General features: G+C 43.5%; 1 protein-coding gene and 1 long non-coding RNA gene across 4 annotated transcripts; one reads left to right on the top strand and one right to left on the bottom strand.

The window, feature by feature from the left end:
- Positions 1-18,209: 18,209 nt before the first annotated feature.
- On the top strand, positions 18,210-68,314 carry THBS4 (thrombospondin 4). The gene is made up of 22 exons (XM_027100737.1): positions 18,210-18,473; positions 23,877-24,080; positions 35,300-35,547; positions 39,193-39,301; positions 39,691-39,773; positions 40,110-40,161; positions 40,382-40,584; positions 42,001-42,138; positions 43,763-43,831; positions 51,550-51,702; positions 54,754-54,858; positions 55,773-55,880; positions 56,187-56,346; positions 57,656-57,774; positions 58,856-58,908; positions 61,448-61,641; positions 62,992-63,170; positions 63,814-63,862; positions 63,956-64,152; positions 64,784-64,956; positions 67,412-67,551; positions 68,093-68,314. The coding sequence occupies exons 1-22, from the start codon at positions 18,386-18,388 to the stop codon at positions 68,152-68,154; spliced, it is 2,886 nt and encodes a 961-aa protein (XP_026956538.1). The 5' UTR covers positions 18,210-18,385; the 3' UTR covers positions 68,155-68,314.
- Positions 56,340-69,846, bottom strand: LOC113617385 (uncharacterized). Of its 3 annotated transcripts, none has more exons than XR_003431630.1 (6): positions 68,324-69,846; positions 67,378-67,543; positions 67,056-67,272; positions 66,454-66,570; positions 65,288-65,466; positions 56,340-56,971 (listed from the first exon to the last, which is right to left on the bottom strand). It is a non-coding gene; the product is annotated as an uncharacterized LOC113617385 (long non-coding RNA). The 3 variants fall into 3 exon arrangements; XR_003431628.1 differs by having other exon boundaries at positions 67,382-67,543; XR_003431629.1 differs by lacking the exon at positions 56,340-56,971 and adding an exon at positions 63,181-63,500 and having other exon boundaries at positions 67,382-67,543.
- Positions 69,847-72,089: the final 2,243 nt, after the last annotated feature.

Below are 72,089 nucleotides of genomic sequence, written 5' to 3'. Positions count from 1 at the left end.
AATATGCTCTACTTGTTTAAAATTGTCAAGGCAACCTACACTTTCCCCATTTCCTCTCATTTAGGCTCCGGAGAATAATAGATGAACAAACTCAATTTAAAATGGAAATACCTGAACCTCATTCCTCCAAAATGAAAGTAATAATGAAACCACTTTGTGTCAGGCACTAGGTTAAATGCTTATATTTATTCTCTCACCCAAAAAGTGCTATTGGCATCTCCACTCATCTTACAATGGGTACCATTAGCATCTCCATCTTTTGAATGACACTTCAGTCTAAGGAACAGAGCCATTAAAGGCCTTCCTAAGGGCACACAGTATGGAATCAGGATCAAAGCCATTATGGCTGCAGAGTCTACTGCATTCCTAACCAGCACAATACCCCTGCTTATTTTCAGCAGCCCTTCTCAGAAATGTTTCAGATTCACACATCCTGGGAGTCTTCAAGTCCCTGAAGTCACAGTCTCAACGTAGGAATAAACAACCACTGTTAATTGAAAGTTACAGTATGTCAGACATCATCCTGGAGCTAGTTCTCATACAACTCACAAGGTAGGTATCATTCCCATTTCCCAGTGAGGAAATGAAGACACCACCCCCTCCCCCAACAAAAGTTTTAAGAGACCATACACCTTCTAAGGCCATACATCTAGAGAGTGATGAGCGGGATTTCAAACCCAGGTGTGACTCCATGTGCCACCTCTCCAGATCAGACACAGCATTCCTTCACAGGACAGGGCAGGGCTAGGTCAGGATACACTGTGCTGGTGACCACAACCATTATGGCAATGGTCTTTAAAACGTGTAGAGAAAGAAAAGCTAATACTGGAAAACTGAGTTTTTGGTTTCACATAATATATTAGAAGAAAATAAATTAAATTAACAGCAAGAAATTCATTCTTATGGCTTCCCTTCCCTTAGCCTGCCCAGGAAGCAGGGGTTTTTGCATTGATCATTCATTCTCTAGAAGCCAGTGCAGTAGAGTAGAAAGGCGCTGGGCCCGGGGTCAGAGACTTGAGTTTGAGGCCAAGCTTCAGCATTCCCTTGGGTAGGTTGTTCAACCTCCCTGACCTTTAGTTTTCTAGTCTGTACAGTGGGAATTTTAACCATCTTATCTATCTCACTTCAGTGTCAGGAAGATTCAATGAGATCAAAGATATGACAGGGCTCTGTATCTGAATGAGATAAAGTTGATTACTATTATGTGAGTTACTAAGACTCTTCCACAGAAAAGAGATAAGAATGGAGTGTGTGTGTGTGTGTGTGTGTGTGTGTACTTATGCATATACATGCATATATATGCATGCATGAATATGCATATAAGTACATATGTATAAGTAAGTTGTGTTGTGCAAATGAAGATAAAAAATTAGTCATAATGTCACAGGAAAAGCCCTGTTCGGGTGTGCTGCGGCAAGCCCGCAGGCCTTGATTTTAGCTGCTTAACTAAGCTGCTTATCAGATATGCAGATAGTGTTGAAAGACTGCTGCTGCGACCAAGATAAGAGGGATAGTAATCCTCAGAGGACTGGTACCAAAGTCTGTGCTCTCACTGGTGACTTCCGGGAGCCTCACTGAACAGCGTGTTCCAACCAGAGGTCACTGGGAAAGGAGCGCTTACATTCTGGAGAGAGAGAGAGAGAGAGAGAGAGAGTATGTGTGTAAGAAAGAAAAATGAAGGTATCAAATGGAACATGGGACTCTTTGACGGGTCCTTTAAAAAGAAGCAGCACTTGGGGCTTCCCTGGTGGCGCAGTGGTTGAGAGTCCGCCTGCCGATGCAGGGGACACGGGTTCGTGCCCCGGTCTGGGAAGATCCCACATGCCGCGGAGCGGCTGGGCCCGTGAACCATGGCCGCTGAGCCTGTGCATCCAGAGCCTGTGCTCTGCAATGGGAGAGGCCACAACGGTGAGAGGCCCGCGTACCGCAAAAAAAAAAAGAACCAACACTCAACACCCCTGCATACAATGAGCTTGTTTTTGAGGGACTCTTGGCTGCCTCCTCACCTTGCCTTCCCCTTTTTCTCTCCTTCTTCCCCCAATTCCTCTGCTACCTTTGCTCACTTCTGCTTTTCCTGCTGAAACTTTTCCTTTGTTGGATTTTTCACGTCTACTTTGCTTTCCCACTGGTCACTTTTTAAATGCGGCAGCCAAAGTCATCAATATCACTAGCAATTACATCCATACTCAGAATTATTTCTGTGAAGAGACATGCCAGAACACCAGAAGGAAATCTCTTTCTGAGAATTATGCAAGGCAGAATCTCATTTTTAACTGACACGTATGAGGAAACACATGCTATCTACCAATGAAATTGAATGCTCAAGTGGCAATATAAAAGGTCTGCAGTTCACATTTCCCTAGCCCCATAAAAGGAAGCATATTTTCATTAGACAGATTTTTCAAGTCAATGACCAACTCCCTCCCGTTTCTCCTGAGACTGATGTAAAGCTGGTCCATGTTAATACCACTGGCAGAATACTGTACCTAGAGAGAGGAAGGAGAGGAAGGGTAGATTTAATACTTATTAGTTTGTGGTACTAGGAAGTAAGATGTGATACTCATGCCCCGTGCCCCTCAACTCCTAGGTCTTAATAGAAGACAGGAGAGTAAGGAATGGAGTCAGCAACAGGAGTCTGCTAATATTTGCTTCCTCTTCCTTCCCTTTCTTTCTTCTGCTTAATAATTAAGTCTAACATAATGGATAGGATTTCAGAAAACGTATGGCCTAGAAGAGGGGCCAGTCACTTTTCCCGTGAAGCGCCAGAGAGTAAAGACTTTAGGGCTGTGTAATCCACATGGACTTGGTTGCCACTCCCCAGCTCTGTGGTTGTGTCACAAAAGCAGCCGTAGACAAGCGAACATGGCTGTGTTCCAACACAATTTTATGTATAGACCTTGAAATCTGAAATTTAGATAATTTTCACATGTCATAAATAACACTCTTCTTTATAATTTTTTTTCTGCAGCCACTTAAAAATGTCAAAACTCCCCTTAACTTGTCGACCCTACAGAAACAGGTGGTAAGCCAGATTTGGCCTGTGGGTCACAGTTTGCCAATCCCTGGTCTAGAACTTCTTATATATTAAGAGTATTCTTCACATTAAACCCATGGAAACTGAAGTTATTTCGTCTCTTTTTGCCCATCCTCTTTTCCCTAAGTCCATTATTTTTCCCCACCCCCTCCCTCCTATTCTCATTTACCAGTTCACCACTTCTCTTCTAGCTTCGCCTATTTGAGCTATGAACCTCAAAAGAGAATAAGGACCATTTGCCAAAGACCCACTTGTAAGCACCCAGCCCTGCAGGGGGCACTAGCAGAATGAGAGACACAGAGCCTGTGGTGACCATGTTGGCCTGGTCTGTAATCCACCCTCCTCTCCCTCTTCCTTCCTGGTCGAGCCCACTCCCACAATGGAGGCTGAAGACACCAGTCGTCCCTTTCCCACCCTTCCTGACAGAAAAGACATGGGTATGTCTGTGACCCATTCCTGGACAATAAGACTTGAAGAGAAAGAAGTCTATTTGGGTGCTGCTGGGAAAGGTCTTCCTCATGGAAAAATGAGCAGTGGTTGGAGACTGAGAGAGATACAAGAGCAGAAGCCTCACCGTCCCCTTGCTTCCTACTCTTGGATGATGTCATGTAAAGACATGACGTTAGGAGCTGCAATAACCACGAGGGAAGTTCAAGAGCTGACCCAGAGCCATAAGGTTGTTAATTCACTGAATCATCCCTGCAACTCTCTCCCTCTGGACTTCATGTTATAGGAGGTAATGAACCCCTGGGATGGGAATTCTGTTACTGTCTGTTACAGACAGCCTTCATTCTTGTGAAGCTTCTGTTGTGATACAGAAAATGAAAAACTATTATAAGAAAACATAAAATATCAAATTTAATAGACCACCACATGACACTAGTTATACTTTTAATGCCTCCTGATTAAGAAAAATCACATATCATCAACTCCCTCCCTGGCAGCTCTGTTCCATCTACGTCAAAATATGTTCCTATCTCTCCCAATAATTACTGCCCTATCTCCACCTTCCACATCCCGGGCAAGCTTCTTGAAAGTTATCTTACTTTTATCATTATCTTTATTCTCCACTTCCTATTCTGTCATCCTCACTCCTCAAATGGCGGTCCCCTGTTTTTCCTTCACCCACACTACTCCATCAAACGCTTCCAACAGAGTCACCAATGACTTCCATGTTGATAAGCCGAAGCACAGTTTTCAGTTCTTATCTTGCTTGACCTCTCCAAGGTATTGATACTATTCACCATGCCTCCCTGATACCACACTTTCCCAGTTTTCTTTTACTTCTTTCCATCTTTATCTCTGCCTTCTCCTCTACTGGTTCTGAACATTAGTGTTCCTCGGTGTTTTTTCCTCATCTGACGCACACTTCTTACGCAGTCTCATCTACACCTACAGCTTTAGCTGCTACCTGTAAATTAATGAGGCCACACCTATCGACCTCTCTCTTGAGTTACAGACCCATGTAACTAAGCTCCTAATGGACAGCTCCACTTGAATGTCTTAAAGGTGCCTTAACTTCAACATGGCCAAGCCAAACCATCATCTACCCCTCATATCTCAGGGGATGGCACTACAGTCTGCCACGTGGCCCAGGTCAGGACCCCAGACATCATCTTGACATCTCCCTCCATGGGCTTGTACATCACGCATTCACTCTGCCTGCAATGTTCTTCCCTTACTTTGCCACATGGAGAATGTCTTCTAGGAAGACTCTTCCAATTCTCTCTAACTATAAGTTGCTTTCTCCTCAGCATTTCCTTATTTCTTAGGACACATATCTGTTATAGCCTTTATCATATTATTTATATCCTCTGTATTTCTGTATTTCTCACAGCAGACTCTGAGCTGGAGAACAAGAACTGTGTGTCATTCATCTTTGTATGGCCATTGTCTAACACAGTAGTGGGCACATTCTTGAAGACTGTTGAGAAATATTTGTTGAGTGAAGTAATGAAGAGGCACAAAATAATTATTTGTTGGATAGCTGATTATATTAAAGAGAAGAAACTCTAATTCAGATTTCATGATTGATAGGCAAATATTCTTTCTAACTCAACACTTTTGTCAATGATTGGATAGCAACACCTACAGAATTTTATAATTTAGAGTTGGAAAAAATATTTATATATATGGTCCAGCTTCTTTACAAACTTGTTAGGGCTCATTTTTCATTAGCGGTACCAAGTTTCCAGTTGACAGTTAACTACTAAAATCCTTCATGTGTTAGTTATTTTAGTAAAGTTAAACATGCCCCCAGGAATTCGAGTAATACTATTCACTTGCTTACAAACATTTTTCCCCCATAGATGAATTTCAATCCAATTCAAATCAAATCATCCCCAATTCTAAACTCCTCACATCCAAATGAATATAATTTTAGCGTATTTTGCAAGTTTGCTTTATGTCCTATTATTTCGTTGCAGTTTGCATCATATTTTCTTAGCAAATACATTTAGACATCTGGCACGAAGTTTGGGATTTCCCTGGAACAATAATCATTCTTATCACTAGACTTTGCAGAAACCACCATTTGGATGGATTAATGTATTGTTTAATGAAGCAGTGCAGTTACTTTAAGAAATGCTAGTTGTCAAAACTCTCTCTGGACTTCAAGCTGGGTAGACATAGTTACTGGTAATAAATGTCCTCACAATTGCAACTCTGGCTATTTTTCTAAGGAATCTTTACACAGTATTTAGTAAAGTATATTAAAGAAGCTTAATAAGAATTTTTAAAATAGTCTACTTAGACCCTTAGTGAGATTGAAAATGAATGATTTTACACACTTCTTTCCTTGCTTCATTAATCTTCAGTGCCTAATTGCTAAGGCAAACTATCTTTTTTTGAGTTCTGCGAAAAAGTTTTTTACTTTTAATTGTACACTAATCAAATGTCCCCTGCTTCATTTACTAGGCCCTTATTGGTGTTGACTAGTTTCTAGAGAAGCTATTTTCCTGTCACTTAATCAAGAAACGTCCTTTGTTGAAACTAACTCAACATTGTAAAACAACTATACCCCAATTTAAAAAAAAAGGAACTTTCTTTGTTAGTAACACTAAACTAAACAGTAGTCCAAAGTCTACATTTCCCAGTGCTGTGGCATAAATGTCATCACATATTACAGTGTAAACCGTACTCCCTTCAAACCATCTTTAAATGTTAGTAATTATCTTCCATTTCTATTCCCTTCAAGAATTCTAGTGGAGAAGGGGGAGACCTTCAAGATGATGGAGGATAAGACATGGAGATCACCTTCCTCCCCACAAATACATCAGAAATACATGTACGTGTGGAACAACTCCCACAGAACACCTACTGAATGCTGGCAGAAGACCTCAGACCTCCCAAAAGGTAAGAAACCCCCCATGTACCTGGGTAGGGCAAAAGAAAAAAGAATAAACAGAGACAAAAGGATAGGGACGGGACCTGCACGAGTGGGAGGGAGCCGTGAAGGAGGAAAGGTTTCCACACACTAGGAAGCCCCTTCACTGGCAGAGACTGCGGGTGGCGGAGAGGGGGAAGCATCGGAGCCACGGAGGAGAGCGCAGCCACAGGGGTGCGGAGGGCAAAGTGGAGAGATTCCCGCACACAGGATCGGTGCCGACCGGCACTCACCAGCCCGAGAGGCTTGTCTGCTCACCCGCTGGGGTGGGCGGGGCTGGGAGCTGAGGCTCAGGCTTGGGAGCTTAGATCCCAGGGAGAGGACTGGGGTTGGCTGTGTGAACACAGCCTGAAGGGGGCTAGTGCGCCACAGATATCTGGGAGGGAGTCCAGGAAGAAGTCTGGACCTGCCAAAGAGGCAAGAGACCATTGTTTCGGGGTGCACGAGGAGAGGGGATGCAGAACACTGCCTAAACGAGCTCCAGAGACGGTCGCGAACCACGGCTACCAGGGCAGACCCCAGAGACGGGCATGAGACACTAAGGCTGCTGCTGTTGCCACCAAGAAGCCTGTGTGCGAGCACAGGTCACTCTCCACATCGCCCCTTCCAGGAGCCTGTGCAGCCCGCCACTATCAGGGTCCCATGATCCAGGGACAACTTCCCCGGGAGAATGCACAGCACACCTCAGGCTGGTGCAACGTCCCGCCGGCCTCTGCCACCACGGGCTCGCCCTGCACCCATACCCCTCCCTCGCCCCGGCCTGAGTGATCCAGAGACCCCAAATCAGCTGCTCCTTTAACCCCGTCCTGTCTGAGAGAAGAACAGATGCCCTCAGGCGACCTTCACGCAGAGGCGGGGCCAAATCCAAAGCTGAACCCCAGGAGCTGTGCAAACAAAGAAGAGAAAGGGAAACCTCTCCCAGCATCCTCAGGAGCAGCGGATTAAATCTCCACAAACAACTTAACGTACCTGCATCTGTGGAATACCTGAATAGACAATGAATCATCCCAAATTCAGGAAGTGGACGTTGGGAGCACCTGTAGACTTGGGGTTTGCTTTCTGCATCTAATTTGTTTCTGGTTTTATGTTTATCTTAGTTTACTATTTAGAGTTTATTATCATTGGTAGATTTGTTTATTAATTTGCTTGCTCTCTTCCTTTTTTAAAAATATATAGATATATTTTTTTTTTCCTTTTTCTCTTTTTGTGAGTGTGTATGTACTTGCCTCTTTGTGTAATTTTGTCTGTATAGCTTTGCTTTTACCATTTGTCCTAGGGTTCTGTCTTTTTTTTTTTTTTAGTATAGTTTTTAGCACTTGTTATCATTGGTGGATTTGTTTTTTGGTTTGGTTGCTCTCTTTTTCTTTCTTTTTTATTACTTTTAAATTTTTTTAAAATTTTGTTTAATTTATTATTTTAATAAATTTATTTTATTTTTTCTTTCTTTCTTTTTTTCTCCCTTTTCTTCTCAGCTGTGTGGCTGACAGAGCCTTGGCGCTCTGGCTGAATTTCAGGCCTGTGCCTCTGAGGTGGGAGAGCCAAGTTCAGCACATTGGTCCACCAGAGACCTCCCAGGTCCACATAATATCAAACAGTGAAAGCTCTCCCAGAGGTCTCCATCTCAACGCCTAAGACCCAGCTCCACTCAATGACCAGCAAGCTACAGTGTTGGACACCCTAGGGCAAACAACTAGCAAGACAGGAACACAACCCCACTCATTAGCAGACAGGCTGCCTAAAATCATAATAAGGTCACAGAAACCCCAAAACACACCACCAGATGCGGTCCTGCCCACCAGAAAGACAAGATCCAGCCTCATCCACCAGAACACAGGCACCAGTCCCTTCCACTGTGTAGGAAGCCTACACAAACCACTGAAGCAACCTTAGCCACTGGGAGCAGACACCAAAAACAACAGGAACTACGAACCTGCAGCCTGCGAAAAGGAGACCCCAAACACAGTAAGTTAAGGAAAATGAGAAGACAGAGAAACACACAGCAGATGAAGAAGCAAGGCAAAAACCCACCAGACCAAATAAAGGAAGAGGAAATAGGCAGTCTACCTGAAAAAGAATTCAGAATAATGAGAGTAAAGATGATCCAAAATCTTGGAAATAGAATGGAGAAAAGACAAGAAACATTTAAAAAGGAACTAGAAGAACTAAAAAGCAAACGATGAAAAACACAATAAATGAAATTAAAAATTCTCTAGAAGGACTCAATAGCAGAATAACTGAGGCAAAAGAATGGATAAGTGACCTGGAAGATAAAATACTGGAAATAACTACTGCAGAGCAGAATAAAGGAAAAAGAATGAAAAGAATTGAGGACAGTCTCAGAGACCTCTGGCACAACCTCGAATTATAGGGGTCCCAGAAGAGGAAGAGAAAAAGAAAGGGACTGAGAAAATATTTGAAGAGATTATAGTTGAAAACTTCCCTAATATGGGAAAGGAAATAGTCAATCAAGTCCAGGAAGTGCAGAGAGTTGCATACAGGATAAACCCAATAAGAAACATGCCAAGACACATATTAATATTAATCAAACTATCAAAAATTAAATACAAAGAAAAATATTAAAAGCAGCAAGGGAAAAACAACAAATAACATACAAGGGAATCCCCATAAGGTTAACAGCTGATCTTTCAGCAGAAATTCTGCAAGCCAGAAGGGAGTGGCAGGACATATTTAAAGTGATGAAAGGGAAAACCCTACAACCAAGATTACTCTGCCCAGCAAGGATCTCATTCAGATTCAATGGAGAAATTAAAACCTTCACAGACAAGCAAAAGCTAAGAGAATTCAGCACCACCAAACCAGCTTTACAACAAATGCTAAAGGAACTTCTCTAGGCAGGAAACACAAGAGAAAGTAAAGACCTACAATAACAAACCCAAAAGAATTAAGAAAATGGTAATAGGAACACACATACCGATAACTACCTAAAATGTAAATGGATTAAATGCTCCAACCAAAAGACATAGACTGGCTGAATGGATACAAAAACCATACCTGTATATATGCTGTCTACAAGAGACCCACTTCAGACCTAGGGACACATACAGACTGAAAGTGAGGGCATGGGAAAAGATATTCCATGCAAATGGAAATCAAAAGAGAGCTGGAGTAGCAATTCTCATATCAGACAAAATAGACTTTAAAATAAAGACTATTATAGGAAACAAAGAGGGACACTACATAATGACCAAGGGATCAATCCAAGAAGAAGATATAACAATTGTAAATATTTATGCACCCAACATAGGAGCACCTCAATACATAAGGCAAATGCTAACATCCATAAAAGGGGAAATCGACAGTAACACATTCATAGTAGGGGACTTTAACACCCCACTTTCACCAATGGATAGATAGATCATCCAAAACGAAAATAAATAAGGAAACATAAGCTTTACATGACACATTAAACAAGATGGACTTAATTGATATTTACAGGACATTCCATCCAAAAACAACAGAATACACTTTCTTCTCAAGTGCTCATGGAACATTGTCCAGGATAGATCATATCTTGGGTTCACAAATCAAGCCTTGGTAAATTTAAGAAAATTGAAATAGTTTTAAGTATCTTTTCCAAACACAACGCTATGAGACTAGATATCAGTTACAGGAAAAAAATCTGTAAAAAATACAAACACATGGAGGCTAAATAATACACTACTAATTAACCAAGAGATCACTGAAGAAATCAAAAAGGAAATCAAAAAATACCTAGAAACAAATGACAATGAAAACACGATGACCCAATACCTATGGGATGCAACAAAAGCAGTTCTAAGAGGGAAGTTTTTAGCAATACAGTCCTACCTCAAGAAACAAGAAATGGGACTTCCCTAGTGGTGCAGTGGTTAAGGATCTTCCTGCCAGTGCAGGGGACATGGGTTCAAGCCCTGGTCTGGGAAGATCCCACGTGCCGTGGAGCAAATAAGCCCATATGCCACAACTACTGAGCCTGCGCTCTAGAGCCCACGAGTCACAACTGCTGAGCCCACGTGCCACAACTCCTGAAGCCCGTGCACCTATAGCCTGTGCTCTGCAAGAAGAGAAGCCACCACAATGAGAAGCCCACGCACCACAATAAAGAGTAGCCCCCACTCGCTGCAACTAGAGAAAGCCTACGCGCAGCAACGGAGACCCAAGATGACCAAAAATAAATAAATAAATAAATTTATTTAAAAAAAAGAAAAGAAACAAGAAATGTCTCAAATAAACAACCTAACCTCACACCTAAAGCAATTAGAGACAGAAGATCAAAAAAGCACCAAAGTTAGCAGGAGAGAAATCATAAAAATCAGATCACAAATAAATGAAAAAGAAAGGAAGGAAACTATAGCAAAGATCAACAAAACTAAAAGCTGGTTCTTTGAGAAGATAAACAAAATTGATAAACCATTAGCCAGGCTCAACAAGAAAAAAAGGGAGAAGACTCAAATCAGTAGAATCAGAAATGTAAAAGGAGAACTAACAACTGACACTGCAGAAATACAAAGGATCATGAGAGATTACTACAAGCAAGTGTATGCCAATAAAATACACAACCTGGAAGAAATGGACACATTCTTAGAAAAGCACAACTTTCCAAGACTGAACCAGGAAGAAATAGAAGATATAAACAGACCAATCACAAGCACTGAAATTGAGATTGTGATTAAAAATCTTCCAACAAGCAAAAGCCCAGGACCAGATGGCTTGACAGGCAAATTCTATCAAACATTTAGAAAAGAACTAACACCTATCCTTCTCAAACTCTTCCAAAATATAGCAGAGGGAGGAACACTCCCAAACTCATACTACAAGACCACCATCACCCTGATAACAAAACCAGACAAAGATGTCACAAAGAAAACTACAGGCCAATATCACTGATGAACATAGATGCAAAAATCCTCAACAAAATACTAGCAAACAGAATCCAACAGCACATTAAAAGGATCATACACCATGGCCAAGTGGGGTTTATCCCAGGAATGCAAGGATTCTTCAATATATGCAAATCAATCAATGTGATAAACCATATTAACAAATTGAAGGAGAAAAACCATATGATCATTTCAATAGATGCAGAAACAGCTTTTGACAAAATTCAACACCCATTTATGATAAAAACTCTCCAGAAAGTAGGCATAGAGGGAACTTACCTCAACATAATAAAGGCTATATATGACAAACCCACAGCCAACATTGTTCTCAATGACAAAAAACTGAAAGCATTTCCTCTAAGTTCAGGAGAAAGACAAGGTTGTCCACTCTCACCACTAATATTCAACATAGTTTTTGAAGTTTTAGCCACAGCAGTTAGAGAAGAAAAAGAAATAAAAGGAATCCAAATCAGAAAAGAAGAAGTAAAGCTGTCACTGTTTGCAAATGACATGATCCTATATATAGAGATTCCTAAAGATGCTACCAGAAAACTATAAGATCTAATCAATGAATTTGGTAAAGTAGGATACAAAATTAATGCAGAGAATCTCTTGATTTCCTCAGTGATCTCTTGGTTATTTATTAGTGTATTATTTAGCCTCCATGTGTTTGTATTTTTAACAGATTTTTCCCTGTAATTGATATCTAGTCTCATAGCACTGTGGTCAGAAAAGATACTTGATATGATTTCAACTTTCTTAAATTTACCAAGGCTTGATTTGTGAACCCAAGATATGATCTATCCTGGAAAATATTCCATGAGCACTTGAGAAGAAAGTGTATTCTGTTGTTTTTGGATGGAATGTCCTATAAATATCAATTAAGTCCATCTTGTTTAATGTCCATCATGTAAAGCTTATGTTTCCTTATTTATTTTCATTTTGGATGATCTATCCATTGGTGAAAGTGGGGTGTTAAAGTCCCCTACTATGAATGTGTTACTGTCGATTTCCCCTTTTATGGATGTTAGCATTTGCCTTATGTATTGAGGTGCTCCTATGTTGGGTGCATAAATATTTACAATTGTTATATCTTCTTCTTGGATTGATCCCTTGGTCATTATGTAGTGTCCCTCTTTGTTTCCTATAATAGTCTTTATTTTAAAGTCTATTTTGTCTGATATGAGAATTGCTACTCCAGCTCTCTTTTGATTTCCATTTGCATGGAATATCTTTTCCCATGCCCTCACTTTCAGTCTGTATGTGTCCCTAGGTCTGAAGTGGGTCTCTTGTAGACAGCATATATACAGGTATGGTTTTTGTATCCATTCAGCCAGTCTATGTCTTTTGGTTGGAGCATTTAATCCATTTACATTTTAGGTAGTTATCGGTATGTGTGTTCCTATTACCATTTTCTTAATTCTTTTGGGTTTGTTATTGTAGGTCTTTACTTTCTCTTGTGTTTCCTGCCTAGAGAAGTTCCTTTAGCATTTGTTGTAAAGCTGGTTTGGTGGTGCTGAATTCTCTTAGCTTTTGCTTGTCTGTGAAGGTTTTAATTTCTCCATTGAATCTGAATGAGATCCTTGCTGGGTAGAGTAATCTTGGCTGTAGGTTTTTCCCTTTCATCACTTTAAATATGTCCTGCCACTCCCTTCTTGCTTGCAGAGTTTTAAAGATGATACAAACAGATTGAGACATATACCATGTTCTTGGATTGGAAGAATCAACATTGTGAAAATGACTGTACTGCCCAAAGCAATCTACAGATTCAGTGTAATTCCTATCAAGCTACCAATGGCATTTTTCACAGAACAAGAATAAAAAACTTCACAATTTGCATGGAAACAGAAAGACCCCGAATAGCCAAAGCCATCTTTAGAAAGAAAAATGGAGCTGGAAGAATCAGGCTCCCTGACTTCAGACTATACTACAAAGCTACAGTAATCATGAAAGTATGGTACTGGCACAAAAACATAAATATAGATCAATGGAACAGGATAGAAAGCCCAGAGATAAACCCACCCACCTATGGTCACCTTATCTCTGATAAAGGAGGCAAGAATATACAATGGAGAAAAGACAGCCTCTTCAATAAGTGATGCTGGGAAAACTGGACAGCTACATGTAAAAGAATGAAATTAGAACACTTCCTAACACCATACACAAAAATAAACTCAAAATGGATTAAAGACCTAAATATAAGACCAGACTCTGTAAAACTTTTATAAGAAAACATAGGCAGAACACTCTATGACATAAATCACAGCAAAATCCTTTTTGACCCACATCCTAGAGAAATGGAAATAAAAACAAAAATAAACAAATGGGAACTAATGAAACTTCAAAGCTTTTGCCCAGCAAAGGAAACCATAAACAAGACTAAAAGACAACCCTCAGAATGGGAGAAAATATTTGCAAATGAAGCAACTGACAAAGGATTAATCTCCAAAATTTACAAGCAGCTCATGCAGCTCAATATCAAAAAAACAAACAACCCAATCCAAAAATGGGCAGAAGACCTAAATAGACATTTCTCCAAAGAAGATATACAGATTGCCAACAAACACATGAAAGGATGCTTAACATCACTAATCAGTAGAGATATGCAAATCAAAACTACAATGAGGTATCACCTCATAGCAGTCAGAATGGCCATCATCAAAATACCTACAAACAATAAATGCTGGAGAGGGTGTGGAGAAAAGGGAACCCTCCTGCACTGTTGCTGGGAATGTAAATTGATACAGCCACTATGGAGAACAGTATGGAGGTTCCTTAAAAAACTAAAAATATAACTACCATATGACCCAGCAATCCCACTACTGGGCATATACCCTGAGAAAACCATAATTCATAAAGAGTCATGTACCACAAAGTTCATTGCAGCTCTATTTACAATAGCCAGGACATGGAAGCAACCTAAGTGTCCATTGACAGATGAATGGATAAAGAAGATGTAGCATATATATACAATGGCATATTACTCAGCCATAAAAAGAAACGGAATTGAGTTTTTTGTAGTAAGGTAGATGGACCTAGAGTCTGTCATACATAGTGAAGTAAGTCATAAAGAGGAAAACAAATACTGTTTGCTAACACATATATATAGAATCTAAAAAGAAAAAAGAAAAGGTTCTGAGGAACCTAGGGGCAGGACAGGAATAAAGACGCAGATGTAGAGAATTGACTTGAGGACATGGGATGGGGGAAGGGTAAGCTGGGATGAAGTGAGAGAGTGGCGTGGACATATATACACTACCAAATGTAAAATAGATAGCTAGTGGGAAGCAGCTGCATAGCACAGGGAGATCAGCTCGGTGCTTTGTGACCACGTAGAGGGGTGGGATAGGGAGGGTGGGAAGGAGACGCAAGAGGGAGGACATATGAGGATATATGCATATGTATAATTGATTCACTTTGTTATAAAGGAGAAACCAACACACCACTGTAAAGAAATTATACTGCAATAAAGATGTTAAAAAAGAAATTCAAGTGGAAAACTTGACATAACTAATGATAGCTTTATTCAAATATCAATTAACAAATATGTAGATAGCTTCTACTTAGCTGTGCCAAATAGTAGCGTGTAATACGAGTAACTTCTCCCCCTTCTGAAGAACAGGAGGAGCAGAAGCATGATGGGTATCCCCACACCCGGCTGCAAAAGATTTTGAAAAGGTTTATTACTCACATAGGAAGGCTTTCTGGTGAGAGCAGGATGGGCTCCCAAGCTGGTCTGCAGATGGCTTGAGAGAGAAGGGAAAGAAGGCTGGCTTTGGGGTGTTCATGATGATTAGCGGGTGGGGCTGGGGAGAGTGTTCCCATGCATGATGTAGGGCTTGCACAGCACCAAAGGAAGGAGCACCCAGGCTTTCTTATCCAGTTGCTCAGATGTGGGACCAAGAGGAAGGGGAGTGCTGAAGCTTGAAATCTGTCAGCAAACATCAAAAATGGGGCATACTCTGTGTTACAATAATTAGAAATGGCACAGAACCTAGTATATAATTTGCTACAATAAGATCGTAATGTGACAATAATGTTACATAGTAAACAACCCCCAAATCTTAATGGCATACAAAAATAAATGTTTAAAATAAATAAATAGGGACTCCCCTGGTGGCGCAGTGGTTAAGAATCCGCCTGCCAATGCAGGGGACATGAGTTCGATCCCTGGTCCGGGAAGATCCCACATGCCGCGGAGCAACAAGCCTGTGCACCACAACTACTGAGCCTGCGCTCTAGAGCCCACGAGCCACAACTACTGAGCCCATGCACCACAACTACTGAAGCCCATGCTCTGCAACGAGAGAAGCCCCCGCAATGAGAAGCCCCCGCACTGCAATGAAGAGTAGCCCCCACTCGCCGCAACTAGAGAAAGCCCACGTGCAGCAGCAAAGACCCAATGCAGCCATAAATACATACATACATACATACATACATACATACATTTATTAAATAAATACATTTTAAAAAATAAACGTTTGTTCCTCTCATGGCTAGAGTCAACAAGACAGCTCTGCTGATCTTGCCTGAACCTATTCACCTGTGTGAGTCAGCTGTGAGCAGATCTCAGCTGGCTTTACTTAGGGTGACTGTGGTGCCTCAGCTCTGCTCCATGTCTCGTCCTCCATCAGGCTAGCACAGCCACACTATCATGGCAAAGGCAGAGGTGGAAAAGTAAGCAAATCCAATCACACACGTATGTTTTTTACTTCTGCTTGTAGGAGTTTTGCTAACTTCTTACTGACCAAGAAAACTACATGGCCAAGCCTAGAGCTACAGCTGGAAAGCAAAAGATATATAGACAACAGTGAAGCTTTGGGGCCATTTTTGCAATCCTCGGCACGAATGGATTACTAACATATCACAACCTCTTATCCTGCTTTACAGTACCAAGAGAAGGAAAGTAAATTCAATGGGCTACTTACTATCAAGTGTCAGCACTGTACTTGGAATTAGGACTATGAAAATAAATGAGATAGTGCTAAAGAGCTCAGTCTGATATTGGGGAAAATTTAAATAAATTAGTACATTATTAAAATAAATTAAAATTCAGTGTAAGTGTTAACAGATATTTTAATGAGGTGGCACAGAAAAGACACAGATTAACTCTTTCACCTTCTTTACCATATATTTCACAGCCAATTTAATGAATTTTATTGTAATCAAATTTCCTCTTGATTCTGAGAACATGAAGAAAAAGCTGACTGAGGTTCCCCAAAGAATAGCCTCATAAATATGCAGTCTCTTTAAAAACAAAACTAAATTGTAAGTTCTATTAGGCTAGCAGAAAGTCCTTTGATTCTTTTGTTGCTCAGGTACACTTAGTAGTCATCCAGTTTCAACCAAAATTTATTGTGTGCCTACCTGTGCAAGCTGTTTTTTGGGAATTTGCTAGGGTTTGGGGATGCCTGGCAAAGATGACTAAACAAAGATGACTTAAAAAAAAAGGTATCTGCCTTCCAAATAACTTAGTCCTACTTACTCCGAAGTCCGTTGTATAAAACATATACAAGCAGAGCCATTGTGCTTAAAGTAGAAGTGGGGGGCCTGGAGCTCCCTCCAACCCAGGCCACTCCTGAGGACACCGTTTGGTGACTTGAAGATTCTCGAGTCTAATCCATCTCACTAGTGTACAGTCACATTGCTGGAAACATGTGCCCTTTGTCTCTTCAGTGCTCTCTTATATGTAGACATATGGTGACCCACTCCATACAGAGATTTAGTGTAATGTGGCCTTAAATGAAGCCTGGATTAGAACTATGTTAGACCCCAAATAGAAAGGAGCTCTGAATATAGCTCACAAATTTTCAGGTCATTAGCTGTAAATGGAATCATAATTGGTGAGGGGTTATTCTAGCACCGTTTGGGAATAAGAAGATGAGTTAATCTTCCAGTTTATGGCAGATAGCTTCTTAAACTTTGAAATGGAATTCTTTGAGATTTAAAGATAGGGATATAAACACTTTGCTGGATTTTCTCCATTAGTCAAGATTGTTTAAGAGGAAAAAGTTTGCCATTGTTCTGAAATATTTTTTCCTCTAATTAATCCACATTATTTTTAGGGAGCTTTGCCTAGGAGGAAGACTAATTCCTTATGTTCCTTCCCTCTCTTTTAGGTCCTACTCCCATAGCTTTAAACTGTCACTTGGAATCATTTGGGAAGGCGGAACAGAAGTGGGCAGAGTGTTTGGAAACCCGACTGAAAAATTCTCCATAAAACACTGCCATCCTATAAATGGTTCTGTCTGGATGGATTCCTTGAGATATGTTTTATTTCCATTGAAAACTCAAAAACTTTGAAACATTCACCGTTCACGTCTCAAAACTTGATGGGGAAAATATTCATCATTTAAAGTATTCAAGAAAAGCTTGAAAAATAAAAGAAACCAGTTGTTCTCCGGACCACCTTAGGAGGCAGAAGTTCCCGGAGAGCCTTCAGGGCTCGTTGGGAAGGGAACCCAAGATGGGCGTTATGAGCCTGACCAAACGATGTTCTTCTGTTTAGAAAAGAAGAGGTGGGGGATGGATGGTGCCCAAAGCTAGCGGGTCAGTGTCACTTTCTTCCTCCTTTGCCCCGCTCTTCTCCTTCTTCTCTGTCCTGCGTGTCCTCACTTTCTCACCAGCCCCGCGACTGCTCATCCTTGCACTTCGCATCCTCCTAACCCCCTCGTCCGTGCGGGCCCGGCGACTACGCCCACCCACCCAGGACCGGGTCGGCCCAGGGCTCCTTCCCGTCCCCAGTCCCGAAGCTCACGCCTCTCTCTCTGCCGCCCACGCTCCCCGCTCAGGCCGCCCCCATACTTCCCGGCCAAAGGGGATCCCAGCCAAGTAGGCCGCCCCGGCCTCGGCCCTCCCCCACCCCGGCCAGCCAGACCATAAAGCGCCCTGCCCAGCAGCCAGCGCACTCAGCTCCGCGGCGCCAGGACGCGAGCACCGCCCCCGACGGCAGCCCGGACGCCGCGCTCACCTCACCTGCGCTGCGCGTTGGAAGCCCGACCGAGGGGCTGCGCGCCGTCCGCACTCCCAGGCAGGGCCCGCGGAGCCGTGAGTCCCGAGCGCCCGCGGGGAGCAGGAAAAGCCAACATGCTGGCCCCGCGCGGAGCCGCCTTGCTCCTGCTGCACCTGGCCCTGCAGCCGTGGCTGGGGGCCGGCGCCCAGACCACCCCCCAGGGTAAGTGGGAGCGAGCCGGGACGGGAGCCACGGGCCAGGGTCCCTCGGTCACGGAGCCCGCCGTTCCGCGGTCCACTTGGGCGAACGGAGGGACCAGCTCCGCGCGCGGCTCGGCCCCTGGCTCCTGGGGCCTCGCTCGGCACCTCTCTGTTTTTTATTGTGATTGGAAACGATAAAGATTAGAATTTTCGGAGATTCGATTATCCAGCGATGAGACCAATTCCCTATACAATAGTTAAGGGGATGCAAAACTTATTTTCAGGCTAGGCAAAGACGTGGGGTTTCCAAGCTTATGGCGCGGCCCTAGACCTCGAACACGTTCTGTTTGAAATAGGGCGAAAGCCGCATTCCGTCCCCCGCGGCTCTCTCTGGCCGGCCCTCCACTCAGCCCAGCATCCTAAATCCTTCGACGCGGCAGGAGCGATGTTCCCACCAGGTGGTCTGAGGCTGATATCCCCAAGAAAGGTGCAGTATGGCTGTATTGCCCTGCCACTCGCCTTTTTCTGCTCCAACTTTGTTGGGACCCCAAAACCTCCTTTGGGAGTTGGCTTGGTCTCTTGATTCTTGAGGTAAATTGAACTGGAAGGCTGAGAAATGGGTCTTTCTCTACAAAGAGGTTAATAAGTTGATTAATAATTTGAAAAGCCACCTGGATGATCAGTCTTCAAACCCCTTTGTGAGATGGGGTGAAAAGAACTGTTGGGCAGAAAGCACTTAAGTTTAACAGAATTTTGGAAAGACCAAAAGGAAGATACTATTTAAGCAAGAAAACATCTTAGGGCTTTAACTGGCTATCCAGTGATGATCTTCATCTGTTTGAATTGATGCCTGGGGTTAATTTTTACTGACTAAGGAAATAAAGCTGGAAGAGACACGCAACTTGAAGTAAAAATTGCTAATTCAAGGAAGGCAGAATGAAGAAAGCCTGTGCTAGTGCTCTCCATTCCCTTCCCCTCCCACTGCAGTAACTACCCATTTAAACTTTGCATTTCACCAGATAACTCATTTTGATTCCAGACCAGGCAACCAGAATTGTGTTTTCAGGGGGTAGTGAAACTGCTTTTAGTTTGGGTTGAAATGTTTAAAATGCTGTACTTTATAGTATTTATTCATTGTGACCTTGCTTCTAAGAAGGTAAGAAAGGAAGCCTTTTTAAAAAATTAATGTATAATTGGCATATAATGTTATATTAGTTTCAGGTGTACAACATAATGATTTGATAATTGTATACATTGCAAAATGATCACCACAGTAAGTCCAGTTAACATCCATTGCCACACATGACTACAGATTTTTTTCTTGTGATGAGAACTTTTAACATCTATTCTCTTAGCAACTTTCAAATGTGCAATACAGTACTATTAACTATAGTCACCATGCTGTACATTACATCCCCATGGCTTATTTATTTTATAACTGGAAGCTTGTACCTTTTGACGTCCTCCACCCATTTCACCCCCACCACTACTACCCCACTTCTGGCAACCATCAGTCTGTTCTCTGTGTCTATGAGCTTGTCCTTTCTTGTTTGTTTGTTTTTGTTTTTAAGATTCCACATATAAGTGAGACCATACAGTATTTGTCTTTGTCTTAATTACACTTACATAATGCCCTCAAAATCCATCCATATTGTCATAAAGGGCAAGATTTCCTTCCTTTTTATGACTGAATAATATTCTGTTGTGTGTGTGTATCACATTTTCTTTATTCATTTATCCGTTGATGGACACAGGTTGTTTTCATATCTTGGCTATTGTAAATAGTGCTGTGATGAATAACTCCATATATCTTTCAGAGTTAATGGTTTTGTTTTCTTTGGCTAAATACCCAGGAGTGGGATTGCTGGATCATATAAGGTAGTTCTATTTTTAATTTTTTGAGGAACCTTCATACTGTTTTCCATAGTAGCTGCCCCAACTTACATTTCCACCAATGGTGTACAAGGGTTCCCTTTTTCCCACCTCCTCACCAACACTTGCTGTTTCCTGTCTTTTTGCTAATAGCCATTCTAACTGGTGTCAGGTGATATCTCATTGTGGTTTCGATTTGCGTTTCCCTCATGATTAGTGATGTTGGGCATCTTTTCATGTATATGTTGGCCATCTATCTATATCCTTTGGAAAAATGTTTATTCAGATTTTCTGCCCACTTTTAAATATGTTTGGTTGTGATTTTTTGTTGTTTTGTTTGTTTTTGCTATTGAGTTGTATGAGTTTTTTGGATATTAACCCCTTTTCAGAGATGTGATTTGCAGATGTCGTCTCCCATTCCATAGGTTGCCTTTTCATTTCGTTGGTTTCCTTTGCTGTGCAGAAGCTTTTTAGTTTGATGTAGTTCCACTTGTTTAGTTTTGCTTTTGTTGCCTTTGCTTTTGGTGTCAGAAAGGAAGCTTTTTGACACAGTTCAAAAGTTTTCTTATTGCAAACATTATTTAACAGGTTTGAATTCATGGGTGTAATATTTTGTGTTATATGAATTCTTGACGTTTGAACACACAACTTCATGGTGTGTTGCAGGTATGGATTTTGCTTCTCCTTGGACAGAGCTGCCTGTTTTATGGAGACTTGAAATCAGGCTATACCTAAATTATCTGGTTAATTTAATTGCTGTAGATGATCTGATTAAGTCAAGTTTCTGATAGATTCTTTATTGAGTTGATTAGTTTGCAATTATCAGCTCAGCTGAATAATTTATCTCCTTTTTCCTCTGAGCTGCCTTGCTAGTCTTATTGGTAAGTATTCAATTTTCATACAGTGATGGTTAGGCTCATTGGTAGCAGTAATTTCACCTGTAACACTAGAAGGTTGTGCTTAGATCCTGGCGCTATTACTAAAGCGTCATAACATTAGTAGAAATTTGTGGTGTCTCATTTCCTTTTCAAAACACTCTCCAAACTCATTACTAACTAATCCCAACTTGGCCTCTTGAGAGTGAAGCCAGTGGATTAGAGGAACCGTACAGATTGAAATGCGGTAAATTTAGTTTCAGCTGAATTATGACGTAATCATGGTCAAAGCAAAAATCAGGAATACCAAGAGTTTAGTTTTGCATGCAGTTCCCATACTTTTAAACACACATCTCTTTCCTGAAGATGTCTTGTCCTGAATGGAACTTTTAAATATATTGCCTTATTTCCCTTTGCTCCCACTGATGGAAATGTAAAGTTTCCAGTTCTCTAGAAATTTAAAAATTCTATGCCCCTTTTGAAGTACAGTTGGCAGCAGTCCTCATGTTTGGGGAATGTGGGATGCTAGAAAGAACATAATAGATATTCTGCTTTCCAGCACTGCTAGTATTAAAATCATTATTGTATAAGGTTCTTGATACACATGAAAGAAACAATACAGATCCAATCTGAAGACATATCGTCTTTCAAAAGGAGTAGACATTCATTAATAACTAGGCTTTTGCCTGTTTGTTTCATAACTTTATTTTTTCTGACGAAAGCAACACCTGTTCATTGTAAAAAAAAAAAAAGAAAAGAAAAGAAAATTGGATAAGTAAAATCAAATGAAATTAAAAATGTATAATTATTCAACCCAGAGATAGCTACTATTCTTGTTAGCATTTTGTCGCATTGTTTTTCAAATCTTTTTCTGGGCAAATACATATTTCAAATGGGATCATGTTATACATGTAATTTTATCATCTGTCTCCACTTAATGTATCATGAGCTTTTTCCCATATCTAAGTATTCAGCTGCATTACCCTTTTTAATATATAGTAATTTAATATATAGTATTTCTCTTTTTGGGTGGACCAAAATTTATTTATCCAGGGCTCTAATGTAGGACACTTAGTTTCCAGTGTTTTTATACTATAAATAATTTGTTGAACATTTGCAGTGCCACAGGATGGCTTCGGAGGGCTGAAATCCCTGTAATCCCTGTCAAGCCTTTCTGTCTCTGTTAAGAAGAGACAAAGTGCTCTGCCAGCAAAGATTCAGGTTTCCCACCTCTTCCAATTAGAATTTCACATAACTCCTTCCTAAATAGAAATTCTAGAATGAACACTGGTGGTGAATCTCCTAAATAAATTACCGTGTCATCCATTATTTTCTTAAGATAAATTCCTTTTGTAGCAACGCTAAATCAAAGAGCATATGTGTCTTAGGGCCTTTGATATTGCTATTGAAACTGGCTTCAAAGTGTTTATACCAGTTTAAATCTTACCCACCAGTGTAGGAGTACCCATCTTCCTGAATCCTCACCAACAGTTGGGTATTATTGTATTTATTGTTTTTCCAATTTGATGGTGAAAATAATACCTCGTTGTTTAAGTTAGCAATTCCTTCATCATTAGTTAAGCATATGAACACTTATATATCTACTTATGTGCCATTGTAACTCTTTCTGTAAGTTGCCTTTTCACGTTATTTACCCATTTTTCTATTAGGATGCTTATTATTGATTTGTAAGAGCTCTTTATAAATTATGGATACTGTGACCCTTTTTAGTAACCAGATAATTGTATCCAGGAGACAGCTCTGGAGCCTGAAGTTCCTGCAGGCTATGGAATTGTCCAAACGATATTTGCATAAACCAAGAACAATACTAAGTAACTTCTAGTGAGTATTACCCAAAGTTGGCCTTTGCCTTTTAAATTAACTGCACAGACTCTCTCATAACTTTCATAAAGTTTGAGAGAAGGTGCTGCTGACTCGATCAGAAGCAACTTACACAAATATACATGCAGGTTCTAGTTTTTGTAGACCAACTCTATCAGTGAGGTTACAATCAAGAAATAGAAACCACGTTGTATGGTTTTGTTTTGTTTCCACATCGGGATTTCTTAGCAGAGAAACACTGGGGCACTGTAAATGCACAAAGCGAACACTTTGGTCTCACAAAGGTAGCAAACTGTTTTGTTGTCAGTGTACCTCCTACCACATCCCTGCTTTCTGCTGCATATTTCCTGTGTCACTTATCACTGACCAGGAAAAGACAACTGGCTCCGGTCCAAGAGGCACATGAGGGACCCCAAGGCAGAAATTCACTACTAGGGGCCATAAGAAAAACAATGACTTGGACGCTGTTACCTGCGTCCCCCACATCTTATACGTTAAGCCTTTAGTATAAAGGCTTTTAGCCTTTATACTAGCCTCTCCCTAGTGGGCATTTTCAGAGCCACTTCTTCAGCCAAAATGCAATTTTGGGTTTGCAAAGTTTGTCTTCTCTTGGGGGCTATAACCTTGTGATGAATATTGTGCTCTATTTCTTCTGGTTCAAATGTCCAGCCACTGTAAGAGTGATGAGGAAGAACTGGCGAGTTTGACAATGTGGAAAAATGATTACAGTATCAGTTTACTTCATAGCTTACTGTCAAATTGTCTCCCCTCTAAAAACGTGTTTGCCCCAAAGTTAAACCTTTCACTGATTGTTTCTTTCTCCCCATTCTCCGCAGTCTTTGACCTCCTCCCATCCGCCAGCCAGAGGCTGAACCCAGGTGCCCTGCAGCCAGTCCTGACAGACACCACCCTGAACGAGCTCTATGTGATCTCCACCTTCAAGCTGCAGACGAAAAGTTCAGCCACCATCTTCGGACTTTACTCTTCAGTGGACAACAGCAAGTATTTTGAGTTTACTGTGATGGGACGCTTGAACAAAGGTAAGGAGATTTATAGAAATTATTTTCTTAAAAATCCTCTCTGCCTATTCCAGGATTTGGGGTCTACTTTCCTTCAGATGGTTCCATCCACCATTGATTTCAGTTTTCAATATCAAATTCCTCTGATTGTGCACTTACCTGTATAGGGAGGGTGAGTTGATATCGGGAGAGAGAAGGAAGAATAGCTTGCGGCAAAAATGCCCTTTGACATTGTCCGATCCTCATGTTATTCCGGATCCAGTCCTGGAAGGGACAGGACCCAGGACCGTTTGGCCACTCTGTTAGTCAGCTTGAGCTGCTATAACAAATAGCATAGACTGGGTGGCTTAAGCAACAGATGTTTATTGCCCACAGTACTGGAGGCTGGTAAGTCCAAGGTCAAGGTGCCAGCAGATTTGGTTCCTGATGAGAGCCTGGGTCCTGGCTTGTAGACAGCCACCTTCTCACTGTGTCCTCATATGGCCTTTCCTCAGTGTGTGCTGGTGCAGAGAGAGAGAGTGAGCTCTGTCTTCCTTTTCTTGTAAGGACACTAATGCCATCGTGGGGGTCCCACCCTCATGACCTAATCTTAACCTAATTACCTCCCAAAGGCCCACTTTCTAATACCACCATATTGAGGGTTTGGGCTTCAACATATGAATTTGAGGGGAACACACACATTCAGCCTGTAATAGCCACTCGCACCATTCTTGTGCTCCCTTAGAAGCATGTGGCTTAGCAGACCTAACTCCTAGCTCTGCAAGCACCTCCCGGACTTGATGGAGAGAACATATCTCAGTGGTAGAACGAAATGAACAGCTCTCTTTTCTACCTGCTTTGTGCCAATTTACACAGGTCTGTCACTTGTTTGTTCCCTCTGCTGTCAAATGTTTCACTGTCAAATTGAGTTCCTACATGTACTAAGAAATGACTTCCAAGGAAAAGGTCACTATTTTTTCATCTCCTTCTCATCCACCCGTGCCCTGCGGACAACACCTGTTCCTGCTTATTGAGGAATGTGACAGATATGTGTCCATGCTGCCTCATGCTTTTAAAAAAGGAGGACTGGTCCTTCCGGCGAGATTTTTATTTCAGTTTGCTCTACAAAGTAGATACTTCTAGTGCTTCAAACTCTCTGAGATTCTAATTGTGATTGAACACTTAAAGCTGCAGGTGTTGGGAGCTGGAAGAAATTCCTAATTCTTAGCATTCATAGGGCTATAGAGTTAAAAGCAAGAAGGAATGGGCTTTTAACCCCTCCTTTTATGTCAAGTTCCAATATCCTCCCTCCCTCCTTCCATCTCACTCACAAGTCTGCTTTCTCTGTTCCTCTGGCCTCTCAGGGGCTGAGGTGCGGTTTCAGACAATGAAGGGAGTTGGGGACATGATTCATGATTTAGCAGATGTTTCAACCATTCCTGCTCCCTTTGCCCCGCCTTCAGCCCTGATGGGAGGTAATTTCACCCATCTCTCTGCCTTGATTCTGACAACCCCATTTTGCCTCACGTCTCTTGAAGGAACATCTCATTGTCTAAGAACCCAGCTACTCAGTTTGTCATCTATAAAAGCCACCCTTCTTCATCTAAAGGGCAGTAGCTTCTCACTAAATTATTTTAGATGCACTGGAAGGTTTTTCTTTTAGCTCGCTCAGCTTAGTGGCTAAAAGGCCCTCTATAGAGCCAAAAACTCTGCTTCTAGCTTTTCACTCTCTCTGAATCTCACCCTCTATTTCTAAATTGGCCATTGTGGAAAAACAAGCAACTTCCCCCGAGCTGATTCTTTCTGTTCACTCTATAGAAGCCAGGGTAATGCTAGATACATGGGCAGGTAGATGGATAGGGAAGGGGGTTGTTAAGTGTGTTTCCTTTGAAGAATCACCAGTCATGTGAGTCAGCTGTTAATACCAGCTGATCTCCATGTTAAAGGAGAAAAAAAGAGGAAAGGATTGAACACCTTTCGACCTGCCAACCTACTAGAAGAGATAAAAAGCTCTTAGAAAAAATATTTTTTAAAAGGAGTCGTAAAAGAATCCAGAGATGACAATTCTCAGAAAACAAAGAGGAATTTATAACAGTATTAGAGTTGAAGAATTTGACACAGAGAAGATTCCCTGGAGCAATAGGAAAAAGGACAGAGATTTGCCATCCCTTGTGAATCTGAAAGTTCTAGGGAGGAGCAGCAGCCCATTGTGACTGGAACAAGAAAGAAGTCACTGGGTCCATCAGGTCCAGAAAAAGATGCAGCATGTGTTTGTGACTCCCCATTGAGGTGTTCAGTGGTGGTGCTGGGCTGCACCCTGCAGGCCTCGAGACCAAAAGAAGAGCCCAGAACAGTGACAGAGACATCAACAGTTTATTGGACAGGGGATCTTACATGTCTGCAGCAAAAGGTCCTGGAGCGACATCCCACTGTATAGAGCAGACAGCGGGCGGGACATGGCAGCGATCTTTGCTACTCGGAGGAGAAGGAGGCTACCATGTATGGGGGAATTGACGTCAGGTTGGCTCGTCAGTTACCAGGGAAACCGGCAGCTGGGGCACATCCCTCACAGCCCCTCAGGTTAACCGCCATCATGAGGGCAGAAGTTTCCCTTTAATAAACTAGCAGGCGGAGGCGTTCTGGCCTAAGGATTAGAATAAGCACTTGCCGGAGCAGGGGGCAAACACTTTCATGTGAGTAGGGAGTAGGTGAAGCAGGGACTGGTCGAGCAGGGGAGTTACAAAGAGCAAGAGACCATCTTCACTGACCTGACCGTTGAGGGGGCCATGCACACCTGCCATGATTTGTGGAGGGTGGGGGGAAAGCATCTTCCTGAAAGGTGAACCCCAGTCCGTTATTCAACTGACAAGCCTCAGCTGATCTTGTCTTCTGTTGCTTTGCATGGAAAACAGCGAAACAAGAAATCAAGATGTATCTCTCATGACTTAAAGCACCAGAGTAGGAAATAGGACACATCTTTCCCTCTATTAAAGGTTATGGTTTGGGAGAGGGTGACTGCACAGATGGAATCGAAGAGAGGATTTGGTTGTCTGGGCCTTTGACGAGCTCCTACGAGAAACTAAAGTGTATTCCATGAAGACTGCAAAGAATGAGTTTGCCACTGAGCTTTCTGTTTCTACCCTCTCACTCTCCAAGTCATCCTACCATGGTCGCCTCGCTACTGTTCGCAAAGCATAACTTGGATCTAGTTATGCCTGACTGCAGAGACCTGTAGTGGCTTCCGATCCCAAACTGAATAAGGTGCAATTGCCCAGGCTGGGCTTTTAGGGCTTTCTATTGCCCGACTCCCAACCAGCCTTTCCAGTTTATCTGTCCTTCCAACTGTCCGTGCAGCCTGTGCTTCAGCTGGATGGACTAACTACTGTTCCCTGGATGCACCCATGCTGTCGCTCCTTCTCTGTCCTTTTGCTCTTGCCCTCTGCTCCCCCTGGTGCATGCCCTGCACCATCTCAAGTGACTGAAATCCTACACACGTAAGACACATCTCCAGCTCCTCCTTTCACCTTTCTTTATATGACTTTGTACCTCCACAGAAGGTGTTACTGTTCGCTTGCCTTGTATTTGAATTACTTAGAGGTCTTTTCTCCAGTAGGTTATAAGCTCCCCTAAGGCAGGGACTGAGCATCCCTTAACTCACCTTTGTGTATACTGCAGCACATAGCACAGTGCCCTGTACATAGAAGTGGCTCATGAAGAGACTGGATAGAATAAATGGAGGCTGAGAAGAGTAGCTTTGTTTTAAAAAAAAAAAAAAAGACATTGTTGTGGAAATTCTAGATGTATACAATGTCACACAGTAGGCCTGGCTCGGAATCACTTTTTGAATGAATGAATGTTGAAGACCATTTGGTTGAGGATGTAAAAGTGATACAGGTAGTATTTCTGATAGAAATGCTCTATCAGATTATTAGTAATACAGTGGTATAGAAATAAGCATTCTACAGAAACCACCTAGCTGGGTAGAAGATATGGTTGGTGATTTTCTTGAATCTGGCATAGAGACAACTTTCCAGTTAGTATCCTGAGTTTGAGTCACAGTTAAAAGTCTCAGGAGCTGTGTCACCATGAATACATCTCTGAACCCCCCTGAGCATCGATTTACTATCTCTAAAGTGAGGATGATAACAGCTACCTCCCAGGTTGATTGCAAGAACTGACTTATATAAAGTATAATAACTTAGACTCTGAAGCTCAATTAAAAACTTCAGTTTACTGTATTAGATAGATTAGATAGATAGTGAGAGACAGAGACACCTTTCTATTATTTAGGCAACCGTCTTCCAAAAATGATGAGTTGGTGAACTCTTGGCTTACCTTAATGAAAGCTTCACCTTTCAGAAAAAGCATGAGAGGACCTCTTCTTTAGCCTTAATTTGAGAGCCACAAAAAAACAACTTGATGCTGTGGAAATGAAGGGAACTCCAAGAATTAGCAGTAATGACTGGAGAGAGTCAGGCTCCTCAGCCTATGACAGGAGAAGTCAAACGGTTCAGAGTAGTTGTTCTGAAACCTACAGGCTAATGAGAGATACAGCTTGAAAGAGATGGAAGAGTTTAAAAGTTAGAATTCTGGAATTTCCTGGCTGGCCAGTGGTTAGGACTCTGAGCTTTCACTGCCAAGGGCCCGGGTTCAGTCCGTGATGGGGGAACTAAGATCTCGCAAGCTGCGTGGAGAGGCCAAAAAAGAAAAAAGTTAGAATTCTAAACCAAATAATGAAGGGGAAAAAATGAGGTGCCTCAAACGCTTATAATAATATTTATTTATGGAGCCATTACAATGAACCAGGGCCAGGCTAAAGGCTCAACGCTCATTTTCCCTTTTAACTTTCACAGTACTCTTATGAGGTACCCTTGAAGGAACTCAGTTTTAAAATGATGATATCCAGAAAGTGGAAAGAATTTTCGTGAACTTTAGGACAAACCTTCAGAGGGTTGTACTGTTTTATTCATGCATTTGGGGATTTCCTGGAAAAGAAAGCTGGGATTATTTGAAGGCAAATAGGTTTACTAAAAATAAATCCTGCCAAATTTTTTAATGAATTTTATGAAGTCACTCATTATACCTTTCTGAATAATATAAAAAAAGAATAAGCTAGATGAATAGTACCGTTAGGAGTTGGTAAATTGCCTTATAGCAAAGTATCTAGTGGTTTTTGACAAGGCTCTGTCTCGGGCATTGAACTTTTCAACATATCAGTGACTTAGGTGGAAACATAGTATTTTAACATGTTTGCAGTTGGCACAGAGCTGGAAAAAACAGTTGAACATGTCAGATGCCTTTATCAAGATTTGCAAGGTCCTACCTGGCTGACACACAGTAGGCCACCATCAGATTCAATTTAACAATAATAAATGTAAATCCATCCTCTAGGAATGAAAAGTAAACTGTAGACGCCCAGGATGTGGAAGACCCATCCTAAGCATTCCAGTCAACAACGTTAAGAACCAAGCAATGTTGAGCACAGTGCCTGGCGCTTAGTAGTTGCTCAGAAATGTTTGCTGAATGAATGAATGAACAGATACAGTGATGCAACTTCTTTTTAAAGCTTTTCAAATTTTAGGCTTCATTAATACACACATGTGGCCAGATTAAGGGCACTGATAGTCCCACTGCACACTTCATTGTCCAGCCACATCTAGAATACTGTGTCTAGTTGTGAGCACATTTCACAGGGACACTGTCAAGTCAGAGACTACCTTAAGGAGAGTCACCAAGCCAGCATCCTTCTGGATCCCGTTTTTTTTAACCACATCACAAGTCAAAAAGTTAAAGGAACTGGAGAAATCAAGGAGCCAGACAGAAGACATGAGAGAAGTGAAAGTTGCCTTAAAATATTTGAAGAATGTCATTTCGATTGAGGATAAGATTATATCTGTCTATAGTTCTGAAGAGTAAAATTAGGACACACCGGTGGAAGTCGGAGGAAACAGATATTGGCTCTGAATTAGGAAAAGCTTGGGGAGCAATCCAAAAGTGAAATGGGTTTTTCTGCAAAGTAAAGTTCTTTGTTACTGGAAATGTGCTGGTAGAGGCTGCACTTTTACTGAAGGGATTTGTGAAATGAGATATTAAGCTGGATGACTTATAATGCTAATATTCTGTGGCTCTGCTAAGGCTCGAGAGCATTCCATGGGCATTTATGAAGTTGCTGTGCGCCTCTCTCCTATAAGGTGACCTTGGGATCCTGTGCACATTTACAGCTCTGTTACCTACCTGATAGTTGTTTACAGTGATGCCTCATAACTTAGCAAAATATAAAGCCTTTTGCAGATGTTCAGTATAACTGCTGTGCTTCCTTTCACTGGATGGTTTCTTTGCTCCGTGTGTGTGTGTGTGTGTGTGTGTGTGTGTGTGCGCGTGTGTGTGCGCGCGCGCGTGTGTGTGTGTTCTGTAAGCTTTACATTGGTTTAAACTGCTACAAAAAAATTTCAAAACACACATACTGCATTTATCACACCTGGGAGTCACCCAGAGTACTTTTAGGAAAAGCAGTTTGATGATTTACCTTTTATGTATTTCCAAAGCACTCAAGTTACAAAGACCTTAGCGTATAGGGCATAAAGATAAATGAGTCAAGGCAAACAAGGATACCCGTCACAAGAAACATTAATGGCAAGAAGTCTTTTTTTAATGTACAGTTATTTAGAGAAGAAGAGGAAAGGTTGACAGCAATTGCTTTCATCATATATTTAAAAGTGCCAAAGAGCAAAGCCATTCGCCAAGCAAAGCCATTCGCCAAGCAAAGCAGAAAGCCCTGGACTACCTGGCTGAGTTTGCTGCCTGCAGGCCAGGTCACTCGGAATTTCTTTGCCCAAGCAGACAAAATATTATCATTTCCAGTTCTTTAAAGCTGGTAGCCTGCCTCATAGCTTTGACATTCAACACATCATAATATTTTTGACCACCAAGTCCGTCCACTTTTCAAAAAGCACGTTTTGAAAGTTTTCCCAAGATAGCAATATTTCAAATCTTCATTGCTTGAGTTTGCTTCTTCGTCTTCATCCCCCGCCAGTCACTGAGATGGTTTTAATCAGGCCGGGCTGAGTGGCTCCTCTGTCAGGCTGGTACCCAGACATGGAAATGCAGCCATAAAACGGGGCTCCAAACTCTCAAGTACACAAAGATGCTTAGTTTAGAAGGAAAGGATTTAGGTAAGTAAATAGAAACTGCTCCCCACATTTTTCAAAAGATTGTGGATTAAAAAAATCAGAGTAGGGGGCTTCCCTGGTGGTGCAGTGGTTGGGAGTCCACCTGCCGATGCGGGGGACACGGGTTATGCCGCAGAGCGGCTGGGCCCGTGAGCCATGGCCCGTGAGCCTGCGCGTCCGGAGCCTGTGCTCCGCAATGGGAGAGGCCACAGCGGTGAGAGGCCCGTGTACCGCAAAAAAAAAAAAAAAAAAAATCAGAGTAGATACATGTCTCAAAGTAGATACAGTCTATTTTATCTATTTTTTCATTCAACAGATAGTTGTATTTGGTGTTCTCAGATGCTGTGGTGTATGGGAAAATTAGTAAGAAATAGACTGCTTGTCCCAAGAGTTTATGCTTTAGTAGAGAAGATAAGAAATAAACAAATATACTAGTACCTACGTTTGTACAGCAGCTTATATTTTTGCATTTTCTTATTTGACCACCACTGAAAACAAAATGAAATAGGAAGGACAGCTTTTATTGACTCCTTTCAATAGTTTAAGAAGTGGACCCTTCAGGCCCAGGGTCACATAGGGATTAAGTGTCCGAGCCATGACTGGAACCTGAGTCCTGAAAAAGTATACCTAGCAAAGCACCGAGAAGGTGTTAGGGAAGATGAATGAGGCAGTAACTTCCAACCATGGGGAAGATGGAAGACTAGAGGGAGTCTGGTGCATTTGAACTGGAGCTTGGCTTCAGATTTGTAGCAATGATGGAGCAGGAAGGAGAGGAACGGAGAAGAGAACATTCGCACAGGAAGAAAAGGATGAGGGAGGCTGGAGAACGCTAGAGAGGGGTGAAAATGGGTTGTTAGAACTGGTCGTTCAGCTTGGCTGGTGATCAGCAGAATGGAAGGTGGCAGGAAGGTTGGGCCAGTCCTGGGATAAGTTACACGTTAATTAGGGACCACTAGGGAGCCAGTGAATGATTCCATTGGCTCGGTTGTGTGTTGCATTGAAAAGGCAATCATTTGGTCCAAACGGTCCTGTAAGAATCTCAAGCTTTCAGTCCAGAAAAACTGCATAGAAAGAGACCCTCAGCAGGAAGGTAAGTAAGGAATCTGGCAGAGAAACCCAGAGATAGGACAAGGTAGAGGCAGAAACACCTTCTGAAGACCTGCAGCATTCAGTTCTAATCAGAGGAGTTCTTGGTACTCCCCCTGAGAGAGAACAAGGCTGAAATCACCAACCAAACTTGTTTCAGTGAGAAGCAAGCAAGAGCATGGAATGTGCCTCAGCTGAAGAAGCAGAGCTGTACCCAGTGACCGTTTTCCTGAGTGCGTTGCTCCCTGGGGTGCTAAGGGGCAGAAGTGGGCTGGAGCCAGGAGAAGACTGCTCCTTCTGGCTTCCAGGCCTGATTTTTCACTCCTTCTGGAGGCAGAAGTGATGTCTTACTGGCTCACTTGTATTTTCCCCTCTGTTTTGCTCCCCTCTGCTCTGTGTGTATGTTGGGCTGAGATTGGGCAAGGTGAGCACTGGGAAAGGGGGACCAGAAAGAGGAAGGGAACCATGTCTGCTCTCTCCCCTCCAGTGGTGCTGCTTCTGGAGAAGGTCAGGGAATCTCCCAGGCTGCAGGCTCCTGGGTTGTTGAGGCTGTTTCTAGACTCATTGTGACTGATGGGAGAATGCTGAGTTTTCTGAGCAGGTGCCTGTTGACCCTCTGGGGTAGTCTTACTGCTCTGAAGATAAAATAAGTATAGAAGCACTGAAGTAAGGAGTTTGCAATAAAAAAGAAAAATGAAAAAATGGAAGCCATAAGCAAAATGAAAATGATTGGATCAAGTATGAAGAATGGTAAATGTCAAAGCACTTGATAATTTTCTGCTAACAGACCTTGTGAAGATGGAAGTTTCCATAAGTCTTCTTTTCCTTTTTTTCCTCTTGCTCTTGTCACAAGATCTATGAGCATGAGGAATCTCATTTCAGTGCTGCACTGCAACACAAAGCAAGGCAGAAGTCTAGCGTGCCCTTAAATGACAGCAAGAACACAATGGCAGGTTTGGCTGCCTGCAATAGTTGTTAAATTGCTACTCTCTAAACTTTTAAATTTATATGTGAAAAGCTTTCAATGCAATCATTTAATTATTCATTGAAAGTTTATATTCACAACATTAATGTGCAAGTGTTATACATAACGTACTCCACTAGGTACTATTTATAAAATTAAACTTAGCAATTCAGTTATGAAAATAAATCATGGCCCACATGGCCTGGAAGGCCTGCTAAAAGCAGGCAAGGGCCCATGAAAATATGTTTCCTTTGAATTACACAGAAATCCCAGGAGAGAAAGACCAAGGGTATTTGTTTTAAGCTGCTCTGTGTATTCTCTTAAACTGTTACTACGAGGAACAGAGGTTGTGGCCATAATGAAAATGAGGAGATCCTGAGTATATGTGTCTATGACCTGGTTGAAGTCTGGTAGTCCAAGTGGTGTTTTCACTGGCCTGTAAAAATGCCAGGGATTTGCAAAACTATTCAAAAAAGTAAAGAAATAGACGTCTTAAAATATTGAATTAGTGCATATATTTGGGTTCATTTTCCCCCTCTTTTGTGTACCTTATGCCTCCAATTTCCAGCCATGCTGTTACTATTATAAATTCTCAACAATATTAAATAAAGGGGTAAAAAAACTCTGTTGTATCCCATGTTTAAAATACCTCAAGAATTTCTACTCATGTCTGTTTTCTTTCTCCTCATACCACATTTACTTAAGTCTTACCAATACTTTGCTTCAGGAAACGTAGTAATGTACTACAGCCATAGAAAGGCCTTCTAGCCAGTCTGTTCTGTCAGGTCTTACTAATTCTTCTCTCTCGGTAAGCAAGTGGCGGCGACCACGTGGGCACGAGAGAAGATCTCCTGGCTCCTCAGGGCATCTGTCTATACCACAGACCCTGATGCCAACTGGCCCCCTCCAGCCATGGTCAAATGGGAAAGCAAATCTAGTCAGGGTTTAGAAGGGTGGGGAAGTCAACCTAGAAAGTCTAATGTATTTGGAGGAAGTCTTCAAAAACATCTTTAAATTTTCATAGTAGGGATTATTTTTTCTGGCAGTATTGCAACATAAACAGATATTCCTGGCTGGCTACTCCATGGGGCAGCACCAAGTTGGCATTTACACTTCACAGAAGAGGTATCTGAGGAAAGATGGTCCCAGTTACTTGTTATGAATCATATAGACTGACTGTAGCACACTCTGGGTTTATGTGTGGAATTCATTTTTTTCTTTTACTTTTTTGTATTACATAAGTAATGCATGTTTCTTGTAGAAAAATCAGGCAATGAAAATGAAGAAAAGGAAAAAAACACGTCGTCCAGCAATGACCGTATTAATATTTCCTTCTAATTTTCTGTATATGTGTATATAAGTCTATGTACATACCTACATAGTTTTTTCGGAATGAACCTGTACTGACTCATAACCTTTTTTTCACTCAACGTAATACTGGGAATGTCTTTTTGTGTAAGGTAGTGGATCTCCCATGAAGTCCTTACAAAGGCCTATCCAGGCCTAGCATTCTTTTAGTCATGGAATAAACCACACTCAGTTTCAAATTCTAGTCCTGTCACTTACTGTGTCCTTGTGCAAGTTCCTTCGCTTATCTGAGCTTCCCTTTCCTCACCTGTAGTCATTCCAGTTTCACAGGGTTGCAGTGAGGAGAAATTAAGTGTTTACAGCAACGAAGGGCAGCACCCAGCCCTGTAGTAGTGCTCAGTAGGTGTTTGCGAATTAGTGAATTCATGCCCTCAGGAGCTTACTTGGATGGGTTCTCCTTGCTCACTGTACTCATCATTATCTGAAATTATTCTGTTTATTTTCAAATTTACTACTTATCGTCTCTTTTCATGAGCACAAAACATTCTTAGCAACAGAGTGGTGGCCAATGCCTAGAAAAATGCCTGGCACACAGAATGTTGAAAATTTATGGTGCTGACTTACTTGCGTCTTTCCAATGACCCAGCCTTGCCATTGTCACCTGGAGGCTGTGCAGCACAGAATCACGCCCTTTCCCTTTATCTCATTATCCACTGACCCGTGCTTGGTTCTAGCCATCCTCCGTTACCTGAAGAATGATGGGAAGATTCATTTGGTGGTTTTCAACAACCTGCAGCTGGCCGACGGCAGGCGGCACAGGGTCCTCCTGAGACTGAACAATCTGCACCGGGGAGCTGGCTCTGTAGAGCTCTACGTGGACTGCTCGCAAGTGGATTCCATTCACAATCTCCCCAGAGCCTTTTCTGGCCTCGCCCAGAGTCCTGAGGCTGTTGAATTGAGGACTTTCCAGAGGAAGGCACAGGTAAGAACCCACAAACCATTCTCCAAACTGGAAAGATGAGTTTCTGAAGCTTCTGCTGAATGCAGAAGAGTGGGCTGAGGTCAAGAGTGGGTCTAATTTTGGCTGCATGTTAGAAACACCTGTGGAACTTAAAAACCGACTGCTAGAGGGCCCACCCTCCAGACAAGTTAAATCAGAATCTATAGCGGTGGTGCCTCAGCATCAGTATTTTTTAAAATACTGATTCTAACGTGAAGTCAAAATTGAGAGCTGCTCTTTTAGATGATAAGTGGAGACTTTGGCAATATAATTGTAAAGCAGGAAAGGAATAGCAAAAAGAATAGCAAAAATTTTTAAACTTTCTTAGGGCAATAGGATGATCTACTTGTAATCTTTCTATAACATTATTATATTTTTAATGAAAGTAAAAAAGAATGATTGGAAATTGCCAAGCACCAGGAACAACATATTTCACAGGTCTCACTAGAGCATCCCTAACAAAAAGACCCTTATTGCCAACTTAATTCCATGAGGCCTTACAAATCACATCACTTCTGTCTTCTGTTTTATGCCCTGTTGATGGTATTTTTTTCCATCATATCATTGCACCTACTCTAGAAATTGCCACATATGCTTCTCTTAGAATTTTGCGCTAGGGGGACTTCCCTGGTGGCACAGTGGTTAAGAATCTGCCTGCCAATGCAGGAGACATGGGTTCGAGCCCTGGCCTGGGAAGATCCCATGTGCCACAACTACTGAGCCCACGTGCCACAACCACTGAAGCCCGTGCTCCTAGAGCCCGTGCTCCACAACAAGAGAAGCCACCACAATGAAAAGCCCATGCACCACAACGAAGAGTAGGCCCTGCTCGCCGCAACTAGAGAAAAGCCCGCGTGCAGCAATGAAGACCCAATGCAGCCAAAAATAAATATAAAAAAAAAATAAATTTATTTTAAAAAAAAGAATTTTGTGCTAGGAAATACTTTGTTTCCTATAAATAACTAGTAGTATTCTTTGTCTTTTCCAATTATACTATAACTGCTCATCGTTCCAGAATTTCATCTGATACGGAAGTCAATCCCAAAATCAGTAACTACGTTCATCCACTGTGGCCCTTGTTTTATATATTGCAATCACTATTTTCCACTTCTATTTCATTATTATATGCTTTAACTAAACTCTTACCAAGTTATTCTGAGCCCTTTGTGTAAAGAAGCAGGGTGTAAACAGTAATTTCCATTGTAACTAGGAATGCTGAGGAGTTTTAGATAATAATGTAAAAACTATGAATCAGGTACTAGAATTTGTGCTTGAAACATAGGAAGCATTTTCAAGCAGAAGTTTCAAGAAAGCTAAAATCCAAGTGTAGAGAGAGGGAGAAAGAGTTGTATATATATTTAGTGTAGATTTATAGAGAGAGAAAAAAATTAATGGAGAGATATGCCAAACTTTATTTCTGAATCCCCAGAGTAGCCCAAATAGTCAGAATGACAGTCAGAAATTGTGTCACTGACATTTCAGAAATTAGTCTCCACCAAATAAGTCCATATCTAAAAATCAGAAACAGATGGAATTTTTTGGAATTTTGTCCAAAAGTTTTACCTCCTTAGACTATCAACAAGGACCACAGTGCTCTGTCTTCATAGTACCTTCTCAGTCAGTCAGTCAGTCAATTAGTCAGTCAGTAGGCACATTCTAGGCATTAGGCCAAACAGTCATGGCTCTGCCTCCATAGAGCTTATGGTCTGATTCCACAAAATACCTATTATGTAGCACGTGTCGCATACGTCTTAACTTAGCTAAATGAAAAAGCAGAGTCCCTCTGAACATCCTTAGCATGCTCATTTCTAAAATAAGAATGAAAAAAAAATAAAATAAAATAAAATAAAATAAAATAAGAATGATGACTTTATGTTGCCACAGTTAACGTAAACATTTTCTATCATACATATATAAAATAATGAGTACAGTAAAAGCTACAAAATTAAGGGGTGAGAAAATTGACTATGACTAACAATGAATGATGGATATAAACCAATAGTGTGAAAATATATGAAAATATACATCACAGAATATACAGTTTAATATCACTGATTATTAAAGAAATGTAAATCAAAACCACAATGAGAGGGCTTCCCTGGTGGCGCAGTGGTTGAGAGTCCGCCTGCCGGTGCAGGGGACACGGGTTCGTGCCCCGGTCCGGGAAGATCCCACATGCTGCGGAGCGGCTGGGCCCGTGAGCCATGGCCGCTGGGCCTGCGCGTCCGGAGCCTGTGCTCCGCAATGGGAGAGGCCGCAGCGGTGAGGGGCCCGCGTACTGCAAAAAAACACTTGAAAAAAAAAAAAAAAAAACCACAATGAGGTATCGCCTCACACCGGTCAGAATGGCCATCATCAAAAGGTCTACAAATAATAAATGCTGAAGTGGGTGTGGAGAAAAGGGAGCTCTCTTGTACTGTTGGTGGGAATGTAGATTGGTACAGCCACTATGGAGAACAGTATGGATGTTCCTTAAAAAACTAAAAATAGAACTACCCTATGACCCAGCAATCCCACTACTGGGCATATACCCTGAGAAAACCATAATTCAAAAAGACACATGCACCCCAGTATTTATTGCAGCACTATTTACAATAGCCAGGTCATGGAAGCAACCTAAATATCCATCAACAGAGGAACGGATAAAGAATATGTGGTACGTATATACAATGGAATATAACTCAGCCATAAAAAGGAATGAAACTGGGTCATTTGTAGAGACCTGGATGGACCTAGAGAGTGTCATACAGAGTGAAGTAAGTCAGAAAGAGAAAAACAAATATCGTATATTAACATATATATGTGGAATCTAGAAAAATGGTACAGATGAACCTGTTTGCAAGGCAGAAATAGACACAGATGTAGAGAAAAAATGTATGGACACCAAGAGGGGAAAGGCAGGGTGGGATGAATTGGGAGATAGGGATTGACATATATACACTAATATGTATAAAATAGATAACTAATGAGAACCTGCAGTATAGCACAAGGAACTCTACTCAGTGCTCTGTGGTGACCTAAATGGGAAGGAAATCCAAAAAAAGAGGGTGTATATGTATACGTATAGCTGATTCACTTCGCTGTACAGCAGAAACTAACACAACATTGTAAATCAACTATACCCCAATAAAAAAGAAAGAAAAAGAATATACACACACAAAAAAGAATATACGGTTTATTCATCTTCATAATCCAGGGAAACCAGAGACTTTGCTAAAACCTGGATCCAAGGCACCCTAAGAACAATAGTGTTTAAAATTGGGGTCAATGTCTTATTCATTACAGTCTAAACTCCATAAACAGACAACTCTTAAGAGGCTCCTGCCACAAAAGAGCTTGTTTACCATGAAGGAAAACTGCCTTTTCTCTTCTCCTAGTCACCTTCATGAGCCCTCAGACCATGCTGGACTCCAGCACTCTCCTAAGCTACTGGTTTCTTCCATATTTGCTTCAGTCAAAAGGACAGGGCTGGCAGGCTTCAGGAAAAAATGCAAACCCACAAAATTATGGAAAGTGTCAGAGTCCAAGTATTCAGGCCTACCGTGTTATGAAAATTGTGTGCGTCTGCAAGCTCACTGGCTTTTGAATGACATCAGCAATGTATGGTGTGAATCCGATCTCTTCCAGGACTCCTTGGAAGAGCTGAAGTTGGCGGTGAGAGGCTCGCTGTTCCAGGTGGCCAGCCTGCAAGACTGCTTCCTGCAGCAGAGCGAGCCGCTGGCTGCCACAAGCACAGGTGTGGGCTCTTGGGCAGTTTGCACACCTCCATCAACACAAACCCCCAGGCCCCCGGTTGGACTGGGTCCCATCCCAGAAAGGTGGGCTGTGGGCAGAGCAGCCCTACAGGATCATGTACCTACAGAGATGAGGCTCTTGTGCCAAGTCCAGGGCAAGGAACGTTTTCATTGCACTTTTATTAGTATAATTCATAGGAATTTGATGTAACCAGCCCAGTGGCATCATTATCATTATGTTGTAGATGAATTAAATGAGTTTGACCCTAAACTAAATTCCTGTATCTTAGGTTCTTTGTCTTGATGGTCTCTGGGAAATCATTTGTTTTTGAGTCACTGTAGAAATCGCTGTCACTGACCGAACGCGCCTTATCTTCTGCTGTTCCTACAGGAGACTTCAATCGGCAGTTCTTGGGGCAGATGTCACAACTAAACCAGCTACTGGGAGAGGTGAAGGATCTTCTGAGACAGCAGGTAACAAGTAGGACATACCATCAGAGAAGGCCTAGTCTTATCAGAGAAGCTCTGTGTTGGAGTTAATGGATCTGCAGGCCTGCAGAGGCAGGGAGGGGACCTGGAGCCTGAGCCCAAGTGGCCCCGTGCGGCCCGCTGCCCTGGGGCTCTGAAAATGGGGGACCAGCCTGTGATAAACACACCAGGGCTCCATGCAGAGTGGGAACTACCAAGAGCTCCTTTAACACTCCTTTAAGTACTGCTTAATAGTTTGCTACTCATGGATTCTTTCACTCCTGGATTATACATCAGGAACTCCTTTTCCATCTTTTTTTTTCTCCCTTCCCATTTCTAAAGGTCAAGGAAACATCATTTTTGCGAAACACCATAGCTGAATGCCAGGCTTGCGGTAAGTGCTTTTCTAGTAACTGGTGCATTCTGAGTTGGACCAGCAAATGCCAACTGATGATGGGCCTGGGTGGGTGAGGCTCCACTGGCGCTGGTTTCTGGAGGTTTGGCACAGAGGCAGAGGGAAGGGAAAAGAAGTTCACTGCGAAACTAAGCTTGATTCTGTATCAGCTCTGTTTTCTTGGTGGTTTATAAGCCTGTGGATGATGGTTTTCCTCTAGGTCCTCTCAGCTTTCAGTCTCCAACTCCCAACACCGTGGTGCCCCCCGTGCTCCCAGCATCCCTGATACCCCCAGTGCGCCGGTGCGATTCCAACCCGTGTTTCCGTGGCGTCCGATGTACCAACACCAGAGATGGCTTTCACTGTGGGCCCTGCCCTGAGGGCTACACAGGAAATGGGATCACCTGTTCTGACATTGATGAGGTAAAAGTTCAACTAGATAGGATGGGGCTCCCTCAGTATCTTGTACATCCGACAGCTTATGGGAAAAGAAGCCATGTTGATGACTAAGGGATGACTTGGGTTGTCCTCCAGGCTACATAAAAAGTACTCCCTCAGGAATCCTTAGAGATCTGTGATGGTGGGAAGGAGGAGGCATGACACGCAGTTGTGGCCGTGATCATTGCGTCTCCCCTCCATGGTTCCCACTCTTCCAGCTTGTGCTACTGCAATGCTGAGATTTCAGCCTTCAACTCTAACATTGATTCTTTCTCTTAAGCAGTCTCTGTGACAATTGTGATTTTTCCACACATTTGCAAACATGGGAGGGGAAAGATCTGGGTAAGAGTGTATTTCAGGGGTTGCAACTGATTGCTTCAGGCTTCCTGAAACAGAGGAGCAGACAGGAATCTCAAACCAATAAGACCTTTTGAAGAGGCCCCATTATCTGTGAGTAACCAAAAGTGCCCAGAGATGGAGCCAGAAGGACATACAGCAAATACGGGCTGTTTGGCCAGCTGGCAAAGCCTCTGAAGGACCATCGTTAGCCAGTCACTGGTCCAGTCCCAAAACAGTGTTCGCAGTGGGTAGCAAGGCTGCCCCCATGTGCCTTTGGCCAGAGGAAGGCTGGAAGGAGCTTTCACACACATGCATCCTGCAGGCTTGTGGTAGCGGATGACCTCCCCAGGTAGTAAGCAATTAAGATGGTCTTTAGTCATCCCTCCACTGGAAGAACATCTGCACATGTTTCACAGAACTGCATCTGGTTTTTATCTGTGAGCTGGAATTTTCCTCCTTTTGAAAGGGCAGGAAGTGGTCATGTTTTTTACATTAGTTGAACTGGTTAAAAACGAAACAAAACAAAACGAAATCAGAATGAACCTCCTAGACTGTGAGAGCCTAGGAACAGTCATGGACTTGGTAGGGCACAAAGGCAGGCACAGACCCTGATGAATCACATCTTACTCAAGAAACAACAACTGCCCTGGTTTTGTCTTCTCAAGGTCTTTTTCTTTGAGTAGTTGGTTCCTTTGGACTCAACTAATAGCTAGCTGACAAGTGGTCCAGGAGCACTGTCCTCTCACAGAGGTTTTAAAACTCCAAGTTAGAATATCAGGGAATTTGCGCTGGGAGGTAGACCGGTTAACATTAAGGACTCTTTCCACTCGGCTGTGCGTGATTCTATAATATAGCAAAAGCCCACTACAAGGAAACCTCCAGACCGTGTGGGTCAGGGATTCTGTGAGTAACTATGAAATTGGAAGCCTTTATTGCCTTTGATCATGTCGAGCACCAAAAAATGATAGTTAAATGAATCCCCAAGTCTGCACAAATAGATGAATGGAAGTTTGAGGGTGTTTTCTCCATGCGGCTAAAGAGTGAATTTTTCTTTCTCTCTAGTGCAAATACCATCCCTGCTACCCAGGCGTGCGCTGTGTGAACTTGGCTCCTGGCTTCAGATGTGACACCTGCCCGGTGGGCTTCACAGGGTCCACGGTGCAGGGTGTTGGGATCAATTTTGCCAAGACAAACAAGCAGGTGGGCTGAAGTTGTGGCCTTTTAGTCTCTAATTACCAACAGAAAACCTTTGGTTGGTTCCCACCTCTTTCCATATAACCCTTTACCTCCCGGAGCAGCCAAGGGTGTGCAGAATGTCCTCATGCACTGTGGGCACATTAGGAGGTTTTCCAACTCATTTCATCAAGGCTAGTGAGGAGGAAGCTAGTCAACTGGGATAATCGAGTAGCACTAGGAAAGCAGTGAAGGGGGTAATCCTGGATATGGGACATGTTTCAGCCTTATTTTGTTGGTAGCCTTTTGAACATTTTGTCCCACCAAATAACTTAAGAACTGGGGAAACAAAAGCTTTGAAAAATTAGGTCACTTTCATAGAGTCATTGTTGCTGATCAGAAGCTGTTTTAGAGATGAGAGGATTTCAAGAGTAGAAATAATCCCCTGAGGAAACCTGCCTTTCTTCTTATATAAGCTGTAAATTGCTGTAGAGCACTCAAGCACTTTGTGACAGTCTCCGTTTATTTCCAAATGTTCTACTATATCCTGACCATTATTTAACTGACTGACCGTGAAATTCTTTTTGATGTTTTCAGCCCCTAAAAATGGTTGGTCTATAAATATATTTTACTACCTTACGGAAATTATTAGCTTTAAAGAAGGGCAGAGGTTCATTATTTCCTAGCAGCCTATCAAAGGATTCTAGAGGGCATCATTTTTTAGACTAGAAAAAGGAGCCAAGCTCGACACACACGAATGACAAGCCATTGGAGTAATGACCTAAGTTTTTCTTCCTCTTCTCTAAAGACAGAATCGCCAAGACTAAGCTAAGGAAAATAGACAAAAAGAAACAGAAGGTGCTTTATGTAAGCTAGGAAGGAGCCCTTCCAGTGGATTTCCAGAATATGGCAGAATGAACTCAGGTCAAAGGGAACCAACTTGCTGAAATTAAACAACAAATTTTAATGCATGACCAATATCAAAAGAAATAAGAAGAAATGTGCAGGTTCGAGAAACAAAGAGGGAACTCAGAGTCAGAGCTGTGGGTGGAAACTGATGTCACAGCAGCTCATGGGAGGTGGGAGATGGTTTTAGGTCCTCCAAGTGGGAAACTGGGGTTCAAGCACTGTGTGGGTATAGCAGATGTAGTCTTGAACCTTTAGAAAGACCTAATACCCCTGAAGAAAGCCAGAAGCCTTAGAGAGCTACCCTACTTATTACAAGGAGATGAGAAAACTTTCTTAGGCCCCAAAAATCAACAGGAAGCTTGATGTCAGCTTTGGGACATGGTTGACAGAAATGACAGTTGCCCACAACAAATCAAAGCTCCAAACTTGTAAGACACATAGTCATGAGCTCCAAACCTATGTTACACATAGAATGCAGAAACAGGAGCCCCAAAATTGACATCAAAACCAGCCCTAGAGCAGTAAAATCCCCAGGACCCTGGCTAATATCACTTTGTGAAGAGACTCCAAAACTCAGGGCAAGTGGGACACCCTCAAGCAAAAGCAGGGCCACTAAGGATATACTCTGATCGCCAGCCTACCTGAAATTGCACGTCCTCGCTTCACACAAAGATGTCAAAACAAAGCAAAATGTATTTGTCTTTCTACTTAAACAGTGTCCCTTTAAACTTCTCTGCACTAGGTCTGCACTGACATCGATGAGTGTCGAAGTGGAGCGTGTGTTCTCAATTCTATCTGTGTTAACACTTTGGTGAGTATTTTTCATGGCTCTTGTTATTGAAGACTAGTTATTAAAACAAGTATGTGTACGTAAATCATAACCCCAAAACACATGGAGAACATATGGGCATAATATATTTGACTTGCAAGTGAGGATAAAATTTGTGCTGAAAAACAGTTTTTAATGTAAGAGTAATTTATAAGTAATTTTCTATATAAGAATGATTTTATATGGGAATTCCCTTGTGGTCCAGTGGTTAGGACTCTGCGCTGTCACTGACGAGGGCTGGGGTTCAATCCCTGGTCGGGGAACTAAGATCCCGCAAGCTGTGTGGCATAGCCAAAAAATTAATAATAATAATAATTTTATAAATGCCAAATTTGTTCTTTATCTTCTCTCAAAGTTGCAGTGTTGGGCTTTGGGGTTTTTTTCTTTTTTTTTATACAGCAGTTCTCATTAGTCATCACTTTTATACACATCAGTGTATACATGTCAATCCCAATCTCCCAATTCATCACACCACCACCACCCCCTGCCATGGCTTTCCCCCCTTGGTGTCCATATGTTTCTTCTCTACATCGGTGTCTCTATTTCTGCCCTGCAAACCAGTTCATCTGAACCATTTTTCTAGGTTCCACATACATGCGTTAATATACGATATTTGTGTTTATCTTTCTGACTTACTTCACTCTGTATGACAGTCTGCAGGTCCATCCACGTCTCAAACAAATGACCCAATTTCGTTCCTTTCTATGGCTGAGTAATATTCCATTGTATATGTGTGCCACATCTTTATCCATTCGTCTGTCAGTGGGCATTTAGGTTGTTTCCATGACCTGGCTATTGTAAACAGTGCTGCTATGAACATTGGGGTGCATGTGTCTTTTGGAATTATGGTTTTCTCTGGGTATATGCCCAGTAGTGGGATTGCTGTATCCCACTAAAAACTAAAAAATTCTATTTTTAGTTTTTTAAGGAACCTCCATACTGTTCTCCATAGTGGCTGTATCAATTTACATTCCCACCAACAGTGCAAGAGGGTTCCCTTTTCTCCACACCCTCTCCAGCATTTGTTGTTTGTAGATTTTCTGATGATGCCCATTCTAACTGGTGTGAGATGATACCTCATTGTAGTTTTGATTTGCATTTCTTTAATAATTAGTGATGTTGAGCAGCTTCTCATGTGCTTCTTGGCCATCTGTATGCCTTCTTTGGAGAAATGTCTATTTAGGTCTTCTTTCCATTTTTGGATTGGGTTGTTTGTTTTTTTCATATTGAGCTGCATGAGCTGTTTATATATTTTGGAGATTAATCCTTTGTCCGTTGATTCGTTTGCAAATATTTTCTCTCATTCTGAGGGTTGTCTTTTCGTCTTGTTTATGGTTTCCTTTGCTGTGCAAAAGCTTTTAAGTTTCATTAGTTCCCATTTGTTTATTTTTGTTTTTATTTCCATTACTCTAGGAGGTGGATCAAAAAAGATCTTGCTGTGATTTATGTCAAAGAGTGTTCTTCCTATGTTTTCCTCTAAGAGTTTTATAGTGTCCAGTCTTACATTTAAATCTCTAATCCATTTTGAGTTTATTTTTGTGTATGGTGTTGGGGAGTGTTCTAATGTCATTCTTTTACATGTAGCTGTCCAGTTTTCCCAGCAGCACTTACTGAAGAGACTCTCTTTTCTCCATTGTATATCCTTGCCTCCTTTGTCATAGATCAGTTGACCATAGGTGCGTGCCTTTATCTCTGGACTTTCTATCTTGTTCCATTGATCTATGTTTCTGTTATTGTGCCAGTACCATATTGTCTTGATTACTGTAGCTTTGTAGTATACTCTGAAGTCAGGGAGTCTGATTCCTCCAGCTCCGTTTTTTTCCCTCAAGACTGCTTTGGCTCTTTGGGGTCTTTTGTGTCTCCATACAAATTTTAAGATTTTTTGTTCTAGTTCTGTAAAAAAGACCATTGATAATTTGATAGGAATTGCATTGAATCTGTAGATTGCTTTGGGTAGTATAGTCATTTTCACAATATTGATTCTTCCACTCCAAGAACATGGTGTATCCATCTGTTGGTTTCTTCTTTAATTTCTTTCATCAGTGTCTTATAGTTTTCTGCATACACGTGTTTTGTCTCCCTAGGTAGGTTTATTCCTAGGTATCTTATTCTTTTTGTTGCAATGGTAAATGGGACTGTTTCCTTAATTTCTCTTTCAGATTTTTCATCATTAGTGTATAAGAATGCAAGAGATTTCTGTGCATTAATTTTGTATCTGGCAACTTTACCAAATTCATTGATTAGCTCTAGTAGTTTTCTGGTGGCATCTTTAGGATTCTCTATGTATAGTATCATGTCATCTGCAGACAGTGACAGTTTTACTTCTTCTTTTCCAATTTGGATTCCTTTTATTTCTTTTTCTTCTCTGATTGCTGTGGCTAGGACTTCCAAAACTATGTTGAATAATAGTGGCAAGAGTGGACATCCTTGTCTTTTTCCTGATCTTAGAGGAAGTGCTTTCAGTTTTTCCACTATTGAGAATGATGTTTGCTGTGGGTTTGTCATATGTGGCCTTTATTATGTTGAGGTAGGTTCCCTCTATGCCCACTGTCTGGAGAGTTTTTATCATAAATGGGTGTTGAATTTTGTCATAAGCTTTTTCTGCATCTATTGAGATGATCATATGGTTTTTATTCTTCAGTTTGTTAATATGCTGTATCACATTGATTGATTTGCGTATATTGAAGAATCCTTGCATCCCTGGGATAAATCCCACTTGGTCATGGGGTATGATCCTTTTAATGTGTTGTTGGATTCTGTTTGCTAGTATTTTGTTGAGGATTTTTGCATCCATATTCATTAGTGATATTGGTCTGTAATTTTCTTTTTTTGTAGTATCTTTGTCTGGTTTTGATATGTCTAGTTTTGTGTGATGGTGGCCTCACAGAATGAGTTTGGGAGTGTTCCTTCCTCTGCAATTTTTTGAAGAGTTTGAGAAGGATGGGTTTAGCTCTTCTCTAAATGTTTGATAGAATTCACCTGTGAAGCCATCTGGTCCTGGACCTTTGTTTGTTGGAAGATTTTTAATCACAGTTTCAATTTCATTGCTTGTGATTGGTCAATTCATATTTTCTGTTTCTTCCTGGTTCAGTCTTGGAAGGTTATACCTTTCTACGAATGTGTCCATTTCTTCCAGATTGTCCATTTTATTGGCATACAGTTGCTTGTAGTAGTCTCTTAGGATGCTTTGTGTTTCTGCGGTGTCTGTTGTAACTCTTCTTTTTCATTTCTAATTTTATTGACTTGAGTCCTCTCCCTCTTTTTCTTGATGAGTCTGGCTAATGGTTTATCAATTTTGTTTATCTTCTCAAAGAACCAGCTTTTAGTTTTATTGATCTTTGCTATCATTTCCTTCATTTTCATTTATTTCTGATCTGATCTTTATGATTTCTTTCCTTCTGCTAACTTTGGGTTTTGTTTGTTCTTCTTTCTCTAGTTCCTTTAGGTGTAAGGTTAGATTGTTTATTTGAGATTTTTCTTGTTTCTTGAGGTAGGCTTGTATAGCCATAAACTTCCCTCTTAGAACTGCTTTTGCTGCATCCCATAGGTTTTGGATCGTCGTGTTTTCATTGTCATTTGTCTCTAGGTGTTTTTTGATTTCCTCTTTGATTTCTTCAGTGATCTCTTGGTTATTTAGTAACATATTGTTTAGCCTCCATGTTTTTGTGGTTTTTACATTTTTTCCCCTGTAATGATTTCTAATCTCATAACGTGTGGTCAGAAAAGATGCTTGATATGATTTCAATTTTCTTAAGTTTACTGAGGCTTGATTTGTGACCCAAGATGTGATCTATCCTGGAGAATGTTCCATGCGCACTTGAGAAGAAAGTGTAATCTGCTGTTTTGGGATGGAATGTCGTATAAATACCAATTAAATCTATCTGGTCTATTGTGTCATTTAAAGCTTGTGTTTCCTTATTTATTTTCATTTTGGATGATCTGTCCATTGGTGTAAGTGAGGTGTTAACGTCCCACTATTATTGTGTTACTGTCGATTTCTTCTTTTATAGCTGTTAGCAGTTGCCTTATGTATTGAGGTGCTCCTATGCTGGGTGCATGTATTTTTATAATTGTTATATCTTCTTCTTGGATTGATCACCTGATCATTATGTAGTGTCCTTCCTTGTCTCTTGTAACATTGTTTATTTTAAAGTCTATTTTATCTGATATGAGTATTGCTACTCCAGCTTTCTTTTGATTTCCATTTGCATGGAATATCTTTTTCCATGCCCTCACTTTCAGTCTGAATGTGTCCCTAGGTCTGAAGTCGGTCTCTTGTAGACAGCATATAGATGGGTCTTGTTTTTGTATCCGTTCGGAAAGCCTGTGTCTTTTGGTTGGAGTGTTTAATCCATTCACGTTTAGGGTAGTTGTCAATATATATGTTCCTATGACCATTTTCTTAATTGTTTTGGGTTTGTTTTTGTAGGTCCTTTTCTTCTTTTGTGTTTCCCACTTAGAGAAGTTCCTTTAGCATTTGTTGTAGAGCTGGTTTGGTGGCACTCAATTCTCTTAGCTTTTGCTTGTCTGTAAAGCTTTTGATTTCTCCATCGAATCTGAATGAGATCCTTGCTGGGTAGAGTAATCTTGGTTGTAGGTTCTTCCCTTTCATCACTTTAAGTATATCATGCCACTCCTTTCTGGCTTGTAGAGTTTCTGCTGAGAAATCAGCTGTTAACCTTATGGGAGTTCCCTTGTGTGTTATTTGTTGTTTTTCTCTTGCTGCTTTTAATAATTTTTCTTTGTCTTTAATTTTTGCCAATTTGATTACTATATGTCTCGGTGTGTTTCTCCTTGGGTTTATCCTGTATTGGACTCTCTGCGCTTCCTGGACTTGGGTGGCTATTTCCTTTCCCATGTTAGGGAAGTTTTCGACTATAATCTCTTCAAATATTTTCTCTGGTCCTTTCTCTCTCTCTTCTCCTTCTGGGACCCCTATAATGCGAATGTTGTTGCATTTAATGTTGTCCCAGAGGTCTCTTCAACCTCCCAGAAGTTGTCTTCATTTCTTTTCATTCTTTTTTCTTTCTTCTGTTCCGCAGCAGTGAATTCCACCATTCTGTCTTACAGGTCACTTGTCTGTTCTTCTGCCTCGGTTACTCTGCTATTGATTCCTTCTAGTGTAGTTTTCATTTTAGTTATTGTATTGTTCATCTCTGTTTGTTTGTTCTTTAATTCTTCTAGGTCTTTGTTAAACATTTCTTGCATCTTCTCGATCTTTGCCTCCATTCTTTTCACGAGGTCCTGGATCATCTTTACTATCGTTACTCTGAATTCTTTTTCTGGAAGGTTGCCTATCTCCACTTCATTTAGTTGTTTTTCTGGGGTTTTATCTTGTTCCTTCATCTGGTACATAGCCCTCTGCCTTTTCATCTTGTCTATCTTTCTGTGAATGTGGTTTTTGTTCCACAAGCTGCAGGATTGTAGTTATTCTTGCTTCTGCTGTCTGCCCTCTGGTGGATGAGGCTATCTCAGAGGCTTATGCAAGTTTCCTGATCAGTGTTGGGCTTTTGAATTAATGTTTATTGAATAAAATATTATCATTCTAGTATTTTTTAAATAGGAAGAGCTTTTTAGTTTGTATTAATAGTTCAGTATTCCAAAATATGCATTTTACTCGTGACAACACAATTCCCAAATGGTATTCATTATTTTCGTAGGACTTCTCGAAAGTCATTTGTATTTAATTAAAATGCCTAACGCTTAGCGGGTTGAATTTTTTTTTTAACATCTTTATTGGGGTATAATTGCTTTACAATGGTGTGTTAGTTTCTGCTTTATAACAAAGTGAATCAGTTATACATATACATATGTTCCCATATCTCTTCCCTCTTGCGTCTCCCTCCCTCCCACCCTCCCTATCCCACCCCTCCAGGCGGTCACAAAGCACCGAGCTTATCTCCCTGTGCTATGTGGCTGCTTCCCACTAGCTATCTACCTTACGTTTTGTAGTGTATATATGTCCATGCCTCTCTCTCGCTTTGTCACAGCTCACCCTTCCCCCTCCCCATATCCTCAAGTCTGTTCTCTAGTAGGTTTGTGTCTTTATTCCTGTCTTAACCCTAGGTTCTTCATGACATTTTTTTTTCTTAAATTCCATATATATGTGTTAGCATATGGTATTTGTCTTTCTCTTTCTGACTTACTTCACTCTGTATGACAGACTCTAGGTCTATCCACCTCATTACAAATAGCTCAATTTCGTTTCTTTTTATGGCTGAATAATATTCCATTTGGGTTGAAATTTTAACTAATCAGATTTGGCTTTTATTCCTGAAAGTTCCTGTTGACTCTTTCCAAGGTGATAGGTGTAGCACAGTAGACTGTCAATGAAGGAACTATTGGCTCCAGGTATGACTGCTTCTCATTTACTGTATGTTCCTGGGAAAGGTTTTTAATCTCTAGGTTCCTAGCTTCCTTATATGTCAAAGCATTTTATAAATATCAAGTCACTTATTTTAATCCTCACAACAAACCTGTCAATAGGCACTATTATTATCCCCATTTTACAGTTTAAGAAACTGAGGCACAGGAAAGTTAAATAATTAGGCGAAGGCCACACATCTCATAAGACATCCAGTCTGGCTGCAGAGCCCTGTTCTTATCCACAGTGCTGCCTAGGAATATACTGGGACTTATTAGCTTTTTAGCTTCTTAGCTTTTTACCAGGACAAAGCTAGTCTGCAGAAATGGATTTGGGAGACACTGACATGAAGGTAATAACTAAAGTCACTCAGGGAGAGGAAAAGTAGACAGTGGAACTGTCTACAAAATAGAGTTCTAGAAAACCTCAAAAATGAAGGAGTAGGCAAAGGCAAAAGAGCAGAGAAACAAAGAAAAGGAAAGAACTGACCAAAGGGAGTCTTCCAATGAGGCTGACAGATCAAGAAAGATCATTGGAGAGAATTCCCTGGCGGTCCAGTGGTTAGGATTCTCCCAGGGCCTGAGTTCAATCCCTGGTTGGGGAACTAAGATCCCACAAGCCCTGCAGTGTGGGCAAAATAAAATAATAATACTTGGAAAGCATCTTTTGGATTCAGTGAGTCACGGGTTGTGAGTGACCAAAATCATTGAATTGTGTAGTTTATGTGGATGTCTTTCATGATATGTAAAGTCTGTCTCAGTAAAAAAGAAAAAAAAAGAAGTCAAGCTTGTCCCGGCAGCGCCACCGCAATGGAGCTGACAGCTCACTTGCCAGGTTGCTTTCACAGCACCCCACCTCATCAAGAATTCTCAGCGCAAGGCCGACGACATTTCTCTGTTCCTTTGTCACTTGATTGTTTAAAAAAAAAAAAAGCCAAATGAACATTAAAAACAATTTTCTCATTTGCTTTTTTACCAAACCGTGTTCTTTGTCCCCAGAGTAAATTTTCTCACTCCACCTCCCAGGACTTCACTGGAGTTTTCAGCCCTTTCCTCCTTGCCCTCCACAGTGGAGCCGGCAAGTCAAAGTGGCTCACTGGCCAGCCTTCTCCCTTCGATTGTGTTCCTTCATGTCTCCGTGGCCTGCTGTGGCTTCCAGTCTGGTAGTGTCTCCCCCAATACTCACACAGTGTTAGAAGACATACACATAAGCAGAGGCAGGCATGGGGCTCACTTCATCCTGGCATCATCGAGTACATGTAAAAATAGACACACGCGCCGTACCTTTGCTCACAGGTCTGAGGCCCTGGCTCACCGTCTTGCTCTGCTCCTTACAGGGATCTTATCGCTGTGGGCCTTGTAAACCAGGGTACATTGGTGATCAGACGAGGGGATGCAAAATGGAAAGAAACTGCAGGAATCCAGAACTGAACCCTTGCAGCGTGAACGCACAGTGCATTGAAGAGAGGCAGGGGGATGTGACATGCGTGGTAAGTTGTTTGCTACTTGCTTTATCGTTTTCCCCCTTCCATTTGAAACACCACGCCTCTCCGGTTTCTACTTGCTTCAGGGTAAAAGTACTCAAGAATGAAAACAATTCCATCAAAGTAAACAAAGGATGTAGTAATAACAGAGTCAGCTGAGTTTGTGGGGAGCAATCTGAGGTCCCCCTGACCATCAGCCACCCTCTTTCTCTCCCTCTTGGCCGTGGGTCGGCACCATCCCCTTGGGCACCTCGGTGGTGGAGCCCCAGCTCCCAGCCACCCCCTCTGGAAGGCCCAAGAAGTGAGCAGCCGGAGCGGAAGGAGCCTCCTTCCCTCCCTTCCGACTGCTGCCCTTCCTTACTGTCCTCACCCTGAGGGCATCCAGTTTCAAAATCTGGCCTCATACTCCAGGAGGTGAGCCACAGTGGAGGGGTGGTGGGCTGCTCTTATAAACGCTGGGAGGAAACCTCCCATCTTCCGCAGCACCCTCTGTTCTCTGTGTCCACCTCGGCCGGGTTCAGGAGTAGCTCAGTGGGTGCTCACTCTCCTTCCCATGCGGTTCCCCACCCGGGAGCCGGCCTGGGGAGGAGGAGGTGGGTAGAGGGCAGGGCAGTTGCAGCCTTGCAAGGGTCTCCCACCAGGCAGGTGTGTAGTGGGCCCTTGGCGAGGAATGAGGTTCATGCCTGCCATCCATCCTGCCCTGGAGTCCTGGGGGATTCTAGGTGCTGCTCAATCAGCCGTCTTCAGCCACTCTCCTCCCCAGGGAGCCAGGCCCTTTAGAGTTGGGGGCTCATAGGTTCATGGCGATCACCCTGAGCGGCAGGATGGACCCTGGGAGACTTTTTCTCTCTTCTTTATACCTCAAACTCAGACTCCCTTACCTTCATGTTCTCAGAATTTTCTACAATGGGCATATCACTTTCAAATAGGAAAAATGAGAAGAATCAAAACTAAGTTAGAGAAATAACTGTAATGGCACCAGCTCTCTCCATCAACACAGATAATTTGTAACAAGATACTGATGAAGGAATGGGCTGGGTTCAAGGGGGAGAAAAAAAATCCACAGTTCCTCTAATTCCTGTTGATGGGGCATGTTTATTCCCACTGAGAGGCAAGCGTGTATCTACGTTTAAATCCTCATTTTCTGTGAACAAATTAACGATTCCCCTGGGATGGTGGGTGATGAGGCTCTTCATGTGTTTTGTTTTTTTTCCCTTAATGTGTTTTTGAATTTGTGGTGAGGCACAATGACAGATGGTAAAGGATTAATACACTTGGTGTGACTACTAAAATAATTTAATCTGCCAGAAAATGGCTCATTAAAAACAACCTTGTTCCTAGAGGAAATCTTTTCTTCATTAAAATGAGTCAAGGACCATACCCCACGGCTGAGCTCTCCAGGCCCTCTGAAGGCCCTGCTGAAGCAACTGAACAGAAATAGGGGTAGTTACTGGGAGGGGTGTCTTTGGATTCTGCCTTCCACATCTCTGGTTGCAGAAGCGGGGTGCACACGATTAAGAACAGCCAGGCTGCAGCTTAGGGAGTCACTGGTCTTAAATCACGTTATTTTGATTAATGAGGGCAGGAAATTTAACATTTACTCATGTAAAGTTTCTTTTTCCTTGGCCCTGTTCCCCCGGCTCTTACCTGCCCCTGCCTTGCTGGTTCCCTGTCATTTTCCAGGCCCCCTTGTCTCCTGTTCCTTCTGCAGTTCTGCCTGCCCCTCCTCGGGCACCTATCCTGCTCCTGAGCTGAGCTCCCAGGTACCACCTCATACCCAGGACACCTCTTATAGAAGGATTTCCTTTCTCTTGGGTTTATCATTCATCCTTTAGCCAGGCCAACTATATGGAATATCAGAGGGAGAACTCAAAGTGCATGTTAACCAAATACATGTGGCAGAAAACATTGAACTGGGACAGTCTTGAGTTCAAGTCCCAGCTCTGAGACCTTGGGCAAGGGACTTAGCCACTCTGAGCTGAGTCGACTCTTTTGTAAAATGGGATAGTGATGACCTTACAGCATCATTGTAAGGACTGGAGATAATGCTTATAGAGTCCGGTATAGAATAACAGTTATTTTAATGCCTCTTCTGCTGACAATGAAGGCTTGCTCTCAGCAGCTGGTGGTGGCACGGAACTTGGGTAGACTTTTCCAGAAACGTAGAGAACATGCAGACCCAGCACTACCCCTGTGGGAATCTTCACCTGTTAAAAGATATGAGTGGAGGTAAAGCACTTTGGAAGGTTCCTGCTGTGGTGGACATTGATCTAGAAGACCATTAGGTTCAGAGACACGACTGTGGCTCCAGAATGCTAAGGAAGGTGCCACAGCGGCCGCTCCACCCTTGTGTGCATCCATTTCCATTGGGAGAAGAAACTGGATAATCATATGGAGAACATTTTGACGATAATTCAAAAGTACAAATACCCTTTGAACCAAGAATTTCATGCTAAGAAGCCAGTACATGTGCAGAATGATAAACGTCCTCAGATTCTTTGTGGCAGCATTGTTTGCGACAGAAAAAGGTTTTAACGACTTGACACCGACCATAGGGGACTGGTTGAATTCATTGAGGTGCATGCATTCCACTTTATGTATGTTATCTCTGTGCCCATTAGAAAGGAAGACACTAATCTACGTGTGGTAATATGAAAAGAGCTCTAAGATATAATGTTGATTTTTTAAAAATTCAAGGTACAGAGCAGTGTTCATATGTGTGCTACCAATTGTGCTGAACCACAAAAAGAGAAAAAGAACGTATGTGTGTTTGCTGATCTCTGCCCAGCATGTCTCTGAAAGTATTCATGAGAGCAGATTGCCTTGATTCCTGAGCCAAGGTGCAAGAGCAGGAAGGAGTTTTCACTCTCCCTTTGTACTTTTTGAATTTTGAAGCAGTAGACTATTCAAAACACAGTTTAATAGTTTTAAAATCCTGCGAACAAAGCTTTCTGGCCCTCCCTCTGGGGATGCACACACAGGAGCAGAGGCCCCTGTCGGACCCTGGCCTCCCACCAGGCTCAGCTCCTGGACTCCTGACGGGTTTTTCCTTCACAGTGTGGGGTTGGCTGGGCTGGTGACGGCTACATCTGCGGAAAGGACGTGGACATTGACAGCTACCCCGACGAAGAATTGCTGTGCTCTGCCAGCAACTGCAAAAAGGTAAGGGGGTCGAGCAGGAGAAAAAAACACGCACACGCACGCACACGCACTCTGTGGCTTTCCAAAGCCACATCTTATATGGGGCAGAGGTTCTGTGGCTTCCATTTAAAACTGTATTTTTGAAGTAGCTGCATCTCAAATGTAGCAAAACAGCCATCAACAGTAAAGCCAGACAGGTAGGGACTTCCCTGGTGGCACAGTGGTTAAGAATCCGCCTGCCAATGCAGGCGGAGACACAGGTTCGAGCCCTAGTCTGGGAAGATCCCGCATGCCGTGGAGCAACTAAGCCCGTGCACCACAACTACTGAGCCTGCACTCTAGAGCCCGTGAGCCACAACTGCTGAGCCCACGTGCCACAACTACTGAAGCCCGTGAGCCCGTGTGCCTAGAGCCCTACTCCGCAACAAAGAGTAGCCCCCGCTCACCACAACTAGAGAAAGCACGCAGCAATGAAGACCCAACGCAGCCAAAAATAAATAAATTTATTTAAAAAAAAAAAAGCCAGACAGGTACAGGCAGAAATAGTTTTTGACTTAAGACAGATGGAGATGGGGATGGGGGAAATGGGGAGAAGTTGATGAAAGGGTGCAAACTTTCTGCCATGAGGTGAATAAGATCTGAGGATCTAACGTATAACATGGTGACTATAGTTGATAACACTGTACTGTATAGTTGAAATTTGCTAAGAGTGTAGAACTTAAATGTTCTCAGCAAAAAAAATGGGGAGATAAACATGTGAGGTGATGCATATGTTAATTAACTCAATGGGGGAATCCCTTCACAATATCAACGTATATCAAATCGTCACATTATACACTTTAAATGTCTTGCAATTTTATTTGTCAGTTGTACCTCAATAAAGCTGAAAAAATACAAATGTAGATGTGTCTCTGAGCTGTGTTTCTCCAACTTAGGACAACTGCAAGTATGTGCCAAATTCCGGCCAAGAGGATGCAGACGGAGATGGCCTTGGAGATGCTTGTGACGAGGATGCTGATGGAGACGGGATCCTGAATGAGCAGGTAAGTACCTGCTCTGCTGGGAGGGCCTTTGAATTGCCACGTACCAGGGATGGTGGAAGAAAGGCCATGAAGTCAACTATTTATATTAATCATCCCGATTGTCTGTTTCCATGCCTGCGTTCCCATGGCACTGCAGTTTTTTATTCTAAGATTATGAAATGTTTATAAAACTGATGAACTTGGGCCTCCTGAGTTGCGACATCTCATGCCAGTCAGGGGAAGGTTGGGTGGCATCCACCGCAGGACCAGGCACACAGTGGGGATTCAGTAAAAGTCAGAGTTAATGTCGGTCTTTTGATCCTTTAGGACAACTGTGTCCTGACTCACAATGTGGACCAGAGGAACAGTGACAAAGATATGTTTGGGGATGCCTGTGATAACTGCCGGAATGTCCTAAATAATGACCAGAAGGACACTGACGGGGATGGAAAAGGAGATGCCTGCGATGACGACATGGATGGAGATGGTGGGTGTGTCTTGCTTAGTCTTTTACTTGGGACTCATTTGTCCTTTTTCCCCTTGTTCTCTCTTAGGAGCAGGAATAGAATGACTGACTCTGAGGGCCTTTCCGCTCCAGGGGGTTCCACATGGCCTGTGCCTGGTGGCCCCAAGGCCCACTTGTTTCTGTGGAAGAAGAACCCTGGTGTTCTGGGAACTCGATATCATTGCCAGAAACTTTGCAGGAATCCCTTCGAGCAGTGTCTTGTCAGGGATGTGACTCTGTAGGGCATCTGTCTTCCCAGACTGCAGCTTTCCTCCCTCCCCACCATCCTTCTCATGCATAAGCGTCCTGGAAGTGGAGGATTGAGGTAGAAGGGCTGAGCAGGGTCATGGGCTGCAGCTCTGGGTCAGGCTCCTCCCGCAGAGACTCGGGCATTTCCCAGGAGCCTGGGAAGAGCTGTCAGGCAGGGCGGCTACATCACCCAGCTTCAGGGGCCACTGAAGGGGCCTCGTATTGTGGTCTGTGTGCATAGCACCTCTGGAGCACAACTCTGGAGCCTCACAGGCCGTGAGGGAGGACGTTTGTTCCTGTATAGCTTCCGGAACATATAGGTGACTATCATCAAAGTATAGGCTGGATCCGATAGTTTCTGAAAAACACATCACAACACAGGACCTTGAAGGAATTTCCTTTTAGAAATACACTACACCCACCACTAACCAACACACACCCGGCACTCCAGACTATTCCCATGTCTCTAAAGCACGATCCCACCTTCTATAAGCCTGACTGATGGTAAACCCGCTCAGCGAAACAAACAAAAAACGCACCGAGTTGTAGCATTTGCCGGTTTCCATTATGTAAATACCACTCCCACCATCACTGGTTCCAAGGTACTAAGAGGAGATGACATGATTGAACGGGAAGCTGGGGAGAATGGGTATGACTGGCCTGACTCCAGCACACCACTGCCTGAGCCCCGGGGCCCTTGTCATAGCTCACACACCCGTGAGGTCCTCCCTCTCCAGGGTCGGCCCACCTAGCCCTCATGACCCCCTCATCTGGTTGCAGTGATAGCCCTTGATATCTTCAACAAATTCTAACTCAATGGATAAATGCCTCAGGTCGTTCTTCTTTTAAGTCTCCCAGAATCCATCCTTTGACATTACCTCCAGGTAACTGCTGGAATAGGTATGGTTCTCTGAGGATGGCCCAGGCAGACATTACCTACTGTGTGCCATGTGCTGGCCTGATCTCTACGGCACCTGGAAGTCTGTGCTCCAGACCTTTCTGTGATGTTCACCTGACTCAGGGAAGCATTCCTTTCTCATAGGAATAAAAAACATCCTGGACAACTGCCAGAAAGTTCCCAACCGTGATCAACAGGACAAAGATGGTGATGGCGTGGGGGATGCCTGTGACAGCTGTCCTGATGTCAGCAACCCTAACCAGGTTAGTAGGATCCAGGGGCATCCAAACTCTAGGCTGAACTGCCCAATGCAGAGACTCACGTAAGACACGTGTCTGGAAGAACCCAGCCGAGCCCGCCAGCCCAGTTCTTTGCTGTTGCCTTATACCTAACAGCAGAGGTGGTGAAATTGTATACTTAAGCCTGGAGGTGATGGGAAGAACATTACAGGAGATCTGAGGCCTTCGGGACTAATCTCACAGGCTGTGAAGTCCCTGTGAGGTTAGGAATAGGAGTTTTTGGGGTTTCTTAAAATTTATCTGGCTGCGCCGGGTCTTAGTTGCAGCACGTGGGCTCTTCGTTGCTGTGTGCGGGATCTTTAGTTGTGGCATGCAGGATCTAGTTCCCTGACCAGGGATCGAACCCGGGCTCCCTGCATTGGGAGCACACAGTCTTAACTGCTGGACCACCGGGGAAGTCCCAGTAATAGTTTAATGATGCCCAAAACAAGTTGTTTTTTTTTTTGGCTGAAAGGAAAATGCAATGTGGAAATTAACCATGGGGAGCCTCATGTCCCTTTCATCCCCAAATCCCAACAACAGCCTATGTATGGACATTTCAGATTGGGATCAGTCAGCGATGTGCTGTTTGCCTTCTCTCTCCTCCTTCCTGTCTGGATACTTGGATATGATGTGTCACTTATTTTTAAAGCCCTGAGAGAGGGGCGTCATTATTGCCCTCTGACTCACTCCCATCCTGGCTCAATTCCAAAATGCAGAAGCAAAGCAAAATCTGTTTGCCTTGTCCCCGTGCCTGTGGCTGGCTCCCTTCCGACCCGTGCCAGAGTGCCACGTCTCCACCTGCCACCACGCTGCCCCAGCGCCCTTCTCCAATCAGCTCATCTGGTGTGTAGGCAGCCCATCCTTGGAGCTTGATATTTTGGAAGGCTTTTTTGAAACTTCAGCATTGTGCCTACACCAATATGGTGTTGTCCTTTTGCAGTTTGCACCACCCCAATTCCAGAGGAATAATTCCTGAGATCCAGTGATGATGGGCTGGGTCTGCCTTCTCTGGAACATTCTGTGCAGGCCCAGGGGTAAATGACACGTTTTGTTCTCTTTGCAGTCTGATGTGGATAACGATCTGGTTGGGGACTCCTGTGACACCAATCAGGACAGGTATGGCATGTTTCCCAGCTGCATAGGGCTGATGAAAATTCCAGAGGAAGTTTTCTCTTTCAGAGCTCTCCGTTGCTGCCATGCTTTGGAATCTCTCTGGGCAGATTGAGTTGCTGGAGGGACCATAGCCCTGTCTTTGGTCAGGGTCACTGCACCTCCATGAATGGGGGACTTGACGGTACCAGGAGGGGCCACTAGGCACTCAAGCAACTGAGACTCTATCACAGGAGGGGCGGTGTAGCATCATGCGTTAGAGATGGGCTCTGGAGCGACACAGCTAGATATAAATCCCAGCTCCTCCACTTACACAGCAGCTTACCTTAGGCAAGTTACCTCATCTCTCTGTGCCTCCATTTTCTCATCTGTAAAATGGAGATGGAAATGGAATGTAGCTCTTAGGACTATTGTGCAAGTTGAGTTAATTTATGGAAAGGACATATTACAGTTTCTGTTGCATCGATGTTAGCTCTTTTGCTGTTATATTGTTTCAGCTCAGGAAAGCTTCATCATCATCCCAAAATAGAGAGCTGTCAGTGTGCTGAGGGAATCACTGTTATTTCATTGTCCTTGGAATTTTTTCTTTCAGTTTTCTTTATTTGGGTGGAGTTGTTCTATGCAAATGAATGTTGTCAGCCCTTCTAGCCCCACATGGATGGAGTCCTACGTTAAGACACGGGGCTGGATCAGATGCTATAGGAACATCAAAAATGTAGGCATGGCCAGCTCTGCCCTAGAGGTACCTGCCGTCCAAGACTCTAAACCCTTTCATCTCTGTAGGGAATCATAGGGGCAGCAGGACAGGGGTGAGAGAGGGAAAGGAGTCTAAAAGGCAAAGCAGGAAGAAACATAGCTGCCCTTCTCAACCTCTTCTCAGAGGCTTCCCTACAGGCAGCAGCTCCCAAGCCCAACCTTGCTCAAGGACAGCTCCTATCAAGTCCTTGTGCTCCGTGTCCTTGATGCACAGTACATGCCAGCTAAGTGAACGTCAACAGACTTCTCAGTCTCTGAGTCTCAATTTCTTCATCTGCAAAGTAGAGAGAATTAAATGCCAAGTGATGGTAAAAAAGAAAGATAATGTAGGTAAAGCTCCCACCTACAGTGCTGGCCCTCAGATAACCTGCAGAAAATGGTAACTGAGGTATGAGTGTTATCACAGCATGAGGAAAGGAGAGGCAAGTCAGAGACAGTTTGACATAGGATGTCTCCGTTTTTGAGGTTAAGATGCGGCTGGTACCCTGACAACTTCCCTCGATAATGTACATCAAGAATGTTCCCTGTTGTAGGTCATCCTGTGCTCTCAGTGCCATCTAAGTGATTTCTAAAATATCCTGTCCCACCAGCCTCTAGATTTTCTGCCTAAAATAACTCATTCCACTACATTTTAATTCCCACAAACTTGAGGACAGAAACTGCTTGGTTTTGCATAAAAATGTTCAGGGCTATATGGAATGGCTGCTAATGGAAATAGCTCAATCTTATGATTTGGAAAGCAGCCCTGCCACATGCCCAGGAATTCCACTGTTGGAGTTGTGTCACCTTCTGCCTGTCGGGGTTGACCTCACTTTCTCTGGGACCCATCTGGGAAGCATTGGCCTGAAGGGCATGGACTGGCCCCTGGCTTCCCTTCCTTGTCCCACTGTGGACAGCGTGGAGCAGTTGCTGGTCCAGGACGAGCTGTGGGTGGCGCCCGTGAAAGGAGTATCTGCTCTAATCCAGGGTAGCCGTGGGGAGGCCTCCATCAACTCAGGGAAGCCTGGGGACAGGGCAGACTCATCCTCAGGTGGCCGTTAGGCCTGGAAAGAAGGAATGTCAGGTGGGCAGAGAACGAGGGTTCTGAGAAGTACGTTAGCCCAGGGCCGAGCCCGGCCTACGTGCTCAGTTCTTGGGAAGGGCGGCCCTGCTGTTCCTGCCCTTCTCCCTGTGCATTCCCGTCTGACGCTTCTCAGGCTTACTGGCCGGGCATGGTGAAGAGTCATGGAAAAGGAAACATCTTAGGGCTTCCCAAGAGCCAGGCACTTAGAAGTGTTTTTCTTATATTAAAACGTAACATGCAAAATTCTAATCACTTAATCATTCAATCTTCCCAACAACCCTGTGAGGTAGGCTGTTATTATTCCCATGGTACAGGGGAGGATGCTGAGCCGTAGAGGGGTAAGTGTCACGTCCGGGGCCCCATGCTGGTGCGCAGCTGAGCCAGGACTCGCAGCGGGCAGTGAGTCCACTGCCCCTCACTTTGTTCCCCTCCCACTTTCTCTGTCGTGGGTCACAGTCGTGCCCGGGGACTGAAAGGAGCATCTGGTCACCAAATCACAGAAATAGGCCCTTATTTTGAATAGAAAATGATCTACTTGTTTCAACAGGTTGGAGAAGTGGGAAATGGTCTCTGAGGCCCATAAGGCAGCCTCATCTAAGGACCTGTGGGGGTGATAAAAGACCAAGCCTGGTTAAGACCCCACACCCAAACTCTCCCTCCTGAGAACTGGACTCTTCGTGTCCTCTGCTGAACTGGGACACAAACCCCCTCTCCTTTCTCCCACAGTGATGGAGACGGGCACCAGGACAGTACAGACAACTGCCCCACTGTCATAAACAGTGCCCAGCTGGACACTGATAAGGATGGAATTGGTGACGAGTGTGATGATGACGATGACAATGACGGCATCCCAGACCTGGTGCCCCCTGGACCAGACAACTGCCGGCTGGTCCCCAACCCTGCCCAGGAGGACAGCAACAGTAAGTGGGCTCAGCCCCAGGCTCCCTTCAGCCAGGCCCATGGTGGCCCCCCTCTGCCAGGGCCCCAGCTTCTCTGAGCAGCCACAGCTTGCGTGGACAGTCGACATCTGCTAGACACCAGTCTCCAACTGTCAGAGAAGAGCTGCTTCTGCACAGCCCTCGGATGAGACCACACAGGGCAGGGAAGCAGCCACGTGCTGCTCGGGGCTTGGAGAGCTGCTCCACCATCTTGCTCGTGCCTTTCGCCAGAGTCACAGGGCAGGAGCGGGATGGAGGGGAGGGCACCGCAGCGCTGCGTGATGCCTGCAGGGGCCAAGCTGTTAAGGAAAGGTATGCACAGAGCCAGAAATGAGACAGCAGAGTGGTGAGGACACATGGTGGTGCGTTGGTGAGGGCATGCCCATCCCAGTATGCAAATTCAAATTTTAATACCATCTGTCAGCTGGACAAAAGACACTGGGCTATATTCAGCCTAAGGATCGCTGTAAATTCTTCTTAGATTTTGGTGACCATAATTTCCCTGCTTTTTATGCGTCATAGTCCAGAAAGTACTGTAGACATTTGCTTACGTAAAGTCAGGCTTAAGATCCACCAGTTGGGGCTTCCCTGGTGGCGCAGCGGTTGAGTGTCCGCCTGCCGATGCAGGGGACACGGGTTTGTGCCCCAGTCCCGGAAGATCCCACATGCCGCGGAGCGGCTGGGCCCGTGAGCCATGGCTGCTGAGCCTGCGCATCCGGAGCCTGTGCTCCGCGACGGGAGAGGCCACAACAGTGGGAGGCCCGTGTGCCGCAAAAAAAAGATCCACCAGTTGGTGAAACCCCTGTCCTAGAGGACAGCCAGGGTTTCCTGTCAGGTCAACTTTGAAGTGTACTTTTTTTTTAAGTTTTTTTTTTTTTTTTGATGTGGACCATTTTTAAAGTCTTTATTGAATTTGTTACAATATTGCTTCTGTTTTTTGTTTTGGTTTTTTGGCTGCGAGGCATGTGGGATCCTAGCTCCCCATCCAGGGATCGAACCCGCATGCCCTGCATTGGAAGATGTAGTCTTAACCACGGGACCACCAGGGAAGTCCCTTGTCAGGTCATTTTTGGACAGTTGCCCTCCACTCTGTCCCTAGGAAGTCCTTTTGATCACCTGCAGTGGGGTTCACTCACCTGCAGTGGGGTTCACCAACCCACCACGAGGACCGCGGGGCCGGCTCAGACACGCCTGATTCCAGGACTCCTCGCTCCACGTGGAGCTGGGTCTTGGGCTCTCTCTGCTCCTTGCCCAGCCCCCTCTGTCACGGAGCGGGTGGCTTGGGGGTAGTAGGCATTACTGAACTGGTCCCCTCCTCCTCCACCCCCACAGGCGACGGCGTGGGGGACATCTGCGAGACAGACTTCGACCACGACCAGGTCATCGATCGGATCGACGTGTGCCCGGAGAACGCAGAGGTCACCCTGACCGACTTCAGGGCCTATCAGACGGTGGTCCTGGACCCTGAAGGGGACGCCCAGATCGATCCCAATTGGGTGGTCCTGAACAAGGTGAGGGTCATGCGGTCGGCACCGGCTCAGCGTTGCCTCTCAACACAGGCCCTTCTGAGAGTAGTGGGTAAATTTTGAGGGTGCCGACCTCCAGCCAGGTACTGTTCCACGTCGTGTTTGTTCCTCTCAACAGCCCTGTGACGGAGCTCTTTCATTAGCCTCGTTTTACAGATGATGAGCTCAAGTGTTACAAAGCTTGAATGATTACTCATGGTAGCACTGCAGTTAAGCAGCTAAGATTGCTGGATTTGGGACCTAGGCAGTCTGACCCTAGAGCCATGCTTCTAATCTCTGCAGTAGATGCTCCGGTGTGTCCTCCTCCCTGTGGACCTAAAGAAGACAGGCACAGAGAGCCTTCGTAGGTTTTCCAGTGTCACCCAGGAGGTCACATTCATTAGAAGCATATGTTCTCTAATTAAGGGTTTATTGGCTCAGCTTAAGTGACAGTTTTAGCAAAACTATTTCTACTTAGCTTTGAGGGTTTTTGTTTTTTTCTAAGGGTACGCTTTCTTTGAGCACATAACAAGGGAGAACAGTTCCTCAGATAATGAACTCTTTCCATGGAGGTCTGAGGTTCTGGGCTTCTCTGAGATTATTCTACCCCCTCCACGGTTAATCTTAACCCCTTCAACTCTCTCTGCAGGGCATGGAGATCGTGCAGACCATGAACAGCGATCCAGGCCTGGCAGTGGGTACGTCCAGGGCCTCGTCACCACTGGTACAGAATTCACTCTTTCGAGCTGGTGTGGCTTGTCTGTTTTTCTCATCTATTTTGATCGTTACAGGGTACACGGCTTTTAATGGAGTGGACTTCGAAGGGACCTTCCACGTCAACACCCAGACGGACGATGACTATGCTGGCTTTATCTTTGGTTACCAAGACAGTTCCAGCTTCTATGTGGTCATGTGGAAGCAGACGGAGCAGACGTACTGGCAGGCCACCCCGTTCCGAGCTGTTGCAGAACCTGGCATTCAGCTCAAGGTACTCATCTCCCTTTCCTCTGGGCCCTTCACCCACCTTTTAAATTCTGTGTTCTCCCATATGGCATTTATCCATCTAAGGAACTGATGCATTCGTGCCAGCATTCAAGTTAGGGAACACTGGAGCCCATCCAGGGCCTTGCCTTCACTCCTGCGTACAAGCTACGTGCTTCCCTCTGGGTGACTGATGGTGAGAATGTCAGCCCCCCAGTAGGGGCCCAAGACGGGGGGAGGATTTGGGGTGCAGCTTCAGGCACACTCTTCTGGGAACTGGTATCGTGTTTCCTCGATGGGGCCAGCTTTGTACAGGAGGGCTGGGAGGCTACCTCTGTCACTCCTGCTGGGAGGAAAGGCAGACTTCAGAGCCCTCATTGGCCAAATGTGGGGAGCAATGGATTTTCAGCAGGAAAAACATGGGCTGGGTTAGTGGAATACTGGCCAGTGCGGATTACTGAAAGGCTGGGGGAGCATCGCAGTAGAAATGGCACTTAAGTGTTGATGCTTTGTGTCCAGATCCAAAGCCACCAGATTGTAACCGTGAATTCCCACCCCGTCACCACCCCAGGGATGGAGGGTGCGGGAAGGGTGGTCTGTGCGTTCTGTTCTAAGACCTCACTCGTGTCGTTGTCCAGGCCGTTAAGTCTAAGACGGGTCCGGGGGAGCATCTCCGCAACTCCCTGTGGCACACCGGGGACACTAGCGACCAGGTCAGGCTGCTGTGGAAGGACTCCAGGAACGTGGGCTGGAAGGACAAGGTGTCCTACCGCTGGTTCCTGCAGCACCGGCCCCAGGTGGGCTACATCAGGTAGGTGCAGCGCCCCCTCCTCCCCGTGCACTTGAAGGAAAGCGCATCCTCCTCCTGCATCGCGGAGCCTCCGCTTCCCTGAGCCGAGGGTCCCCGAGGACGTGCTGGGACCTCAGGCTCCCAGAAAAGAGGTGGGAGGACGACACCCGGCTCAGACTGACCGCCTGGATGGTAGGGCCAAACTGGGGGTAGAAGGACCTTCTGTGGGGGAGGCCTTGGCACCGGGGCACCAGAACGGTGATGCCACGCTGACCCGTGTGAGGTGAGACGTGCACTGACTCTCCCATCCGCATCCCCATGTGGTCCCTCTGGGCCCTGTATCATCACTTACCCACAAACATTTCACGCTGCAGTGAGTCCCTCACGGCCTGATAAACTCCACGAGGGCAGCACCCATGTCTCATTTTATCTTGGTCTCCCCAGTGCCTGACACAGTGACGGCACGTCCCACCCTCGGCATGAACTGACCTTCATGTGAGCCGATGTAATCTGCCTTATTTCCCTGTAGGACTATTTAAAAAACAAACAACTGTTCTCAGAAGCTAGGATGCCTTAGCACTACATCTTTGAAATTTAGTCGGTGTACTTTTCTCTCTCATTCCTCAAACTTACAGATCAACACCCCTGCCAGCTTATGTAGCACTTTTAGGAAGGGTGCTGATTGCTTTCTGCTGACCGGGGGCAAGGAAGCTGCTGAGTGGGAAAAAAGCGAATCATGAGGGCTAGTTCATATTTTGTCCTTCTTTGAGCCATTACATCAAATGTAATCTGTCTCACAGTAAGATGATCATGTTCTCAGCCCTATTAAGCTTAATGCCCCTTTTTTATGACATATTTTGAGATGCCCCCTCTGTGTCCCAAAATGAAATCATAGAAAATATAACCTACCTGCACATGTTATTTTAGAGAGTCAATCTGATCCCTAATAGAGAAATAATTTATAACAAAATCATGTAAATGCTTGGACACAACCACACCCAACACAAAATGAGACAGACACTGGCACCTGTGCCTAGAATCACGGCAGAGGCGATGTCCTACCACAGATTGGTGTGTTGTAGACACGACAGTGGTAATGTGACTTTCTAAAATGGTGAACAGCTACAGAGAAGGACAAATATTGTATGACATCGCTTACATGTGGAACCTAAAAGGTACAAATGAACTGATTTACAAAACAGAAGTCGAGTCACAGATGTAGAAAACAATCTGTGGTTATGGGGGGCGGGGAAGGGAAAAATTAGGAGGTTGGGATTGACATATACACACTACTCTACATAAAATGCATAACTAATAAGGACCTACTGTATAGCACAGGGAACTCAATATTCTGTAATGGCCCATGTGGGAATAGAATCTAAAACAGTGGATATATGTAGATGTATAACTGGTTCACTTTGCTGTACAGCAGAAAGTAACACAACATTGTAAGTCAACTATACTCCAATAAAATAAGTAAATAGTAAACAGCTTAATTGTTAACAAAGTAGAGCTGACCTTTGAGCAATTCAGGGGATCAGTTCCAGGACCCCGCCAGGGATAAAGATCTGCAGATGCTCCAGTCCCACAGTCGGCCTTCCGTATCAGCGGCTCAGTATCTGCAGAGTCAACCACCTGTAGATCACATAGTAAAGTAGTATTTGGAAAAAATCCACATATAAGTGGACGCATGCAGTTCAAGCCTATGTTGTTTCAGGGTCGACTGTACTCAGTTTCTCAATTTACCCTGGAAAATCAGTTAATACCAGCGCAAAAACTACTTGATGTTCACAAGTGAGAGAGAGAGTTAGGTTCTAAGCCCAGATAAACAGTCTCTTCACCTACCCACGGGTCTGGAGGAGCACCCCAAAAGTGTCTGGATGCAGGACAAGTTTTGATTTTCCTCTCCAGGGCCTTGTAAGCTACCCAGCACCACTGGCCTCTGTCACTAAATGCCACGGTGACAGCTCAAAATGCTCCCACAAATGTCTCAAACCCTGCTTAGGGAGTGCCGTCCCTCCCGAGGAGAATCATTGCTCTGGGATTCCACCAAATGTTATCAGTTCGACCTAGAGAAAAGCAGTGGTTTTCAAGCATGAGGTCTGGACAAGGTAACTCACTGGACAGTGAAGTCAGAAAGCCTCTTGGTCCTGAGTCGTATTGTGATTTCTCTTTAACTCATCAGCGAGTACCCAGCGAGTTGAACTCGGTGCCCAGCATCATGCTAGGCCTTTGGAGAGACGGAAGAGGGGAGATGTGGACGGGTGGTCCCTGACCTCATGGAGGTTCCAGTCTCGTAGGGAAAGGGGAACACAGCAGCGGGAGCACGATCCAGGTCTGTGAAAAGTGGAGTATGAAACAGAGCAAAGATGCAGGTGGATAAGAAGTGGGACCCCTAGGTCTTACGACAGGCGCTTCCCCCAACCTTGGTTGGAGACCTACTCACGGAGACCCGCTCTGGCTGTGTTGTCCGCAGGGTGCAGTTTTATGAAGGCTCCGAGTTGGTGGCCGACTCGGGGGTCACCATAGACACCACCATGCGTGGAGGCCGGCTCGGCGTGTTCTGCTTCTCCCAGGAAAACATCATTTGGTCCAACCTCAAATATCGCTGCAATGGTAACGTACATTCTTGTCGCTGCATACTATTACTACTAGAAAAAAAATCCAATAATGCCACCCTATCGTATAGCACACATCCCTTCCAGAAGCCACAAGCTCACGCCACATATTCCCGAAACCTGAGAATCCCTGTGTCATCCAAGTAAAAGGTAGATCTCATTTCTCCTATTTGATAGATGAGGAAATTGAGCCCCAGAGAATTAAACTGCTTGGCTTAGAACGTGGGTTCAGTGAGAGATTCAGGCAGGTTTAATTGACAGGCAGCCTTCATTTTCATACAGCTCACACAGAATCATAAACTCAAAATCCATTTTTTCTTTAGGCCTGTGAATGAGCATTCCTGGACTTTAAGCCAACAATTTGCAAAGCAACGGCGGTAGAAAATGGCTGCCAGGGGGTGTGGCGTGAAGTGGTGTCTTTGGGGGCCTGCTGGGTGGGCTGACAGCAACCCCTACAGGATGCCTCCCAGCGTGAGATGCACCAGGATGTGGGCTGGAGGGAGCCTTCCTAATCCCCCTGTGCCTGTTCTCCTTTGCAGACACCATCCCAGAGGACTTCCAAGAATTTCAAACCCAGAATTTCGATCGCCTGGATAACTAAACCAAAGAAACAATCCGTGACTGCTTTTCCAAACACTGAAACCACATATTTTTTTAACCTCCTACAACTTTCTTTATATACACTGTGGCTTTCTTTTGCCCACCCAAATATACCAAACTTTTTATATGAATGTAGCAATAAAGAAGAGAATTTCTAAAAACTGTGTTACCCAGACATCACTTGCACGTGGCTCAGGCTTTGATGATGTGTGTGCCGTTCTCTGTGGTGTCCACGTGCAACAGTCAAAAGGCTCAGGCCAGAGGTCTCATCTTCCGTCTCTCCAGTTAGCTTCACACAGAAGCCTCACAGTTCCGTGCTCACCTCAGCAGCCTCCTTATTCTGGGTAAGAAGCCTCAGAAACACTGCTCAGGGACACCTTTCCTATGAAGACTTTTCCTGACCCATCCTGGGGCAGATTTGTCCAGTTCCTTCTGTTACCCTCCCCACCTCACACACACACCTTCTGCCCAGACTCCGATGCCAGCACTTTCAACACGGTTATTGTGCTTATTTATATATTTGGCTCCCTCTAGTGGAATATCAGCTAATTGAGAATAAAGGACCATGTCTTAACAACAATCTGTATAATCTGAGTGCCCGACATGGAGTAGATATCCAGTAAATTTCTGGCTGGCTGGATGCACGAATGCCTCTTAAGTAATAAGGACAATAGCGTATATGGATCATATAAGCCCTCCTGCAACTCAGAAAGCTGCTCACAACATACACTCTATGTGCGGTGGTATCGGCAGCCTCTCTGTGTGTATGGGACAGAAACTTGCCTGATTTTTGCACTAGCCTTTCTCCCATTGCATTTGTTAGGCAAAGATCCAGGCAAATTTTTATAAATTCCCTTAGATTTTTGTTTCAAGGAATATTGCTGGGCAGTAATATATTCTCCAAATTCTAAAATTCCTGGAAATATTTTAAATCATAAATAAAGGGTAAACACTGTGACCACTGTTTTATTATATTTCAGTAGTCAGAAAACACAGTGGCATATGCATGACCAATATGAGATGTGCAGGATTTCGGGCCACCTCTCACATGTAAAGCCTACAGATGGAGGTTGCCTCAAAAGTCAGGACTTAGACCTTCAATCAGGGTCTTCAGTGAGTGGACAGAACTTAGACCTGTCTACCAATTCTTCCCTCTGCTGACACAGAGGGAATCTAGTCTCGCAGGCAGATCCTGCTACAGGAGCTGCCTTCCCAGGATCTCTGGGCCATATTGTTGTGACACCTGTGGTTCCACATCTACAAATCTTTCCCAATTCCAAAAAGCCCAGGAAGGAGAAGTAAATTCATATGGTTGGAGATTGTCATCTCTCAGTCTTCCCCGCTTTCCTTGCTTTTTGTATCCCACTGAAAGGTTATTTCCTGAGCCCCGAGGGCCTCCAGGAGCTCTCTATGGTCCACACCCACTCTATGGTAGAGTTACGTCATACCTTTATAGGTATAAAAGGTATTTCATACTACAAAATTTTAGTGCGCTTTCTCTGGAGTCCTTGGCACTTTACTAGCAATATGTGAGGAAGGCTACAGATACTGTTCTTGGGGGATTTCATTCTAATCACTGAAGTACATGCCAAACTGAAATATATATTTTTAAAAACCCATACAACTCAATAACAAAAAACAATCCAATTTTTAGATGGACAGAGAACTAAACAGTTTTCCAAAGAAGACATCAAAATGGCCAACAGGCACATGAAAAGATGCTCACCATCACTAAGCATCAGGGAAATGGAAATCAAAACCACAATGGGAGGGGGGGCTTCCCTAGTGGCGCAGTGGTTGAGAGTCCACCTGCCGATGCAGGGGACGCGGGTTCGTGCCCCGGTCCAGGAGGATCCCACATGCCGCGGAGCGGCTGGGCCCGTGAGCCATGGCCGCTGAGCCTGCACGTCCGGAGCCCGTGCTCCGCAACGGGAGAGGCCACAACAGTGAGAGGCCCGCGTACCGCAAAAAGACAAACAAAAAAAAACAATGGGATTCATCTCATCTATTAGAATGGCTATCATCAAGAAGACAAGAGACAACAAGTGCTGGCGAGGAGGTGTTGAAAAGAGAACCCTTATACACTGTCTGAATGTAAATTGGTCCAGCCACTGTGGAAAACAGTATGGAGTTTCCTCATAAAATTAAAAATAGATCTACCATAAGATCAGTATATACCATACCAAAAGAAATGAAAATAGGATTGCAAAGCAATACATCCACTCCCATGTTTATTGCAGCATTATTCACAATAGCCAAGATATGGAAACAACCTAAATGCCCAATGGATGAATGGATTTTTAAAAAAAGATGTAGTATACACACACAATGGAATATTATTCAGGCATGAGAAAGGAGGATCTCCTGCCATTTGCAACAACATGGATGGACCTTGAGTATAGTATGCTGAGGTAAGTCAGATACAGAATGACAAATACTGTGTGATATCACTTATATGTGGAATCTAAAAAAGTCAGACTTTTGAAAAACAGAGTAAAATGGTGGTTGCCAGAGGATGGGGAGTGAGGGGATAAGACTGCTGTTGTTTAAGGGTACAAACTTGCAATGAGAAGTAAATACGTCATAGAGAGCCAATGCACGATACAGTGAATATACACGACAATATTGTACTACAATCATCAAACTTGCTGAGACTAAAAATTATCCCAACCACTAAAAAGAAATGATAATTAGGTAATATGATAGAGGCGCCAAATATCACTGCAACAGCAATCACATTACAACATGTAAATATATCAGATTAACATGTTGTATACCCTAAATTCACACAACATTATATATCAAATATATTCAATTTAAAAAAGCAAAGAAGTGGAAGAAACTGTGAAAATTGGGAAGCACTTGAGAGAAGCTAGACAAAGCCCAGATACACACCATAGGAACAGACTAGCAGGTGTGGTACCCTCTTCCCCAAGTCACAACCTGGGACTTTTGAATGTTTACACTCAACTTTATCTCAGTGACTCAAATTCCTATTAGAGTTTCATTCAGGTTAGTAAGGTCCTCCTTTGAGTTTTAGTAACACCCCTAGGAGTCTGAGCAGCCATCACTCACTCACCAACGAGGATAAAGTCATCCCGTTGCCTATCCACCTCCTCAATTCTGACTGAGATCAAGGGTCCTGGGGGCGTGGGAGGTGTGACTGGCCGAGAGAAGAGGCTCATCACTGTGGGGAAAAGACCGTGCCTGGGTAGACTCCCACCAGGTGTGGGGAGAGTTCTTGGGGCAGGAGGAGGGTGCAGAGGGCATCAGGAGACAGCTCCAGGGCCTGGGAGCAGGTGCAAAGAGGGAGGTAGAGCACATTTTGCCTCCACCCAAGAAAGAAAGGAAGCTCTTCCCTCTCCCCTCCCAGGTTATTATTCCAGGATCTCAGAATTAACTAAAGATACAAACTACAAAATCTGAAGTTTATAAGTTCAACTTAAAACTCTTACTATACTCGGGGAAAGGGCAGGGAGGATAAATTAGGAGTTTGGGATTAACATATACACACTACTATATGTATAATAGATAAGCAACAAGGACCTACTGTATAGCACAGGGAACTCTGCTCAATATTCTGTGATAATCTACAAGGGAAAAGAATCTGAAAAAGAATAGATATATACATATATACACATATATGTATAACAGAATCACTGTGCTATACACCTGAAACTAACACAACACTGTAAATCAACTGTACTTCAATTTTTTTAAAATCTTACTATTCTACTATACTCTATCAATATGCAAATCTACTTAGTACTCTATAGCAAAATTTATAACCACTTTTAAGCTTTTGATTGTTTCGTCCCATTTGCAAACTTAATTAAATCTCCCTAAGCATTTAAAATTGCATTTATAAACTTAATACATTAATCTATAACATAATACTACAGTAATTTGTGATATACTATAAATTTACTATGTTTC

The sequence above is a fragment of the Aethalodelphis obliquidens genome, unplaced genomic scaffold (genome assembly GCF_003676395.1).
Source record: "Aethalodelphis obliquidens isolate GAN/ISIS:26980383/991018 unplaced genomic scaffold, ASM367639v1 scaffold4, whole genome shotgun sequence".
Taxonomy (NCBI): Eukaryota; Metazoa; Chordata; class Mammalia; order Artiodactyla; family Delphinidae; genus Aethalodelphis; species Aethalodelphis obliquidens.
Note: the sequence above shows the minus strand (reverse complement) of the source record. Positions and strands in the feature narration are given on the sequence as shown.

Coding starts and splice junctions, on each gene's coding strand:
- THBS4 (XM_027100737.1), top strand. CDS start 18,386: ATGCTGGCCCCGCGCGGAGCCGCCTTGCTCCTGCTGCACCTGGCCCTG. Junction 43,832..51,549: donor CTATCTGTGTTAACACTTTG/GTGAGTATTTTT, acceptor TGCTCCTTACAG/GGATCTTATCGCTGTGGGCC. Junction 63,863..63,955: donor CGATCCAGGCCTGGCAGTGG/GTACGTCCAGGG, acceptor TGATCGTTACAG/GGTACACGGCTTTTAATGGA.